This window comes from Muntiacus reevesi, chromosome 12 (assembly GCF_963930625.1).
Source record: "Muntiacus reevesi chromosome 12, mMunRee1.1, whole genome shotgun sequence".
NCBI classification, from domain to species: domain Eukaryota; kingdom Metazoa; phylum Chordata; class Mammalia; order Artiodactyla; family Cervidae; genus Muntiacus; species Muntiacus reevesi.
In genome coordinates this window covers 60204981-60277069 of record NC_089260.1, presented here as the reverse complement: position 1 = coordinate 60277069, position 72089 = coordinate 60204981, and the positions used below count along the sequence as shown (strand labels likewise).

The following is a 72089-nucleotide window of genomic DNA, read 5'->3' as shown; positions in this document are numbered from 1 at the left end:
CTCTGGATTGGCTCCTTCCAGAACACCTAATCACAATACTGTATTAGATTAGTTATGTAAATGGATATTAAATAAACAATCATGAATTTACTCTTGAATGCATTCAGTCAATATTTATGAAATATCTATTGTTTTTAAGGCTTTGTACCTAGTGCTCCAAGAGAAAGTGAATGAAACAATTCCTTTGTTATTATATGGAAACCTTAGTTTTAAGAATTTATCATTAAGGGGTCACTTGTGCATACCTGAAAAGATCTTAAATGAAGGTCATATCTTTAGTGCTTTAATAACAGATAAGAAAGAACAGAATAAACTATCAGGTAAGAGAGATTGATTAGATATATTCCCCAAATATTACTAGTATAGAATCATATGCAGTCATTAAAAAGATTATGTAGATCTCTAAATCATTAACTGAAAACACACAAAATAGTTAAATAAAGAAAAGAGTTGCAAAAAGTAAATGCTCCTCTTTGTGTAACTTCTGTACATTGATTTATGTGTCTACATGAAAAAACTGGCACCATTTCTGAGTTTTTACTCTTTTTGAACTCTTTTGTGGTATAGCTTATTTACAATGAATAAACAAGATTTCTATAAAACCAATAAAACTATCTTCAAAGAATTGGAAGTAAATAAATGGCGTGGGACTAGTCTTCAAAGCTTCCACAACCAAAATTAGGAGAGATTGTATATATAAACATAACTATAAAATTAAATTTGTTTAGTTGCTAAATCATTTCTTCTGTCACCCCATGGACTGCAGACTTCCAGGCTCCTCTATCCGTGGGATTTCCCAGGCAAGAATACTAAAGTGGGTTACCATTTCCTTCTCCAGGGGATCTTCCCTACCAAAGGATTGAACCTACATCTCTTAAGTCTTTTGCATTGGCTGGCGGATTCTTTACCACTAAGCCACCAAGGAAGCCTAACTATAAAATTATAAAGGGAAAAAAGTATGATATGAAAGATAGGCATGGATAAGACTTAGCACTCCCAATGCAGGGAGCCCACATTCGATCCCTGGTCAGGGAGCTAGATCGCACATACCACAAACTAACACCCCGCATGCTACAGTAAAGAACCTGCATGCTGCGATAAGACCTGGTGAGGCAAAAAAAAAAAAAAAAAAAAAAAAAATTAAAAACAAGAGAAGAGAGAGATAATAAGAATTTTTACACTTGGACCAAGGTGAGAAAAGAGCAGAAAGGACAAACAGACTAAGGTATTGAGATGGATAAGTGCTGTAAGTTGTTTAACCCAGTGTACTTTACATGGAAAGGTTTTCTGTCAGGTTGGAATGTTCAAGACAACATCAGACTGAAGCACTGGACCTATGCTGAGTTGACAATGGAAAGTGGTGATATGTACAATAGAAGAAGGATATGCTCAGATTATACTGTGGAGCAGTTTCACCTCATGGATGTCCTGGTACGGTGCCTGGAAGTACTACCCTGACACCCAGGATGAAGGACTCTGGTACTAAGCCTATTTTCAGGGCCAGCATAAGCTTCTACCCTGGAATTAGAGGTCAGAGGTCAATAGAATGGTGCAGTGGGTGCCTGATTTGGGGAACGATGCATGTACCTGAATGTGTAAACTGGTATAGTCAATGCATGTCTGCACTGCCCATCACATTATAAGATATAGCCAGGAGTGGGGAAAAAAACAGACAAACATAAACGATTGTCAGACCAGAGGTGGATGGTGGCTGGTAGTGAGTTTTCAGACTGTGTTTCTGGCACAAAATGCTGAGGCATTAACTCTAAATTTGAAACAGACCTTGCACGTTTGTACAAGGGTACCTTTTTCAAGGTAGGAAGAGGAACTAATTTTATTGAATACTTTGCCCACTTAACTCATCAATATTAAGCATTTAGACATGTGTCACGTGAGCCTCTGTTAATACTTGTGCTGAGTCCTATGAGGGTTAGTAGTCAGGCTGTAGATGAGATCTCAGGTGGCCTCAGCTTGCAGCAGTTTGAAGCAGGGTTTCAGTTCCCAGCCAAAGACTGAGGTCAGGCAGCCAGAAATAGAGCACTGAATTCTAGCCACTAGACCACTGGGGACAGGGGTCAGTGGCATGGCCCTGGCCTGTCAGCTGTGTAGAAATGAATTCCCACATAGAAACAAAAAGTGGCTATGTGTTTATTAGGAGGAAGAGAGCACAGTGCATGTGGACATACACAAAGGTGGGTTCAGAGAGGGACGGACAGTCTCGCCCTAATGGTAGTTTGAATTATTTTTATGAAGAATTTCTTCTAGGTTTCCTTCGGCCAGTCATCTTGCTTTACCTCATTAGGAGTCCATATCTGCTATATCTCAGGGTCCTCCCATGTGTACATGCTCATCTTTTAGTCAAGATGGATTCTAGCGAAGAGGTCTATGGATAGTTGCATTGATCTCGGGTGGCCCCGGCCTGCAGTAGCTTGGAGTGGAGCTTGGGTTCCCTCCGGGTTGTAGTGGTGAAAGCATGAGATCCTAGCCACTAGACCAGTGGTCAGTGACAAGGGCCCTGGCTCTTCAACTTTGCAGGAAAGGATTTCCACAAAGACGGAAAGTAGTAAAACAAATGAATTGTTTATTAAGAGGAAAAAAGAGTACAGTACATGTGGATAGAAACATGCGTGGACTCAGAGAGACAGAGAGTCTCTGAGTCACACCCTCGTGGTAGTTTGAATTATATTTGTGGGGCATTTCTTCTGGGTTTCTTTTGGCCAATCATTTTGACTTTTCTGGTTCACCGTCCATATTTGGTGTATCTCAGGATCCTCCCATGTGTGCTCATGAATCTCTTAGCCAAGATGAATTCTACCGCAAAGGACTGTGGGTGATGAGCCTCTCTTGGCATCACTTCCCTTTGACCTCCAAGAAGCTTTTTTGCACATGTGTAGTCGGAGTGGTCTCCTGACTTTGAGAATGAGAAATTCGTGGTCTGGGCAGGGCCTAGCCTCTTCCTTTAATTGTCCTGCTGTTCTCGTCATGGACTGTCAGTCTATAGGGAGTGAACGTCCAATCACTGTACCCTGGGCAGGGAGGGAGTCAGTTACTGCCTGCCTCAGCATCACTTACTATGAGGTGATGCCCCTTTTCTTTTGACCTCCAAGGAGCCTTTCTGTACATTTGTAGTCAGGGAGGTATCCTTGAGTTTGAGAATGAGGAATATATATTCTTTCATCTCTTATCTGGGCAGGGCCCAGCCTCCTGCATCATCCTGATTTTCTGGTGTTTCTGCTATTATGGAGTTTCTGACCACAGGTGATAAACTATTCAGCCTGGGGCCCATCCATCTCCTGCCTCAGATGGCCCATAGTAGATGCTCAATCAACTTTTGATGAACAAATAGTCGGTAACAATGAACACAATGATTCCAAATGAGGAGAGATGACAGACAGATGACAAATTGGCCAGAATTTCTTAGACAGAATTGTTGTATTTCCAATTCAATATAATCAGTAAACAGCCTAAATTCAGTTATTTGGAAGAGAGTTGGGAAGTCATGCTCAAGTTGTTATATTTAGAAATATCTTTTATTTTATTTAGGAATTTAAATTAAATAAAGATGTGAAAAATAAATACATCCCTTCTCTTTGCTCTAAAAACAGAGGTATAAAGATTTATTTTCAGTTAACTATTTATTTTTGGACACACCTACCAAAGAAACTCCTTGATTCAATCTGGCCTGAATCACTGACTCATTGTGTGTGACGTGGGGCAATTCATTTGACCTCTCTTCACCTCAGAGCTTTTCAGCTGGAAATATAGGTGCTGAATGTGCTGAAGCAAGAATGTGCTGAAAACCAGGTGCTCCATCTAAGTAAGCTTCCTTGGGTAAATACATTATGCAAAAAAAAGAACATTCAACTCTTTCAAAGAAGTATTTTAAATTTGGCTTTTAATTCTTCAACCTAGGACTTTTTATAATTTAGGTAAACTCAGTGAATGGTCATATACCTTCTGAACTATATACTTATGGCTGGTATTCAATGAGTACTTTAAAAAGATTTTCTTTAAGAATTAAAACCCAAATCTATAGCTTTTATATCTTCAAAAAGATTTGACCAGCTTTTTAAATTTTTGAACTCTGAGTATATTCTAGTAGTACAGTAGCAGAAAGTCTTAACCTGAAGAAGAGAAATTGAACATCTCTATGACAACGGAGGAACAAGTTCTTAAGCACTTTCTTTTCAACAACACCAGTAATTATGGTTAACATTTATCGCACAATTATCAGAATCTGCCTGCAATACAGGAGACCTGGGTTCGATCCCTGGGTCAGGAAGACTCCCCTGGAGAAGGGAATGGCAACCCACTCCAGTATTCTTGCCTGGAGAATCCCATGGACAGAGGAGCCTGGTGGGCTACAGTCCATATGGTTACAAAGGGTTGGACACGACTGAGTGACTAACAGGGTATCAGACTGTTAAGGGGATAATTTTATTTACTTTCAACATGAGCTTCTAAGGTAAAGTTTTAGTAATCTCCCCATTTTACATAAAGAGAAACTGAGACCTTAGAGAGATTAGCAATTTGCCCAAGACCACACAGGTAGGAGCTGTGTGGGTGCCAAAAACACATAGTTCTAGTCCAAGAGCCCTCAGGTCTATATGTGATATTGCCTCACTTGTGGTAGAAATCACTAGGTTAATACACCAATGAAAACTTACTGATTATACAAACCTCATCATGTTCAAGACAATCACAGTGTCATTAAATAAATTCTTTGGTATCCACAATTTGATTGCATTTTGCAAAAGAGTTTTTGCTCTTTTGTTTCCCAAGTACAGTTAAGACCAAAAGCTGAATTTTAAAGAGCTATGTGTAAAAAGCCCAAGAAACTCATAAAGCAGAAGTTCCCAAGCTTCAAAGTACACAAGAATTACCCAAGGAAGTGTTCAAAATAGATTCTCAGGGTGTGCGTGCTCAGTCGCTTAGTCATGTCCAACTCTTTGTGACCCCTTGGACTGTAGGAGCCTGCCAGTCTCTTCTGTCCATGGAAATTTTCCAGGCAAGAATACTGGAGTGGTTTGCCATTTCCTACTCCAGGCAATCTTTCCAACCCTGGGATCGAACCCATGTCTCTTGTGCCACGTGCATTGGCAGGTGGGTTCCTTACCACTCTGCCACCTGGGGAGCCCTGGTTCTCAGGACTCACCACTGTAAACTCTGGTGAACTGGGTCTGGAGTTTGGACACGGACATGTCTGTACTTTTAAAAGCAACCAGGTTACTGCAATGGAGGTGGCCCTCAGTCCATACTTTGAGAAGTCTAAGTTACTTGTCACCTCTGATTCTTGGAACCACCTGGCTTTTCAAAATAAACAATGAGGCAACTTCCCTAATTGCTTCATTTGCTGACAAATTAAGTGTGAACAAATAACAGGTGCTGTCTGCAAGAGACAAATCAAAATACGTTCTAGTTTCTTAGCTTAAGCATAGTTAAATAGATGGCACCCCTCTATACTAAGTTTTCAGATCCACATTGATCTGGGTTGAACTTTGAACTTTTAAAATACTGGAAAGCAGTGCTATGGGAGAGATCATTCCTACAAGCCAGAAGAATGTAACTCCTTTGACTAGCATGACAATGGCCTGCTTTCATCTTCAAGTTATACTTAAAGTCTAAGGTAGGCAGGATGTGACTAAGGCAATGCAAGCTGTCACATTTCTTAATGGCATTTTGTAGGACAGAGAGTGCAGCACCAGTCTGCAGGTACCTTTGGAATGATAATTCTGCTAATTGGGTTTTGGAGCTTACACCTCGCTTGGACAAAGGTAGGAAGTCTCACTTTACTGAATTGTTTCAGCATTTTTCTTCTAATAATTTCAGCTACTTGCCTTAGAAGGCAGTCTTCTTACCTTGAAAGTTTGAATTAGAATGCGGACTTTTGTTATTGTTGCTCTTTTTCTCCTAAAAGTATAAAAGTATAGAATCAGATTTCAATTCCCAAGGCAAATGATGTATTCTTTAAAAATCTTCTATTTCCAGTTTCCTATTCCCCTTAGATGACTTTCTCCCAAATGCCTGATTTCCTTAATTTGAGATTTTACATTCCCTAAATTGATGCATGAAAAAAAATCACTGTGAATCACTAGAGAAAATAAAAGGCTTGTTTAGTTTTTTACCTCTTTGTCCTTTCAAAAAACTTTTAAGTATATGATATAGTTGCTAAAGAATTAAAGGTTTAGGGTATTATAGTATTTATAATGACCTAACAACACTCCTGTTGGACAAGGAAATTTTTAATTTGCCCTTGAACAGATTTGGGGGAAAGCAATCGGTGAATCCCTTGAAATTGTATGGACATTTTTTAGCATATATTCACTTTTCTGAGAACAGAGTCATTTTTTCCCCTTAATTATATATACAAAAAGAAATTTCCTCTACCTAGATGACTTTTAACTACCCCCCCTCTTGTAAGAAATACATTAGTTTCCAGAAATTGAGTATATCTTTAAGATTTTTTTAAAGCTGGAAATCTTAAGCTTTTCAGGAAAAAGGTGAAATGCCAACCAATATTCAAAGAAGATAAGTTAAACAATGTAGCTATATTTTCACAATTACAACTATTAGCAACTGCTTGTGAGCACTACCATTTCAAAATCTCCTTAGTCATTACAATTAAGACTATTAAAATATCAAAGGACAGTTAGATTTAGACTTCCCCTCAACTAGCTCTTTCTGCTTTTATTGTTTTGTCATGTAAAATATAAACCCTTACTGATGGAGCTATTGGTATTTAAACAGAATAAACAGTTCTGTCCTTTTCTGTAATCTGGGTCAGAAAATCACGTAATAAAAAATGTCATTTAGGTTACATGAAACAACTCTGTCCCCCTCTAATCTGAATCCCATATGAGCCAGGGGATAATTCTTAAAATTTAAAGAGTCCAATAACAGGAATGCAAAGCTCTCCCATATTTGCTGCTTTAAGATAAAGTTTTAAAATATAAGGTTTTCTCTTTTTTTTCTTTTTCAATAATTCATTCAGATGGTTGTATTTGGATATTGTGATGCCAATCAAATCACAGTCATTCATCTTAGGTACTTTTGAGTAATCTTTTAGACTAAGCCACATAATATTTTAAAGCTAGTTTCTTTATCTATGGAAAGGGATATTGAAAGATTACAAAGAGAGTATATGATGAGGAAAAGGAGTTTTGTTCTTTTTCTTTCTTTTGGGTAATCTTTAGTGCACAGCTTTAATAATACTCAAAATTGAATTTTAAATTATCAACAATTGAAAAATTATTATTCTGCCTGATACAGTAAGATCTTCAAAAACTACGATGAGATTTAAAGTATCCTCTTCTATATATTAGTGAATTAGTCTGTTCATTCTGATTTCCTGGGTATCTGATAGATGCTTCAATATCTCCCTCTACCCACAAGTGAAAAACCTAGTCTTACCTTCAAAATTTCATCTGAATTAATCCTGGAGCCTCAAGAGTTCAGCCTTGGAATTAACATTAAAAATACACAGTCCAATTTCGATGAACTACTGGAAACCTGTTTACATTATCTAAACTGGGAACTATGAATAGAAATCTAAATTCCTGATGGGCTTCCCAGGTGGTTCAGATGGTAAAGTTCGATCCCTGAGTTGGAAAGATCCCCTGGAGAAGGGAATGGCTACCCACTCCAGTATTCTTGCCTGGAGAATTCCATGGACAGAGGAGCCCATTGGGCTATAGTCCATGGGGTCACAGGACAGACTGAGTGACTAACACTTTCACTAAATTCCTGAACAATCTTTTTCTGTCTTTGCACAATACAGAATCTTGCAAATACTACCATTTATGAGGCTGAGACATATTGTTTTAATTCCCTTTGGCTCATAGAGAATATGCTAAGTCTCACATGTATATGCCAGCATTGTGAAAGCTTTCCATGTCTGTTAGGTTCTCTGAAGCCTTTCTGTTCTCTGAAATATCATTCTGGGCATTGCTGTTTCCTATAGGCATACTTCATATGACAGAATTACTACTAACATTTCTCTTCCTGTTGCAGGAAAGAGGACCCTTTCCAGGGCCTGAAAGTGGGCTCTTGTCTAACACTCAGAAATGAATTGTCCAAGGAGACACATGTGCTGACAAAGTAAGAGTTTTTATTGAAAGGGCGCCTGGGCGGTGAGCAGTAGAGTAAGGAAACCCAGGAGAACTGCTCTCCCAGTCTTGTGTTTTATGGTGATGGGACTAGTTTCCGGTTTGTCTTTAGCTAGTTATTCTCACTCAGAGTTCTTCCTGGTGGTGCCAAGATGGATGCCAGCAAGGATTCTGGGAGGCGGTCGGACATGTGGTGTCTCCTTTTGATCTTTCCTGAACTCTTCCAGTTGGTGGTGGTTTATTAGTTCCGTGTTCCTTACCAGGACCTCCTGTCATAAAAGAGCTCACGCAAATGGTTACTATGGTGCCTGGCCAGGGTGGGCCGGTTTCAGTCAATGTGCTTCCCCTAATATTCCCACTGGTAGATCTCTTCTTAATGTGAAAGTTTATCTATATTCTTAAAGTGAAACACACAGATTTATATACCACTACATTTGCTATCCTTAATGTAAACTGGCATTTTCCAAAGCATAATCTGTAGATGCTTGGGTACCCCAAGACCCTTTCAGAGGACCAGCAAGATCAACACTATTTCTAAAACAAGACTAAGAAATTATCTGCATCTTTCACTACATTGACACTTACACTGATGGTGCAAAAATAATGGTGAGTAAAGCTGCTTATACCTTAGCATGAATCGGGGCAGTGGCATTAAACTGTACTCTCAGTCCTACCAGTTTTTGTATTCTTTTCCCCCATACAGGAAAAAAAAAAAAAAAAAAAACAAATTTAAGAAAGTTCTTGAGGGACTTCCCTGGTGGTCCAGTGGTTGGTACTTCACCTTTCAGTGCAGGACGTGCTCCCTGGTTGGGGAGCTAAGATCTCTCATGCCTTGTGGCCAAAAAACCAAAACATAGAACAGAAGCAAAACTGCAGCAAATTCAATAAAGACTTTAAAAATGGTCCACATCCATACAAAAAAAAAAAAAAAAAAACTTTAAGAAAGTTCTTGATAAAACAGTAAAAAAAAATTATTCATTTTATTAAATGTCAATCTTTGAGAGTATGTCTTTTTAACATTCTGCATGAAGAAATACCAAGCTACCATGTTTGTCTGGTGAAAAAGCTGTGATTCCGCTGTGAGCTGAGGGGACCACTTTTATCCTGGTATACCATTTTCACCTGAAAGAATAATTCACAGGCCAACTATTATTCAGACTTGGGTGTTCTGAAAGATATTTTATTTTTTTGAAAAGTAAGTGAACTTGCCACTGTGATGAAAATGATTGACATTATTTGATGCTAGCAAAAATATATGAGCTTTCAAAAGGATATTAGAATTTCAGTAAACTTTATTTGCCACTATGACCATGATAGCTTCCCAATAGTGGAAGACTTTTTGGAGAAGGTTGGTGGTGCTTCAATGGTTATAACTTTTAAAATATGGAATAATGAAATATACCAACATTTGGGAAATTTATATAATTTAGTGAGCTGATATTTTATAAATGACTGATACATGATATCACAAATTCATTAACAGTTGTAAAAGATGCATTTACGGTGTAAGATAAACCAGCAGATTTTAATTTGACAGAGTACACCAAGTTCCTTCCTGTTGTTTCAGATTCAACATTGCCATTTACCTTTACTTTTTTATTTAAAACATTTTTTTTTGGCTCCTCTAGGTCTTTGTTGAGGCTCAAGCTTTCTCTAGTTGCAGCATGGGGCTTTTTTTGTTATGCAGCATGAGCTCTAGCACTTGAAGACTAAAGAGTTGCCATTTGCAGGCTCTCAAGTTGCGACTTAATTGCCCTGTGGCATGTGGGATCCAGTGTGTCCCCTGCATTGGAAAGCGGTCGGGATTCCCTGGTGGCTCAGCGGGTAAAGAATCTGCCTGCAATACAGAAGACCTGGGTTTGATCCCTGCGTTAAGAAGATCCCCTGGAGAAGGGAATGACTACCCACTCCATATTCTTCCCTGGGAAATCCCAAGGACAGAGGAGCCTGATGGGCTACAGTCCATAGCATCACAAAGAATCAGACATAACTGAGTGACTGGCACATTTTCTTAACCACAGGACCACCAGGGCAATCCTTGCAATTTACCTTAAAAAAATTACTCTTTGTTGAAGTTTTGACTTAGCATCAAAGAACAACAACAAAAAAAGCTAAAAATAAAAAAGCTTCTAAAAAAAGCTATTAAAATATTCCATTTCCCAATTACACATCTGTTTGAAGCCAGAGTTTTAAAATGTCAATCGTTAATCCAAGTAACAATTGAATGATGAAGGAGATATGGGAATACTTTTTTTTTTCATTAAACCAGACAGTAGAGAACTGAAAACATGGAATACAATACCACATTTCACAAAAAATATGCTATTAAGTTGACTAGTCATTGTGTGTAGTACTTTAAATGAATTAATAAATATGCTTTAAACTCTTTCAGTCAGCTTTTCTTTTTTAAATTTATTTTATTCAAATATAGTTGATCTACAATGTTGTGTCAAGTTTTATTTCTAACATGCTAAATATTGATTCCTACAACCCAAATAGACATGCTTATTGAAGATCTCAATAATTTTAAGGGTATACAGAGATCCTTTACCCCAAAATGTTTGAGACTCTCTTATGCAGAGAATTATAAAGGTAGTCAATCCTTTTATTTGGGGAATTCCCTGGTGGTCTCCTGGTTAGGACTCTGTGCTTTCACTGCCAAGGGTGTGGGTTTAATCCCTGGTTGAGGAACTAAGATCCTGCAAGCCACTTCATGGTCAGTCAGTTTAGTCGCTTAGTCATGTCTAACTCTTTGTGACCCCATGGACTGCAGCACACCAGGCTTCCCTGTCCATCACCAACTCCCAGAGCTTACTCAAACTCCTGTCCATTGAGTCAGTGATGCCATCCAACCATCTCATCCTCTGTCATTCCCTTCTCCTCCGGCCTTCAATCTTTCCCAGCATCAGGGTCTTTTCCAATGAGTCAGTTCTTCGAATCAAGTGGCCAAAGTATTGGAGTTTCAGCTTCAGCATCAGTTCTCCCAGTGAACAAACAGGAGTGATTCCCTTTAGGTTTGACTAGCTAGATCTCCTTGCAGTCCAAGGGATTCTCAAGAGCCTCCTCCAACACCACAGTTTAAATGCATCAATTCTTCAGGGCTCAGGTTTCTTTACAGTCTAACTCTCACATCCATACTTGACTACTGGAAAAACCATAACTTTGACTAAAGGGACCTTGTTGGCAAAGTAATGTCTCTGCTTTTTCGTATGCTGTCTAGGTTGGTCATAACTTTCCTTCCGAGCAACAAGCATCTTGATTTCATGGCTGCAGTCACCATCTGCAGTGATTTGGAGCCCAAGAATATAAAGTCTCTCATTGTTTCCATTGTTTTCCCATCTATTTCCCATGAGGTGATGGGACCAGATGCCATGATCTTAGTTTTCTGAATGTTGAGGTTTAAGCCAACTTTTTCACTCTCCTCTTTTACTTTCATCAAGAGGCTTTTTAGTTCTTCTTTGCTTTCTGCCATAAGGGTGGTATCATCTGCATCTGAGGTTATTGATATTTCTCCCAGCAATCTTGATTCCAGCTTGTGCTTCATCTAGCCTGGCATTTCACATGATGTATTCTGCATATAAATTAAATAAGCAGGGTGACAGCATACAACCTTGACCTACTCCTGTCCTGATTTGGAACCAGTATGTTGTTCCATGTCCAGTTCTAACTGTTGCTGCTTGACCTGCATACAGATTTCTCTCCATGGTGGAGTTTCACTTCACTTCATGGTAGAATTAAAAAAAAAAAAATCCTTGTTTTGAAAACCTTGTCTCTCAGACATATAAACACTTGCTTTGTGTTGTGAGAGGGAGGAGATCAGTAGCAACTCATACTGACTCCAGTAAATCTGCTTCTGAAGTTTTTTGCTACATTATCTTGTATAGTTGAAAATGTAATAGATATAGGTTGTATGAAGTTGGTCTTAGAATATCAAAACCTGAAAATATCTGTCACTCTCTGATCCAAACAGCTTACGTTTAAAATAGAATGCTAAATTTTAAATTAATTATCAAATGTTATTCAGTTGGCCAGGATGGATGGATGGATAGCTTCACCCACTCAATGGACATGGGCTTGAGCAAACACTGGGAGATACTGAAGGACAGGGAATCCTGGTGTACTTCAGTCTTTGGGGTGGCAAACAGTTGCACACATCTGAGTAACTTAACAACAACAATAGCTTGTTTATGAACTGGACTTCATGTCTTTTAATTTGTTGCTTATGAATCAGTATTAGATGGCTAGTAGCTGTAATTCTGGAGAAGGAAATGGCAACCCGCTCCAGTGTTCTTGCCTGGAGAATCCCAGGGATGGGGGAGCCTGGTGGGCTATGGTCTATGGGGTCAGACAGAGTCGGACACGACTGAAGCAACTTAGCAACAGCAGCAGTAGCAGCTGTAATTCAGGCCTAGGACTCAGAAAGGAATTTCAGTTAAATGTGAAGATTTGGGGTATATCTAGGGGCACCCAGAGGAATTTAATCTTTAATCTATGAGTCAGTGATGGGACAGAAGAAAGCTGAAGTAGGTCCAATAAGTGAGCATAGGATAAAACTACAGTTAATGCCTATCAAGAATAGAAATGCTTATAAAGAATAGAAAGCAAGGAGAAGGGTGCTAAAGTTTTTTTTTTTTTTTTAATATCCATATTGGTTATATTAAGGATCATTGGGTTACATTCGGAAGCTCTATCTAAAGGAAAGGTAACACATTAATCTCCTAACATTGGGTTGGCCAAAATGTTCGAGTTTTTCCCTAACATCGTGCAGAAAAATCTGAGCAAACCTTTTGGCCAAACCAATTTAATGTAATACATTCTATCTTCATAACAACTCTGTAATGTAGGTATTTTCTCCACTGATCAGCTAGGTAATAAAGGTCTAAAGAGGTGAAATATGATTCCAGGATTATACAAATGGATCCTATATCATGCAATCTTGCATCAAAAGTGGGATTTGTGAGGTCTTTCTTATTCTGAATCCCCTAAGAAAATCTGGCAGTTAACAATATTCTGCCTTCAAGAAGCTTTCTCCTCTGACTTTAAATTGTGCTATCCTTTTCCCTCCGCTTTTTGGGGAGTGTTGTTAGGCTCGGGGGAGACTGATAGAAATGCATGGATGTGTAATATTTTTATATTCATCTAGTGTTAGGAGACAGGAGAAGGCAACGGCACCCCACTTCAGTACTCTTGCCTGGAAAATTCCATGGACGGAGGAGCCCGATAGGCTGCAGTCCATGGGGTCGCAAAGCCACTTCACTTTCTGAACTCCAAAGCGACTGAGCGACTTCACTTTCATTTTTCACTTTCATGGATTGGAAGAGGAAATGGCAACCCACTCCAGTATTCTTACCTGGAGAATCCCAGGGACGGGGGAGCCTGGTGGGTTGCGGTCTATGGGGTCACACAGAGTCGGACACGACTGACGTGACTTGGCAGCAGCAGCAGCAGTGTTAGGAGACATTTTACTTTTGCTTTATGAATCATAAATTACAAGTAGAAGGGGACAAATAACAAGTGTATTTTTGTTTAAGAAACTCAATTTTACTAAATGCTCTCATTGCTCGAGCTCTTAGCACAGAAAAAGCTAAATGCTACCAAGGAATAATCAACAACACTGTGTTACGTATAATATTCATGGAAATTTAGAGTTGAGGTTGTGTTCCTGTGGGGTTCCACGGCTAGGTATTTGACATCCCACAATTTCCACCCTACTCTTAAGTCCGTTTAATTCACATTATGTGTAAGAATACTTACGTTAGATAATATATTTGCAATTATAACTCAGCATTTAAAAAAAACAACCATACAACTACAAATCACTAATTCTTATTCAGTGAGATGAAACTGGGCTCTGAAATTTATGCCAGTTTCTCAGGAGTTGACCACCTAAGGCAGAAGGCTGCCAAGTTTGCAGGAGAAAATTCGAAAGTGGGTTTCCCCGGAGCGATGTAGAGTCCTCAGGCCGAGGAGATACTTCCCAGAGGTGTGACCGCTGCGTGTGGGGGGTGGGCGGAAATGCGTAGTGCTTTGCAAGTCGGCCGCTGGGGACTGGGTTGGCTGACACCAGGGCTGGCAGTAAAATTCTTGACCTCTAATCACAGCATTCTCCCCCGACCCCCCATCCCACCACCAGCACATCCTGCGGGACGTGTTGAAAAAGCATCGCTCCCAGGTTACTGACTTTTCTGATTTGACTTGTTCATTAATGTACAAGATACGTGATAAGGAGCAAGAACCTAGTTTTCAAGGCCTAGTCGAGTTCGAAGTAAGTCCACACCTCAGATGAACGTTGGAAGAAAAAAAGAAATCTCTTTTATTCTGTAATAACTTCGGCGAAATCTCCCCAAACCGAAAGAGTTAAATTGTAAGCTCACTTTCATTTTTTCCTAAACAGTGCCACCTACTGTCCATTTGAAGTCATCAGGAGGCTTTTGGCGAGGACCAAAGAGAAATAAAGAAAGGAGGAAAAGGAAAGGAGAAAATTAACCCCCTGCCTTGGGTCCTTGGGAAGAAAGATGCGAATAGGTTATCACGAAGCAAAAATAAGTATTTTGACTTGTTATCTTCTTAAAAGTTCCAAGAAGCAAAAGTCACTTAGACACACGCAGCTTCTTAGACACGGCCTTTTTTTTTTTTTTTTTAACCGCGCTGTTCTGGAGTTCTCTAGAGGATGATTTTTATTGTTATATTTTATTTATAATGCTCGCTGCTGGCATATTTTAATGTTAGGGGATCAGGTTAAGGAATAAACACAATTATTTTTCTACTCTTTCGCCTACCCAAGGCGAAACTTCTGTGTAAAGGAGAGTTTTGACACTTGACATCAGCTCAGAAACTTTTGGGTTGGAGGGAAGAAAGGGTTAACCAGTGGGAGACCAGTCACTGATTTTTTTAAAGAGTTTCAGCCGGCTTTCGGAGGCTCCAGGTGTACACCCCCCCCTCCCACCCCCCAGCTCTCCTTTCCCAAGGCCGTTACTTAGCCTAAGGGCACCGTTTGGTCTTAAAGCAAATTACTTAAACAGAACTGGCAGTGCATCGCGAAGTGGGGATCCCTGTAAGTCGGAAGAGTCAGGGATGTCTACGCTGCCTGGCCTCCCTGCTCCTCCGCTGGAGGGAAGGAGGGACTCAGGTGGTGGGCCGCCTGTGTGCGCAGCATTGCTCTGCACACGTTTGCAATCAAGTTAATTGAATTCATTGGAGTTTAGAACCGGCCTCTAGCTCAGAGAGAGCTTTGAATGGCCAATTTCTCTCGCCCTCTCCCCCTCCCCGCCTCCCGCCCGCCCGCCCGCGCTCCCAGTTCCCTCCCCTCCGGTTTCCCAGTCCGCACCTCCCTTCTCCACTCCCCTCACCCCTATTCCCTCCTCCGCCCTATTAAAACACCCACCAGCTCTCCTGTTAAGACCCCCTTAAGTTGGAGGAGGCAGAAAGGCAACAACCGCGAGGAAGGAGAAGTCAAGACGTCTGGAAAGAATTACCCAGTCCTGGCTTCCAGCAGCCCATTGAACCAGGGACTTGAACCAGCCCCAGCCAAAGACATTCTCCTGATTCTACGCTTCCTGGGTTCTGCTGAGTTTTCACCAGGCTTTTTTTTTTTTTTTTTTTTTTTCTTTAATACAAAAAGAGCAGAGGTTTTCCGATATTAGGGGAAAGGAACTAGAGCATAAAATAAAATAAAGTTAATTTATTTTCAAAGCACAGATAACATTTTTAGAGTTAGAAGACTGAAGTGCAACGGAAATATTAAAAAATACTAGTGATTTTATTTTAAGCGGGGGAGACCTAAACATTCGAGACTCCCCCATCCTTTTTAAATGTTGTTTTTAAATTTTTTATTTTTCTTGGCCGGTCGTCTCAAATTCATCTGATCTCCTATTACCTCAATTTTGGAAACTGCCCGCCACCGACCCTTCAGGACCACACAGACAGGCTGAGGACAACTTTATGACCAAGAGCTGAACAAGGTACGTTACACTGGCGCGATTCGGTGAACGGTGAGGGTCCCCAAATAGGCCAGGGAGGGGGAAGTCATTACCCCCACGTTAAGAGTTAAACCCAATTTTAAGTCCGTCTTCGACAGAAGTTTGAGGTCTGAAGATTTCCAACAGGCTGCAAGTCAGGGGATATTTCGGATCCCTGGCAGGCTTAGCAACCTACCCCGGGTCTTGTCCCATCTCTGCGGCGCTCGCCAGAAATCTACTGCCTTTATGGGAACACAGGTAACCTCTTTGCCTGGGAAAAGCTGCACTTCCCGGGATGTACTTTTCCATTCCACATCTTCCGGAGCTGCCGAGGGGCTCCCGAGCTAGGAAACAAGCATGTCCACTGTGTAAGGAAAATGCATTCCCCACAGCCGCCCCCTTCCATTCTCATCATCTCTCCTTTTTTCCCCACACTCTGTGTGGGGAGAAAAGCCCTGAACAGCCTAGAGCGTTTTCCTTCTAAGTGGGAAGGCAGCCTGTTTCTTGGAATGCAAAGGGTTAAAGCGATCGCGGGTCCTAGCTCTGGCCCCAGGGAGGGAGGGTCCTTCGCCACCTCCGAGCGGCTACCGGCCTCGCTCGGCCACTCCCCCTTTTTCCCCTGCCTCCCCCCCCCCCCTCTTTGCACTCTCTGCACTCCATTTAAGTGTCAGAGTGGGTCTATCTGGGCTCAGCCCGGCTCCGGAAGCCTCACTACGGCCAGGGGTCCCCCACCCAGGCAGTGGCACTGGGAGACCCGAGCGGGAGGAGAGCGCGCATCCCTCTGTCGGCCGCCGAGCCCCCGGAGGCAGGGCGTGCATGGGGACCGCGTGGGGCTAGCAGGCAGCTGCATCGTCCCGGGAGCCAATTCCGACGTGGCATCGGGCACGCAGACGCCTCTTTCCGCAGCTGCAGCGCGGGGCACGGTCGGGTGGGGGTTTTGGGGGTGCCGTCCCCAGCCCCGGGTGGGGGCGTGGGGCGCCACTGGGAGCCGGGGGTGAAGATGGGAGGCGAGCCAGAGGCTAGGTTGGGATGGTTAATCAACACCTTGGGCGGAATTCGTCAAGCTGGTTCCCGCCCAGCGTGAGCGAGGGCTACAAAATGGGTCCCTGTGAACAGGAGGGCGGGTCTGAAAGGAGGGTCTGTGTGAGGGCGAGGACTGGGAGGCGAGAGGCTGTTCCTCTGGCCCAGGATACGCAGCCGAGGGGAAATGGCTCTGAAGGGATAATTAAGTCTGGAAAGAGGGGCTGGGAGCTGAGAGGCGGTGCCTGGAGAGGAGGGTTTACAAGACCCGGGTCCTATTACACAGGCTTAGGTGCCAGCTTCCCGCGGCCACTCCCTCCATCCCCCAAACGGGCCGCGCGAAGTACTAGGGAGTCACCAACCCCACGCGCCTCTGGCCCCAGTGAGCTGCTGCAGCCCTGCTCCCAGGAGGTGGGTGTAGGAGCTCTGCCGGCTCCTCCCAGCCTTCTTCCTCACCCTTGGGGACCACTGCTGCCTGGTGTCTCCCGAACAGCTGCCCAGAAAGGCTGCACTTACCCAACCCACGTGGCTGGCCTGGGATTGCCTTTGACGTCACACCCAGGGGGGAGGTGTGACGCAATAGAGTGGGAAGCTCTGATTGGCCACCGAGGGCTTTCCCAACTGGCGGCCTGAGTATATATAGACTTTCAACTTTGCTTGAGAGCAAAGAAAAGGAAGTTGGTTGTTGAGCTTTGCTGGGAAACGGAGGCGACAGATAAGAACAACTTCGATGTTCATTGTAGATTTCAAGGTTCTTTCCTGCAGATTTCTCTTTTCAGTGAAGACATATGATAATGTACCTTTGAAAGTTTAAGAAGGATTATGATTTTTTTTAAAGGTCATTTTAACAAATATTTTGAGGATCAGCACACATTCAAACATGCCAATGATGAAAGGTTAAAAGTTAAAATGGATGTTTGTGTAGAATTGGGTAGAACAAATAGATATGTCCATCAAATTAGTTGTAGATACAATTGAAAATGTTCTAGAATAGGTTTGAAAAGAACTCCTAAATTCTAAACTTTCCTTTCATTCCAATGTGCACAGGTTGAATCATTCATTAAACTGGTTTTCACTTCATTTTTCCAAAGGCTAAGTTAAATAAGATTATTCTGACAACTGAAATACTGTTTTTAAAATGCTTACTATATTCCAACGGCGGTTTCCCAAATAATTTGGCTATTCTTTTAAATTTTCAATAGTTTGACTCTTTAAAGTACAAATTTTAGTATATATATTATGTTGTGAATGAATTAATCAATATTGAGACTAATGATTCAAAATTCTAAGACATTTCTGAATTATAGCATTATAATGAAGATATAATCTCTCCTCTTTTCTTTTTTATCTATATAATACCTGAGCTGGGTGAATAGAAAACCTTCTTGTAGAAGTGTGACAAATGTACATTACCGGAGTTACTTGTACTGTACCTAGAACTGGATCCTTTGTTTTCAGAGAAAGCTATGGCAACTTTAAGAAGAATTCAAGGTCTTAAATCAATGACTAGTACCAATGCCACTGAATGCCACTCTCCTCGACACAAAGATGTTTAAGTCACCTACCTTCTTGGAAAACAAGAATTGTGCAACAAATGGGTAACAGACTTACTAGAAAAAGTAAGTCATATCAAAACTAATCATTACTGTAAAGTCTGTAGAATAGTCGCACAATACTGAATTTCATAAATTTTTTTCACACATGGATTCCTTACCAACTGAGATTGTTTTAAGAAATATTTCTTGAATTTCATACCTTCCACTGATTCATTTATTTTCTATGAGGAAAGGCCTTATTTATGGATCTCTGGGAGAGACTGTTTAGCAAAGTTTTATTACACAGTTGTATTTTTAATTTAAGAACAAGTAGCGTATTATTAACTTCTTGGCTTTTATATAATGTGGGAGCTATAAGTTAATGTAATTGGAGAATAGAGCATAAGCCCCACTGTCCTTTTACAGGTTCTGTTTTACCCATGCTCATCCAGGCTGTGTTCCACTAACAGGCTGTAAGGATGGAACCTGTGGCAGCTTGTATGACACTGTATGGAGGGACAGCTCCCTGCAGAAAAACCATTTTCATCACCCCAACTTGGTTTTAATCCTTTCCTCTGTAGCAGCAGTCTGCATAGACTAACTATTATCCCACTTCATATATCTTAAATTCAATAATATTTTGAATGTTAGATCTATGTGGAGTTCATAATGTACTGCCATGTTCACAACCTAGAAACATGTCAGAGTCAAAACACTCTTAAATTTTTCTTCAATTTAAATGTAAAATATTTAAATATGAATGTCTCTTAAAAGCATGCAATTGTACTGCAATTTATTTTAAAAATGAACAAGATGTAGTACACACCTAAATGGAATGCATCATAGGAAAAGCATAGTCAAAGAAGTTTTTAAATAACCATAGTGTAAGGCAAAATACAGTCTGGCCCATAAAGAAGTAAAATAATAGCTACTATTTATCACCTGTTTAATATGTGTCAGGCATTGAGGTAGATACTTGATATGAATTGTATCTAGTGCCCTGCCATGCCCCCTAACAAGAAAACTTTATGGAAAAAAAGCTTTGCCTCAGAAAAGTAAAGCAACCCACTCAAAATCTCAGTGTTACTAAAGAGAGTGAATGGAATTTAATCCAAGATTTCTTGAATATAATACCGCTGAGCTGGACTATGCTATATATAGTTGGACTAGTAAAGTTTTATGAAGGTTCAGACTGAGGAGAAATCACATCTGATTGAGAGAGATCAGGAAAGATTTCATGTAAGGATTTGACACTGGTATATATGGCCACATACGCAGTGAGGATTTCATGTCCGGTCTTTCTGTAATTTCTGCCCTTTGCCACAGTGAACTTTAGGATGAAGCTTAGGATGGTGAAGTTTGGGAACAAATAGACAATTGGGAGAATGGGCATCTTAGGAAGCTGCTGATCAACATGGTACAAAAGAAGAGAAATCTGAAATCTAAAGTCCTGGATCCAGAGACAGGTCAGATGACAAGGTCTTGGAAAGGTGTTTTGCTAAACCCCTGCAGAATTAGCTCCAGGTCTCTGCTAGAAGAAGTGCAGTGGTACTGGAAAGGCAAAGGTCAGCTTCAAAACCAGAGAGGAAGAGGAGGTCAGAAGGGGAGAAGGAAGGGGTGGGTCATGTGCTCTAATGTGAAGACTCCTGGGAGGCGTCATTTGGGTACATCTCTTAGGATTTCTAGCTGAGGACAGTAGCAGGGGCAATATACCTGAGGGATGTATATCTGTCCAAATGAGGTCATGAAAGTTTTCTTAGACTTTAACCTAATGATTACCAAACTTTGTTGCAATTATAGTTACTTAAGGAGATTTAGAAACTCCTGACACCCTTGTAGCACCCCATGCCAGTTAACTCAGAATGTTGCAGGAGCCACACTTCTGTAATTTTTACAGATTCCCTGGGAATTGGATATACATCATCAATATTTGGGAACCACTGCTTTTTAGCCTTTTGTTGACCATCCTTTCTAATCCACCATTTGCAGGCAAATGGCCAAAAGTAGAATGTGTCTTGTTAAAAAGAAATACATTTCCAGATGCCTTGCTAGTGTCACCTATGTAAGTTAGTATTTCTAACTCTAATCATTCTGCATATGACTTGATCTATTTCTTCCTCCTCCCACACATTAGAGTAAGGAAAATCTATGTTCTAAAACCATTTCTGCTATTAGATGTGACCTTGAGCCATGCATTCAATAACCATATTTAAAAAAAATATCTCCTCTTGTCCTTTGTGCTTCTGTGTGTTTAAATATCAGCTGTAAGTGAAGGGACATTGATCTGGTCTTTATTAGATTTTGGACTATAATGATGCATCCTATGTGTCAGTCCCTGAGGTCAGTCTATTTCCCTCAGTAAAGCTGGTTCTAAATGTGCCTTTTAACCCTTTGTATTGAGATCCTAAGCAACAACTCAATATCTTGTAGAAATGGAAAGTGCAAGTCACCTTATAACTTGAGTTATGTTCCTTTATGTTAAGATACTAATGCCATTAATATTCCATTGACTCTAATAAATATACATATTCCTTACCAATAATCCTGCAAAAAGTTATCATTCCCATTTTGCAGATGAGGAAATGAGGCTCAGAAAGTAGAGACCAAAAGAGATTTACACTTTATATTCATCCTTGTTCAGGTGACTATGTTGAGGAGACCATCTACAGTGCAACCTATATCCATTCTTCTTCTAGACACTCAGCTATGGGCAGCTGTGGGTTAAAATCATTAAAACGAATAAAGTTATCTGTACCACTAAATATTTTTAAGTTCAGAGGTATCAATTGTCCAAGGACACATGGCTCATTCATAGAACCCTCAAGTGGTTTGTTGAACAGCTAATATGAGGCAGAGGGACCTTGGACTTGAATCCATTTCTTCCTTGCCCTGCTATCCTTTCCATTATGTCAAAATTATCCCTTGTTAACTAACAAACAACAACTTAAAGGGACAGAGAGTCAGACCGAGTAGGTGATTACTAGTGGGGTAGTAACCCACAGACAGCTGACATCACTGAGCTCTGTTGATAGTTTCCTTTCAGGTATTGAAATGAGATGCATCTTTTAATCTCATAATTAGGTGAAGTCATTATGATTAGCTCCATTTTAAAGATGAAGAAGGGTTTCCCAGCTGGTGCTGGTGGTAAAGAACTCACCTGCCAATGCAGGAGATGTAAGACGTGGATTCAATCCCTGTGTTGGGAAGATGCTCTGGAGAAGCAAATGGCAACCCACTCCAATATTCTTACCTGGAAATTCCTATGCACAGAGGAACCTGGCAGGCTATAGTCCATAGGCTGCAAAGAGTGAGATACAACTGAAGTGACTTAGCGTAGATGAAAAAAAAAGAAACCACTGAAAGTTGGGAGTCTAATCCAACTCGGTGTGGTTCCAGAGGCCAATATATATGGGTGTGCACACTCACACACAAACACATACACTCATTCACAACCGTTAGCATCAAGACACAAAGCAGTGTGTAGATTAATGGACAATAACTATTATAAGACCACTTACAATAGAGGTTAAGTGGAAAACTACTTAGAGCTTAAATGGAAAATAGATGACTTCATTATCCCTTATACCCCAAACTTGACCCCCGAACTCAGCTTGCTCAGACTATAACTTACAACTTCAGGATCATTTGCCTTTTCTAACTTTTTTATCCAAAGGTCTTCTAGAGCTGGCTGGATACTCAACCCCTCCCACCCCCCAACCACTACCTTTAAATAGCCGGCCAAGAAATTACATAACTGGTTTTAAAAGAGCGAAAAATCTGCTGGATGAAGGATACCCTGAGGGCTCAGCATATTCACTGCCTCTGCAGCAAAGACAGGATAAGGCCCTGTGCTCTGTCAGGCTACATCGACTACTTGAGTCTAAATGAATATTAACTTATTTAAAATGTACTTACTGAGTGCATACCCTGTTTTATGGGCTTCTAAGAGCTTCCCTGGTAGTTCAGACAGTAAAGAATCAGCCTGTAATTCAGGAGACCTGCATTCAGTCCCTGGGTTGGAAAGATCCCCTAGAGAAGGAAATGGCATCCCACTACAGTATTCTTGCCTGGGAAATCCCATGGACGGGGGAGCTTGGTGGGCTACAGCCCGTGGGATTTCAAAGAGTCAGCCACGACTTAGCAACTAAACCACAACCACCCTGTTGTATAGCACAGGCATATACAGTTGATTGAGATACACAAGTCCCTAAAGTCAGGAGTGTTCTTAGTGTAATATAGAAAATTAAGCAGAGTCGGGAGCAGGGTTTAGGTGGGATGAATTGGGAGACTGGGTGGGATTGACATGTGCACTGTTGATACTATATATAAAATAGATAAGTAATGAGAAGCTACAGTACAGCACAGCAAACTTCACTCGGTGCTCTGGTGCCCTAAACGGGAAGGAAATCCCTAAAAGAGGGGATATGTGTATATGTGTAGCTGACTCACTTTGCTGTACATTAGAAGCCAATACAGCATTGTAAAGCAACAATACTCCAATAAACATTAATTAAAAAAACAGAAAATCCTGCAGGGTCAAGGGAGATAGTGACAGGCAGTGGAGAGATGTCAGGGAGGAGGAGTTACTTCATTTTCATTTATTTTTAGTATTTCCTCTTATTTTTTACTTTTTAAATTTTTTTGTTGGAGTAGAGTTGATTTACTGGGGGAATGACCTTAGATGGAGTGGTATGCTAGGACCTCTCAGAAGAGGTGTCACTTGGACTAATGTCCACAGCCTTTCCCTGATGCTGACTCGACTCATCAGAATTCGCTTTAGCTTCTCCCTGATCCAAAATGGAAGCCCCTGTAATGAAAGCTGTGGGGACTTAGTTCTCACCACTGTACTAGGGCAATGAGAGCAGTTTACTCTCTCTCATCCACCCTTTGCTCTCTGGTTAATAGAGGAAAGTCAAAGGGAAGGAATGGTGCCCAGCGCTGCCCAGGGACCTATAGAGTCCCACTTGGCATCTATGAGCAAACAGCAAGGCTTATATCTGCTCTACAGGTGGAACCTATGACACTGTCTCCCCTTGATTTTCTAAGAAGCAGTAAGTACACACTATGGCTATAGATTGACTTTCCTGGCGGCTCAGTGGTAAAGAATCTACTTGCAACGCAGGAGCCGCAGGAGACTCAGGTTCTATCCCTGGGATGGGAAGATCCCTTGGAGGAGGAAATGGCAGCCTACCCCCGTATTCTTGCCTGGAGATTCCCATGGACAGAGGAGCCTGGTGGGCTACAGTCCATGAGGTCGCAAATAGTGAGACACGGCTAAAGTGACTTAGCATGCACCCATAGCTGTATGTACTTGTGTGTCTCAATCAACTGTGTATTCCTGTATCCAAAAAATAGATTTAGCACAGAGTAGGTAGTCAATAAATACATTTTAAACAAGTGAAAAATCCATTTAGACTTAAGTAATCAGTGCAGACTGGCAGAGCCTAGGGCCTTCTTCTGTCTTTGCCTTTCTTAGAGTAAAACAGGATTTTGACTGTTAACATTAAGAACAGCACTGCTGTTGCCTAAATGGAACCACCAGCCAATTCCCTTTGGCACCACATCTTTCCAGGTTGCTTTGGTTGTAGCCATGTAGGAAAATACATGAGCCTAGAAATCTCTGGGAATTGGCTGTTGTATCTGTTCCCGAGTGCAGATCAATGCTCATTTTTCTATTACAGCAGGAAAACAGTTTTCAGGTTCTTTTTAAGTCTTTCCTTACACAACAGGCTTATTAAGCAAAAACAAAAGATCACCACCTAATTTTTCATTACAGTTCAAATCTATTCAGCCAATATTTGCTGAAATTAGTCTAATCACCTGGCATTTATGCTACTATGTGAATTGGAGCAAGTTTTGTGATTTGGGGCAAGCTACTTAAATATTCAGTCTTGGCTGCCTCATCATATATATGTGTGGTTTGTAACATGAGATTAACAGTATTTTATATTTACTGTTTAAATTAAGTAGGATTGTTCCCTATTCAAGAAAACAAAACTTGACTATGCCTGGAGCTTAGAAATGATGAATTAAAGATCATTGACATCACAATGATGCCAGTGATATTTATGAATAAAGTTACATCTATCATTCAAATATTTTCTGAATACTGACTGTAAGTCCAACAATATTTTATGTCCTTGGAGGACATTAGTGAAGATAATTATATATACATATATAGGTGGTTCAGATGGTAAAGAATCCATCTGCAATGCAGGAGACTTGGGTTTGATCTTTGGGTCAGGAAGATCACCTGGAGATGGAAATGCAACCCACTCCAGTATTCTTGTCTGGAGAATTCTATGGATAGAGAAACCTGGTGGGCTAGAGTCCACGGGGTCACAAAAGAGTCAAGACACGACGGAGTGACAGATAACTAACACACACAGATACACATTGTATACATATACACACAAATAATCTGTTGACTTGGAGTGTACATTATGGTGCACCAAACTGTTTTTTAGCATTTGGTTTGGCCTAGAATTCTATGCAGCAACTTAAAAATCAATAAAGTGTAATAATGGGCAAAACCAAGTTTTATATTTTCAATATTTTGGGGAGGCGGATTTCTAAGTCCTTCTATCCGCAAATGATCTAGGATGAAGCTAACCATATTTTCCAATGTAGCAATAAACTATGTGTCTGACAATGAGGGTTTGCTTATGAAACAGAGTGTTTGAATTGGGGATTGTCTCAGAAAGCCTCACACATATGGTGCCCATATCTCTGAAATTATAAAGAAACACATCCTGTGTGTCAGTTCCTGAGATCAATCTAGTCCCTCAGTGCAGCTGGCTCTAAGTATGCCTTTTAACCCTTTGGTCTGCACTGAGATACTGTTTGTGTCACACTAGGCAGCAACCCAGACTTCCCAGAAATAGATTCTACTGCTGCAGTTTACTAGCAACTTTTCCAAGGCTGCAGAAGGACATTCTGTGGACTCCTATGATGTAAGAGGGTGTTCCCACTTCCTCAGTGGCCAGCAGATGCTATGTGAACATGCTCTGTGTCTACATGTGCTGATAAAAGCAAGGAAAATGTGAATAATGGAAAAGAATGGCAGGCAGTTCTTTTGCTGGCTGTGGAGATTTGACACACAAGCAGAACACGCTTCTGAGCTTCTCCCAGGCAGAGTGTTTTCGTCCCCTTGAAATTTTTCACTCTTATGAGAATGACTCATGTCTTGGAAAAGACAAGTTCCTAGTCTGGTGCTCCCAGCACCTTCAGCATTGGTTAATGTACACTTTGGGAGTTCTCAGCATCCGGCCAGTGGTTTCAATTAACAAGGGAGGCTATGCTCTCTTGCCTTTCACTGAAAATTCAGCCTTTCACCATTGTCCAGCAGGTTGCATCTGTGTCATGATTACCTTTTTCAGGCTCCCATGTTACATACTGTGGTGTCCTATATAAGTGCTAAAAGTGGAATACACATTTGAATTTTGTTTTATTTCTAGCTTCCACGTTAGCTGATCTTTTAAACTATTGTATTTCTGAACACTTTGGTTTTGTTCCTGATCGTTGTCCTGTGAAGGGTCTTTGACAAGTATCATCAACTCCATTTAGCAAAGGAAAATAATGTCTACAAGCTCAAACCCTGGTCTCCAGCCTACTTTACATTACTTGAATTGTAATGAGCTGGAGACACTAAAGCCAATATTCGTAACAGGCACACAAACACAAACTCAGAAATTATTGTTAACATGAGTCCAAGGCAGGTATTCCTGATTGATGGCATTAGTGACTGATTTCCTTCCATATGGCAGTTCAAGGACCAAGCTCCTTCTATCTTTGGGCTTTGCAATCTCCAAGGACCTGTTAATATGTACGTCAAGATTGTGGGGGGGAAAAAGATATTGCAGCATGCCCACTCTATCCCTTAAAAGCCCGACTGGAAATGGCACATTTCAGAATTCCAGAGATTGGAATGCTGTGGTCACATCAAGTAATCTGCTCAGGAGTGGAAATATAGTTGGTGAGCAGTCACAGTAAGTTACCCTAAAGCATAATACACTCAGGACCACCTCAGTGATGACCACAGGGCCTAGAATGTAAATGGTGTCACTTAGAGTTGAGTGATGTGATGGCCACACAACTGGTAACAACCAAGATGTTAACAGATTTTATGTCAACACTCAACTTTAAGTCTTAATGTGGAATAGGAAAATATAAATAATATATCCAGGAAGAGATTTTGCAGAGATAATTACTTAACCCAAGGTACTTTTAAAATACATTAACTTAACTTTTCAGAAACTAGCTGAACTAAAGGGAAAGGTTAAATATTAATTATATGCAAATATGACAAAACCCCTGAAATTGGTATAAACGATTGAAGGTCATACAAAGTATGTCCCTCGTTAGAGTTCATTCTTGGAAGGGGAGGAAAAAAAAAGACTCGGGGGAAACCTATGATATTGTAATTAATTCTAATAAATATAGACTTGATCTTTGGCATGAGGCTCTTAAAATGCTTGGCATTTCCTACAGATTTAGAGATGTCTTTTGTTAGGTTCATGAGGTGACTTTTGGAATAACTTCCATTTTCTTGTCCAGATAAGTGGGGGGGTGGAGGAGTGGGCAGGGAGCGGTGCGGGGAGACAAGCTAGAGATGGAGTTTGATTGCCAATGGTCAATGATATAATTAATCATTCTATGTAATGAATTCCCCATAAAAACCCCAAAGAAGAGGGTTCAGCAAGCCTATGGATTAACAGACATGTGGCAATTTGGGGAGAGTGATGCATGGAACTTTCCCCATACCTTGCCCTGTGCATCTCTTCCATCTGCCTATTCCTAAATTACATCTTTTTTATATTAAACCAGTAATCTGATGTGTAAACAGGTTTCCTGATTCTGTGAATCCTTCTAGCAAATTAATTGAACTCAGGAGGGGAGTTCATGATCCTATGAGTTTTAACCAGTTTATCATTACAGGTAACAACTTGGGCTTGCAACTGACATCAGAGTGTGGGTCTGTGAGGGGCCAATCTCATAGGATGGAACCTGTGGAATCTGATGGTCAGGCATATGATGCCAACATTGATTTAATTGTTGGATACCCAGCAGGTGTCCAGAGAATTGTCTGTGGCATGTATAGGAATAGGAGCCAGGAAACAAGACCAAGCACCTCGTCTGTGGTCATAATTGGAGATGCTTTGAGGAGTACAAAATATATGAGCCTCTTGTACACACATTCAAAATATTTCAGGAGATTCATAAGCTGGGGAGGAGTACAAAACTGGATATTTTTCAGAACTGAAATATGTTTTAAAGTCTAAGTTGTTAAAGAAAATTTACCTGTTGAATTAAGCATGATGCTATTTCTTCTTTAATTATATAATTTACTTCTGCAAACATTCATTGTGTCCTTGCTGTGTTCCAATAAAGTTCCTGATTACTAGGTTCTAACAGGCTGATGTGGATGATGGATGAAGGAGACAGTCATATAAACAAAGGACTATAATTTGGAATTTCAGGAGCTTTGATAAATGTCTGTGTAGGATATCCATGCATAAGGAAGTTTTAATGGCAACAGAAACTTGGGAAATAATCCAGTCTAAATGCCTTTATTTTACAGATTTAAATTTTTTAAAATTTTATTTCTTATTATTTATTTGGCTGTGCCGGGTCTTGGTTGTGGGGTGAGGGATCTTTGATCTTAGTTGCAGCATATAGTTCCCCCACCAGGGATCAAACCCTGTCCCCCTGCATTGGGAGCAGGGAGTCTCAGCCAGTGGACCGGAAGGAAGTCCCTAACAGACTTTTCAAGACTGAAGCCCAGAGAGGAAAAGTGACTGGCTCAAAGTCACGCAGCTAAATGATAGAAGAGCCAGAATGATAGAATCCACGTATTTTTATGTTCAGCCTCAGCTAGCTGCATGGGAAAGATGTGAGCTGAGGGATTTGCATCAGAGCTGAGATAAAATGATACATAAGAGATTGAGCAAGGCCTATGAGTTTTGAACTTTCAGTGGTCAGTATTAGGAATGAAGGAATATGATGGTGCCAGAGTGCCTTGATCACTAAAAAAAATTAGGTGTTATGCTTAGCTATGACCACACATACAGAGTACATCCTTAGATAAATGATCTAATGTACTAAAAATGATGCATCCATATATTTGTTTCATACATTATAGTTTTCAGTGGTACAATGCACTACCATCTCATATGATGTTTGAAAGAATCCTCTGAAGTGGGTCAAAAGGACATTCTTTTTTTTAAAAACACTTTTTTTCCCCCCAGATCATTTATTTGGCTGTATCAAGTTTTAGTTGTGGCATGTGGGATCAGTTCCCCGACCAGGGATCGAACCTGGGTGCCTTGCATTGGGAATGCAGAGTCTTAGCCACTGGACTACGAGGGAAGTCCCCAGAAGGACATTCTTATCTCTCTTTTGCCAATGAGATGCTAAACTGAGATGCAGAAAGTCACTGAGCTAGTTAAGTGAGAAACTCAGGGTTAGAACACTTGGAACCAGTATGTTCCCTGTGTTTAAAGAAGTGTGGAACAAGAGTGGTTAACCAAGTGTATCATGTGGTTATTTTACAGATGCATTGTGAGAGATTTCTATGTATCCTGAGAATAATTGGAACCACACTTTTTGGAGTCTCTCTCCTCCTTGGAATCACAGCTGCTTATATCGTTGGCTACCAGTTTATCCAAACAGATAATTACTATTTCTCTTTTGGACTGTATGGTGCCTTTTTAGCATCACACCTCATCATCCAAAGCCTGTTTGCCTTTTTGGAGCACCGGAAAATGAAAAAATCTCTAGAAACCCCCATTAAGTTGAACAAAACTGTTGCTCTTTGCATTGCTGCATATCAAGAAGATCCAGACTATTTGCGGAAATGTTTGCAATCTGTGAAAAGGCTAACCTACCCTGGAATTAAAGTTGTCATGGTCATAGATGGAAACTCGGAAGATGACCTTTACATGATGGACATCTTCAGTGAAGTCATGGGCAGGGACAAGTCAGCCACTTATATCTGGAAGAACAACTACCACGTGAAGGGTCCTGGTGAGACGGATGAGTCACACAAAGAAAGCTCACAGCACGTCACCCAGTTGGTCTTGTCCAACAAGAGTATTTGCATCATGCAAAAGTGGGGTGGAAAAAGAGAAGTCATGTACACGGCCTTCAGAGCACTGGGGCGAAGTGTGGATTATGTACAGGTAGGTCTCCATATCTGCCAGGACAAACATACATTTAAATAAAGCATCTTTTGTATTTCTCCAGTCATATGCTATAGCCCATCCTTGTCCCTTCTGGACACAGTACTTCTTTCAGTTCATCTGAAAACAGCATGACTGTTGAAAGCACATTCTGAAAAAGAGAAAAAAAATCTTGTAAAACGGTTAAAACTATCTATGAAAATGCTTACTTCATGCAGTGTGATTGGTTGGAAGTGAAGATTATTTTGAACAGGAGACCCTTCCTTCTCTTCCCCTCCGTTACCGTCTCTTCCCCCTTGGTTCTGCCAAATCAATTCCAGCATCATTTTCCACACTCTTAAACTCTCCAGCGATGTAAGAAAATAGTGTGTACCCCAGCAGAAGGAGCTGGAGAAAATCTGCAGGACCAAAGGAAGGCTATAAAATATTTTTCACAGAAGCTAGGCAAAATGGGGGCAATGAAAATTTTAATTGGAAAGTGTAGAAATTCAAAAGTAAGGCACCAAGAAATAGAAAAGGGGAAAAGGAAAACAAAAACAAGACGAAAAAAAAAACCCAACCTTCTCAGAACAAAATCTAAGTCATGTTTATTTCACTCCCCAAACAGCATTACCTCACTCCTTGCAACTTGACCTTTGAAAGCATTTGTGATGGTGTTTGTTTGCATGAAAATTAGACAGGCTGTGTCTCTTCATTAATTTCCTGACTGCTAACACTAGGGTTTTTTCTCTCCTAGTTCTCACTGAAGCTTGCTTCTTTAGAACATTAGTAGGGCTCACATGAGTTTTCTAGTCGTAATTTTCTGCAGATATTTAAGTTAGACTTGTTCACAATGATACTGAGAAGGAAGAAATTCTCTGACTTCAGATATATATTCAACACTCTTCCTCTTCTTAAACATGAAACCCTTGTTTTTGGAAGATCCATCATATATTTTAGGGCAATTTATCAACACAGAGTAATGCCCACTGGGTCTCTGAGTAATGGGTCAGGAATGAGCACTGGACTCAATTCAATCAACTGAAATTCTAGTCCCAGTTATTAGTAGCTGGTTGACCTTGAGCAGGACCACCTCCCAAATCTCTGTTACCTGGTTAGAAGATTCCAATCTCTCAATGGATTTCAAATAATTATTTCAAATTATGAATCCAAAGGGGCTTAGCCAAAGTTGCTGATAATGGCATTGCTCATATTATTAAAGCATTTGCTGTTAATCATATAAAAGATAATACTCTATTAACAGCAAATGCTTTAATAGTATTATGTAGTCCTTATGCAAATTATGATAATTTCAATTGCTAATTAACATGTCAGTGGTTAATTTCACTAATAGTTGAATCATTTGAAGCATTTCTTCAGTTTATACCAACTGTGTAAAATCTCTCTTCTAGGGAGTTGATTTCAACCACCAAGTGTCTCCTATTTTCTAAAACTCGAAAATAAGGCTGATTTAGTTAACTGGAGACATTTTACATACATGACCAGATGAGAGGATAAGATAAAACTTTTATAGTAAAGGATGACTACGGACCTTACAGAAGGTTTGAAGAATGAAGCTCTGGCCCTAAAATGAGAAAACATCTGTTTTTACGTTTTGCCTTTAATTCTAGTTAAAACAATTTACGTTTGTCCTTTCTAATCAACACGTCATTGTGTAGTTTTTCTTCTTTTTTTAACCTGCTTCTCCCAAATCCCCTTCTCCCATCATTTTGTTTGGAATTTTGTTTGTATCCTTGGCAACTTGATTTGGGCCTGTCCAGGAAAAAATAATACAAAATTTAAAATGTTTGAATAGACTTTTTGCTGGTGCCCTAATCAGGCTTGAGAACTTTCCTTCCTTCAGCATGATGTGTCCAGATAGACTGACCCTAGCAACAGCTGTTAACTGGACCCTAATCATCCTGAGCCTTATGGTCCATTCAGAGCACTCAAAGAAGGCTAAAAACTCTTTTTGCATTCTGAAACCAGTAAACTATACTGCCATGCTCCATCCTCCCTTGCTATTTTAACCATTTGTGCCCTATAAAAACAGAAATTGTGTGAAATTCACTCTACTATAGTATTCTCATCCTTTCTTCTGACTGACCCAGGGTCCAAGAATTGCAGAGCAGAAGCCCCAGGAAGACCAAGGCAGAGGGGGTCGAGGTTTTTGGCTCCTGAGCATTCCAAGTACTTGGACGTGGAGTTCAAGTGGGTTTGGGATGGAAGGAAGCAACGTTCAGGTGCTAATACACGAGAGAGAATGGGGACAAGGGGAAGAAATTGACCATCTGCTCATACTTGCTAACCTGGCTGGAGAACACTGCTTAAGTGTGCGAAGAGATGGCCAAAATGATTGGCTTCCAGTTGCAGCTGGATCCTTGGCACTCATCAGCACTCTTTTCACTTGATCTTGAATAGATGTCTTGCTTATTCCTCTCGTGTCTGTTATTTCGTATCTTCGTCACTCTCCCAAGGCCTTACCCAAACTCCTCCCTGCTTAACTACAAACAGATGATTTTGCCTGCTACAAAAGAGAACAGCAAAAGCATGGGCTCTGAAGGCTGTCAAGATCTGACTGTCTTCTGCTTACAGTTCCAAGGGTCCCCAGCCTCACCCCCATCTCAAGGTTAACCTTTCTACCTGCATTTCTGAGCTTTCTGGGTTGGCTCCCTCTGGTCTCTTTAAGAACAAGGCTTTATTAGTTATCACCTCTTTATATCTCTCCCCTCTATCTCTAGCCTTCTATAATAATTACTTTTTCAGCTTTGTAGCCACTCAAATAATAACTGCCAATGTGGAATATTTAAGGAAGCTTTAGTCTAAGACAAGCCCAGCGTGGTAGGAAATTCATCTGTGATGCTAGTGGCTGCTTCCAGAGATGAGAAGATAGAAAAGCAGCAGAAGAAAAATAAGAAAGAGAAAATAATGTATAGGGAATGAGAAAAAAGGAGAATAAAGATTTTCTTAATTTTCAATCAATGTATTTTCTGGAAAACTTTCAAAGATGTAGAAAAGTGCAAAAAGCAAAACTAAAATCATCTGCAATAGAGATGGCAGAGAGAAATTAGGAATTTGGGATGAATAGATAAGCTATTATATATAAAAGATAATAAAGACCTACTGTATAGCATAGGGAACTATATTCAACATGTTATAATAATCTATACTGGAAAAGAATCTGGAAAGAATACATAGGTATATATTTATAACTGAGTCACTTTGTGGTATACCTGAAACACTGTAAATAAGCTATACTTCAATGAAAAAGAAAAATCATCTGAAGCAAATACCTGACCCATGTATAGATTATAAAATTTAATATTTTTCAGCATATACTTTTCTACTTTTTCTTATTTTAATTTGACATCTAGATTTGATAATCATCTCTCTTTTCACTGAATATGTTACCACATAAGGGGCTACCAGTCTATGTGACAAAGGAAAGAAAAAAAAAACAAAAAACAGTATCATCTGATGTCTCCATTAAAAATTTCCCAGGTTAAAAATATACAATAAGTATCAATATTTTCCCAAAGGGAAGATTATAGGAAGCGATTTTATTATTAATTTAATCTGGCAGTACCCTTGCTATCCAACATTTTTCTGAGAAGGAGAAAAGGAAGATTAAATCGTTCCTGATAGTAGAGTTGACCCTAATTGTTCATGAGTTCGGTGTTTACAAATTAGCCTAATGAGTAAAAATGTATTTATTACCCCAATATCAATAGTTGCAGTGCTTTTGTGATTGTTTACAGACATGGTCAAAGTGACAAAAAAAAGTGAGTCACCTGATGTAAATATTTCCAACTCAGGTCAAACAAGATTATGCTTGGTCTTTTTGTTTCAACTTTTATACTATAAACAAGCAACTTTAGTCTATTTAATAACATGCTTTTCATATTTTTGTGCTTTTTGTTGGTGATGTAGCTATTTAAATGGTCCTAAAGTGAAGTGCTGACTAGTGTTCTGAACAAAGGCTGTTTGCCGGAATTTCCTGGCAGTCCAGTGGTTAGGACTCCTCATTTTCACTACCAAGTGCACAAGTTCAGTCTCTGGTCAGGAAACTAAGATCGCCAACTGAGTTACAGTGCTGTTGGACATGAATTCAATGTGAACGAATCAACAATATATATTAAATAAGGTGACCCAAATAAACACAAATAAAACAAGGTTAGGTATTTATCACTAGGCAAAACTGCTGTGACCAGAGGCTTTGAGGAACCTAACTCTTCTGTACTTCTGCTGGAAGCAATTTTCTGATGTATGCTAATTCATTGTTCATGGAAACTTTGTAGTGCATAACTACCGTGGATAATGAGAATTGACTGGAGTATAACATTTGATTGGTTCCTATTTTCTGAAAATTTCTGTTGGACCTTATTGAGAATGTTAATGCACCTTTATGTTCTTCATTTTAGAGGATGAAATTAAGAGCACATTGACATAAGAATGGGGAAATCTGAATTCTTGATTTAACTGATTACTTGCTATGGGCCTCAACTTGTACAACAGATGATTTCTGAGATCACTTACAGCTCAAGACTCCAGTTTAGGGCTGTCTTAATTTCCTAGCAACCTACCTATGCTTTGCAAGAGTATATCATTAGACTTTTCTTTTCATTTTTAATCTATGCTTTTCTCCAAAGTCAGGTTCTTGAATGTAGACTCTTATTTAAGGCCACCATTATGCAATTTCCTGATTCCCTTCTTTAGAATGGGAATTCCAACCACTTGTAATAAAGGGTGTTTCCTGACTTAAGTCTTAGAGGTGACAACATTTGGTTTCTCATTTTCCAGCTAGCTTGTCACCTTTGCTTTTGCACTGTCTTAACTTTTACTCGTGTTATTAACTTTCCTGAAAAAGAAAAGAGAATAACCAAATGACTCATTTTTCACCTTAAATAAATATTTCACCTGAAAGCAAATATTTTATAACAATTTGGGTAACATATTCTACCAAAGAGCAACAAATAACAAACAAATTGTTTAGGTGTCTGGGATTTAGAGGCTTCCTATTGGCTATATTGAGATCTTTTACTGTAAACCAAATTAGCATAAGAAAGAATAATCCTACCCATGCCCCTGTCCCTCTCCCAAAAGAAAATTTCTTTTCTGAGGGCATTTATTTTTTCCTGGATTGATTTCATAGATTAATTTCAAATGGTCTTTTCAGTCCTAAAATTATTAGATTTTATGATTTTGTTTTTGCCACTCACAGTCTGCCATAAACTGCTCTCTAATCTTTTTCCCTAGCAGACAGCCCAATCTAAGGACTTTAATGGTGCCTGCTCAATAATCCACCTTGTTTAACTTAAATTTGTTGGATGTTGGATTAGGCATTAGCTTCTGCTCTCTGAGTGAGTTTTGGTTTATTTACAGTAATGATAAGGACTCTTCCCTTCATTGGACTAGTGTTCTTCCTTTTTGCCTCTGGTTTTGATCACTCCATTTTTTAAAAAGTATTTCTTTATTTGGCTGCATTAGGTCTCAGCTACAGCATGCAGGATTTTTGTTGGTGGCTCTGGGACCTCAGTTCCCCGACCAGAGTTCTATGTCCCTAGTATTGCAATGAAGATTCTTAACCAGTAGAACTCCAGGGAAGTCCCAATTTATCACTTCTTTTTATTGAGCATTTACTCTGAGCTAGCCTTTATAAGTGCTATACATACAGTATCTAGTTTATTCTCCATTACAACAAACTGCTAAGTGGATTGACTTATCCATATTTTTCAACTGCAAAATGGAGACTTACAAAGGTAAGGTAAGGAGTTTAAGGCTACAAAGCTAGTGCAAGTAAATATAACTGCTCAGTGGTCGATGGAGACTCCAGTTTGTCTGATTCCAAGGTTTTGCATGACACTTTCTTTGCAGTAGTATGTTTGCTCTGATGTTGTTTAGGGGCCTAGCACTGGTTTGTGTTTGCTAGTGAGTAACTATTGGGGAAGTTCAGAATTCTGGCTGACTTCTCTTTCAGGCAATAGCCTGAGGGAAACAGGGTAGGAGGGTCTTTCCATTTACTATGTGGTTAAGTTGTCAAAGGGAAAGTAGTAGTGGGATCCTGACCAAAGGTAAATTTCAAACATATTAGCAATAAATAGTCTCACTGCATCCAGGTTAAGATGAAGGTCAAGGTTAAGAAAGGGTTGAGCCTTCTAAGCAGACAGGATGAAGGCAGTAGCAACAGTAGGGGTCTGGATTTATTTTCAACCTTGTTTCCTCAGGCAGCCTAAAAAATTAAGACTTCCTCTTGCTGCGTTGCTCTTAGGGCCCTTTGAAGTGGTTTGGAGCAGACAGATATGGAGAATCCACCAGTCAGTCTGAAAGGAAATATGTTTTTTTTAAAAGGTGAAACATGGGGAACTTGGCGTTTTAGACCTGAGTCAGGATTTGAAAGACATTTGATAGAAGATGTAACAGGATAGTTTTCTTTAAACTGTAGTGAGGTAGATTAATGACAAGTGAGGTAAGCTAGAGTGGATTTATAGTCTGATAAGTTATGAATAGACAATGATAGTCTATAACTATTATAGATAATTCCAGACACATTTAAATTTGTTCACTGTGATAAGAGATTCTTAATATGTAATCAATTTTCATGTTCCTTTTAGAGATTCTCTGTCGAGTTATCTATTTGTGGTAAAGATTGCCATGCTTTTTGAGGTGCGGGTTTACTTACAGTATAAAAACATAAGGTTATTATCCTGTACAAATGAGTTTGAGCAAATTCCGGGAGATAGTGAAGGACAGGGAAGCCTGGCGTGTTGCAGTTCATGGAGTCGCAGAGTCAGACACGACTTGGTATCTGAACGATGAACAATGAATGGTATACTTCCCAATGATCCTTTGTATTTACAAGGTACTTTTCTATTTGGTGTCTTACTCCACTATGACTTGCTGAAAATTGTAGAAGTGAGATATAGGACTCACTACTTAATTGAGGCTTCTTGATTCTGAAGATATTTGCTCTTATAATAGGCAAATCTTGGCTAAAGAAGAAGATCTAGTTTATTAATATTTTATACTTTTTATGCAGTTACTCTTACTAATTATAACACGTGGAGATGGAGGAAATCTTTTTTAAAAATTTACTAGAATTAAAATTGTGGCTTAGGACATATTTTATCTCAACTTCTTAAAAATTTTTTATGACAGAGAACTCTCCTCCTGCAACCAATTATTGGAGGCCCAGGGTTGGTAAAGTTTGCTTGTAAAACACCTGATAGTAAATTTAGGCTTTGCACACCATATGGTCTGTGTTGTAACTGTTCAGCTTAGCTGTTTTAGTGTGAAAGCAGTCATAGATAATATGAAAGTAAATGTGTGTGACTGAGTTCCAGTAAATCTTTATCTATGGACACTGAAATTTGAATTTCATATAATTTCCATGTGTCACAAATTTTTTTAAATTTTCTTCAACTATTTAAAAAGATAAAGATCATTTATTTCATAGACCATCCCAAAACAGGTGGCAAGGCTAACTTGATTCTTGGTCCTTAGTTTGCCAGCTCTTATTGTAGACATGCAGAAAGGGGCAGCCCTAACTCTTGGCTTGAGCACTGATGGAGGGGGAGCCATGGCCTTACCCACTTTAACTGATGATTCTGTGGTTATGACTGAGGCCGCTGGTTCTGCCCCATAACATCTTCTTTCTTCTTCTTTTCCATTCATTTTAATCAAAATTTGGTGACTGCCTTTTTCCATATCTCCCAGTGAGAAATATTATGACTGGTGATCATGCAATTTAAACAAATTAGAATGATACATTCAGGGTGGACAGAAAGACAGTTTGATTTGTTCTCAGTTTCCTGTGTGCAGATCATGTCCTGTGGTTTTCCCCAGTGTGAAGTTAAGCTCTTCATGAACTGGTGTATTTTCCCCCACAGCTTCTAGCCCAGAGCTAAACAGCCAACCTCTGTGAGGTTATACACTTGTTTTTAATTGGTGGAGAGACAGCTAGAAATCCTGTTTCTACTAGACTAGTTTCAAGAAGGGCTAGAGTTAAAGCCTTTACACACAAACAAATCAATACTATTATGTCCATGGACATACTTGCTTTCACAGACTGTCGTAGATGGTGGTTTTCTAGTTGGCATTCTATCACCAAATAACATCCAGAAATTGAACTTCTATAAAGAACTCTTTAATCCCACTATAACAAACCCCTCCCAAGGGATTTCTGAGAGCTTTCCCTTCTGACAGTTAAATTCACCATGTGAACAATCTCTCTTAGAGAACTTCTGGCACTTTGCTGTTGGAAATTGGGAGGGGCGGGCCCAGCTTAAATATACAGAACCTCAGAAGTTTGGTTCCAATTTGGTCATTTCAGAGAGGCAGTTCCCTTGGCTTGTTTCTGCTCACAAGCAGGAGGAGTTACCTAAACATTAATTCTAGATTGCCCCCTTCCTGTTGTTTTTAGTCTTATTTTAGCTTTCTGGTTTTACCTTTCCCATCTTGAGTCAATAGAGGTGGGTGTGGCCATAAGCTCTGGATGCTGAGAGGTTGAAAGTTGGGTTGAACTTCTGCCTTCATGTTTTACTACCCTAGTGACTGGCCTGCCAGGCTTATAACCGTGTATTTACAAAACAGTGATAAACAAGGCAAGAGAGAGAAAAACATTGCTATTGGAAGAATTTGTCTAGGTTTCTGAGGTTTTGAATGCTTGGATACAAGTCCAAGTATTAGCAAAATTCTGTTTTTTTTAATGGAACACTAATGCCTAGCTGCTGTCTATTTTTTCCTCCTCTAAAATAAGTCAGACCATGCTGGACCAAAATAGAATGCATCCCCACTCACCCAAAAGGGGCAAGAAGTTATTTAGAAAATGCATGTTTCTAAATAGGGACAGTAATATAAAAATTCAGAAATTAATTTTCATATAGCTAATTGACTTTAGAGAGGTGATTTCATTTCTGTAATTTTGGATACCCTATATACTCCTTAAATTATAAATTTCAATAATACATTTAAATTTCTGTTTTCACCAACATTATTTGTTATTAATATACATTAATTTTTTCAGAAAAATCTATTAGTAAAATTAAACAACATACATTTTAAAAAATTTTGAGATTTCCCAGTTATATATGTGAGGGTCTCCTACAATATACACATAGAAAATCCCTTTGACCTCAAAAGTGTGTGTATGCTCAGTTGCTCAGTCGTGTCTGATCCTTTGGACCCCATGAACTGTAGCCCGCCAGGCTCCTCTGTCCGTGGGATTTCCCAGGCAGAATACTGGAGTGAGTTGCCATTTCCTTCTCCAGTTAACTCAAGAGTTCATGCTTCTAAAAATTGTTTTCATATTTTTTCATTCACAACTGGTATATCAGATTCCTACTATTTTTATAAACCAGTTCAGAGAACTGTAAAAATACTGGCTTTTGATATAACTAGACTAAGCCTTGATTAAATTAATAGATGTAGCCAGACGACATAGAAAAACGACGGAACTGCAGCTAACACTCTGGTCTCTGCCAATCATGTCTTTTGTTGCTTGTGTGGGGATATGAAACTGGTTCATGGTGTGTCAAGTTTGATCACTGTATGTCTTCTTGGGCCTGGCTGAGTCCTCCAGAAAAACATATGATGTTATTAATATAATTAGAAGTATAGAAGTGACAGCTCTTTTCCTACTTCTGATTTTCTTTGATCCTGTGGAAGAATCTCCATCCACAGGTATCACACACCTAATTCCTCCCTATGAGAAGTGACTTAATCTGGTCGGGGAGTATGGAAGGTGTAAGGGGTAGCCTAGTTCCTGCTTTGTTCTGGGAGTGGGCTACTCCGAAGCAGCCATACCTTTCAAAGGGCCATTAACTGTGTCTTCAGGAGGAGACTGGTCCCACTTAGGTGCTGTTCAGAATTGATACATTAGTAATTCTGGGGAACATAATTATAAAACTGGCTACTGCATTGATATGAGCCCTATTTTCCATATCAGTTTTATGAGTATATAGGTAATATTTTGGCTTCATATCTCCTTTATTCTTCTGTTTCATTTTTCAGTAAGTTCATAAATCAGCTTGGAAAAAAACATACTATTTGTAACCCTGCACCTTTGGCCTCCAGTAGAATCTTCTGTGAGCCATTCTTGGGTATAGACAAATTCTAAAAGTTTTCTTGAAGTTGTAATTGGTTTGCTTTTTTTTTTTTTTGGCTTGTATAAAGTTCGTTTTTCAAAATAACAATTAGCACTTACAGAAAAGCTTAAGATAATTTACATCTCAGTCAGTTCAGTTGCTCAGTCATGTCTGACTCTGCGACCCCATGAACCGCAGCACACCAGGCCTCCCTGTCCATCACCAACTCCCAGAGTTCACTCAAACTCATGTCCATTGAGTTGGTGATGCCATCCAACCATCTCATCCTCTGTCATCCCCTTCTCCTCCTACCCTCAATCTTTCCCAGCATCAGGGTCTTTTCAAATGAGTCAGCTCTTTTCATCAGGTAGCCAAAGTATTGGAGTTTCAGCTTCAGCATCAGTCCTTCCAGTGAATATTCAGGACTGATTTCCTTTAGGATGGACTGGTTGGATCCCCTTGCAGTCCAAGGGACTCTCAAGAGTCTTTTCCAACACCACAGTTCAAAAGCATCAATTCTTCAGTGCTCAGCTTTCTTTATAGTCCAACTCTCACATCCATACATGACAACTGAAAAAACCAATGCCTTGACTAGATGGACATTTACTGACAAAGTAATGTCTCTGCTTTTCAATATGCTATCTAGGTTGGTCATAACTTTCCTTCCAAGGAGTAACCGTCTTTTAATTTCATGGCTGCAATCACAATCTGCAGTGATTTTGGAACCCAGAAAAATAAAGTCAGTCACTGTTTCCACTGTTTCCCCATCTATTTGCCATGAAGTGATGGGACTGGATGCCATGATCTTAGTTTTCTGAATGTTGAGCTATAAGCCAAATTTTTCACTCTCTTGTTTTACTTTCATCAAGAGACCCTTTAGTTCTTCTTCACTTTCTGCCATAAAGGTGGTGTCATCTGCATATCTGAGATTATTGATATTTCTCCCGGAAATCTTGATTCCAGCCTGTGCTTCCTCCAGCCCAGCATTTCTCATGATGCACTCTGCATAGAAGTTAAATAAGCAGGGTGACAATATACAGCCTTGATGTACTCCTTTTCCTATTTGGAACCAGTCTGTTGTTCCATGTCCAGTTCTAACTGTTGCTTCCTGACCTGCATATAGGTTTCTCAAGAGGCGGGTCAGGTGGTCTGATATTCCCATTTCTTTCATAATTTTTCACAGTTTATTGTGATTCATACAGTCAAAGACTTTGGCATAATCAATAAAGCAGGAATAGATGTTTTTCTGGAACTCTCTTGCTTTTTCAATGATCCATCGGATGTTGGCAATTTGACCTCTGGTTCCTCTGCCTTTTCTAAAACCAGCTTGAACATCTGGAAGTTCACGGTTCATCTACTTTTGTATATAAAGAGCTAGATGAATACTTAATACTCTTAAAATAAAAAGGTCATCTGACCATCAAGCTAGTTTCCTTTCTGATGGAATGTCATCTGCTAAGTCCAGGTCAAATGGACATCTTGTTTCAGAGTTATACAACCCACCTTAGAAGACACCTTCCTGTCTTAATTACCATATTAAAATAGAGGAAAATAATTACTGTTAAACATACCTCTTTTTCAGTATTGCCATAGGAGTTTCCCATCATCATTGAGACCTGAGGAATAAGATATCTAAAAGCTTGATTTAAGGCAATTAAAAAGAGAGAGAGAGACATTTATGGTGACCAATCAAGATGTTTTCCAAGACCCGGAAACCCAAGGTGTTACCAGGGATATGAGACTTTCATTGCCAAAATTGAGTACATCCATGGTGAACCAGGAAAACCTGACCACGTTTCATGACATGCCTAGGTCATCACTTCATTTGTTCTTTTCAGCAATGTTATTAGCTTAAATACTGAGTTTGCAAGTTCTTTGTATTAGCCATCATATAACAAACTCACATTCAGATGATACTTGCTTATTGAGGCCTTGTGACAATAGGCTGAAGGCATAATATATATATATGTCCAATTTTGACTCCATGGAGCATGCTCATTGTCTTATTTTCTTTAACTCATTTCTTACTTTCTTTTCAGGTTTGTGATTCAGACACCATGCTTGACCCAGCATCATCTGTGGAGATGGTAAAAGTTTTAGAAGAAGATCCCATGGTTGGAGGTGTCGGGGGAGATGTTCAGGTATGTATGGCTTTATGTTTTCCATGAGTCACTTTTAGTAGCAACCTTTGTCATTGATTTTTTGAATATATATTTATTATACACCAAACTGTGTGCCAGGTATTGTTTCTGGGGACTAAGACACTTTAGAATGTGTTTTGTACCCACTGTACTACCTCTTCTACTGTCTAAATTGAAGTAATTTATGATTTCTTTGTTTAGCTGTGGGTTGTAACACATGTATGTAGTAGCTGATAAGTTAACATAAAATATAATGTAAGTGTGTAATTTCTGCTGTATCTTTTTAAGCCACAGCTTAATTTTCTGGTAAAATGATGTTGGAATTTAGTGCAAGGATTAAGAAATGGAGTTATGGCTGTGGGTGTTTTTTATTACTGTACCATATACCTCTATATTTAAAAGCTGAGCAATATATGACTAGTCAAAAAATCCAAATCGGGAAAACTAAAGGAAAAAAGAGAAACTGCAATTCAAATTTACACTAGAGAGAAAGTCAAAGAAGTGGATTTTCTGGTTATTATTTCCCGTTATTTACCATCAATAGAGAAACAATACGTGAAAGCAATATTAACGAAGGTGATTAATATTTATGGATGAGAAAACATTATGTTAAAATATAAGATTAAAGTGAATCCTTTGCAAAAATACAGTTAGATTTTAGGAAAAAGTGAGAAGCACATGGACTTTTGACTTTAAATGTAGGTATTATGTTGATGTATAATCCATATTGATATGCTCGGTACCAGTGAAGGCAAAGAAAATGAACTAGAAGGACAAAGAAATACCCTGGTGATTATAAGGAAGCATATAAAATCCAGATGAAAATGGAACAAAATTGAGACAGAGGAGAGAATTAAGAAATATTGCCCCTCCCCCAAAGCTAATAATTTTAGTAACCTGTATGTAGAGCCTTATTTCAGGAGTCCAGTTTTGAGGTGAAGCCAGAGAAAACCCCTTCATCACTAGCATTGCTAAAACTGGAGAGGAAGGAGAATAATAGAGTTGGAAGGAGAAGAAGATGGGACTTAAAAACTTTCAAATATTGGATGGTAAGAAAGTGACAGAATAATTTAAAGGCTGAGAACTCAATCCTAAAAAAGTCCCAATGTTACAACAAGAGAAAGAAAACATAACAAAGCAGTACAGGGAGTGATGAAGTAAGTATAAAAAAGTTATTTTTAACAAGTTTTAACACATACACACCACTTATCAAGTTAATCTAGTAATACATGAAGAAAATAAAGGAAAATCATGTTAAAAAGGAAAGAAATCAAAATAGAAGGATAAAAAAATCAAACATGACTCTAGGTAGTAACCTCACAATAGTGCAGATTTTGTTGGTATTTTAAGCTGGGGCTTCAGTTTAGTCGCTCAGTCGTGTCCAACTCTTTGAGACCCCATGGACTGCAGCATGCCAGGTTTCCCTGTCCATCACCAACTCCCGGAGCTTGCTCAAACTTAGGTCAAAAAAAAAAAAAAACTTAGGTCCATTGAATCAGTGATGCCATCCAACCATCTCATCCTCTGTCGTTCTTTATCCTCACAACTTCAATCTTTTCTAACATCAGAGTCTTTTTCAATGAGTCAGTTCTTTGCATCAGGGGCTTACCTTTATTTAATTACTTTTATTTTTCTTGCAGATTTTAAACAAGTATGATTCCTGGATCTCCTTCCTCAGCAGTGTAAGATACTGGATGGCTTTTAACATAGAAAGGGCCTGCCAGTCTTATTTCGGATGTGTCCAGTGCATTAGTGGACCTCTGGGAATGTACAGAAACTCCTTACTGCATGAATTTGTGGAAGACTGGTACAATCAAGAATTTATGGGCAACCAATGTAGTTTTGGAGATGACAGGCATCTAACGAACCGAGTGCTGAGTCTGGGCTATGCAACGAAATACACAGCTCGATCCAAGTGCCTTACTGAAACACCTATAGAATATCTCAGATGGTTAAACCAGCAGACCCGCTGGAGCAAGTCCTACTTCCGAGAGTGGCTATACAACGCGATGTGGTTTCATAAACATCACTTGTGGATGACCTATGAAGCCGTCATCACTGGGTTCTTCCCTTTCTTTCTCATTGCTACAGTAATCCAGCTCTTCTACAGGGGTAAAATTTGGAACATCCTCCTCTTCTTGTTAACTGTCCAGTTAGTGGGTCTCATAAAGTCATCTTTCGCCAGCTGCCTTAGAGGAAACATTGTCATGGTCTTCATGTCCCTCTACTCAGTGCTGTACATGTCAAGTTTACTTCCCGCCAAGATGTTTGCAATTGCAACAATAAACAAAGCTGGGTGGGGCACATCTGGAAGGAAAACCATTGTTGTTAATTTCATCGGACTCATTCCCGTATCGGTTTGGTTTACAATCCTCCTGGGTGGTGTGATTTTCACCATTTATAAGGAATCTAAAAAGCCATTCTCAGAATCCAAACAGACAGTTTTAATTGTTGGAACGTTGCTCTATGCATGCTATTGGGTCATGCTTTTGACACTGTATGTGGTTCTCATCAATAAATGTGGCAGGCGGAAGAAGGGACAACAGTACGACATGGTGCTTGATGTATGATCTTACGTTTGATGTTTGCAGTTGCAGACACAACAAAACCTTAGCTCCTCTAGGGACTGTATGGTATTGTGGCGTCATATAACGCCACCAAAGGAGACATATCGCTGCTGCTGGGACTTGAACAAAGACATTTGTATGGGTTTATTTTAATTCTGCCAAAGGAAAATGATACATCAAGAAGAACAACTCAGATTTAACCTGATATTTCTATGAAAATGGGAAGATTCTTTGTGTATGCACTTTTTCCTTACTGTACATCCGCCTAACAGTGTTTCGCCCTATATACCTCACTAGCCATGCTTTATGTGGGTTATCATGGAAGAAAAGGATTTTGGAAACTCAAGGAAAAGTTCTTTCAACATATACAACCTAACTTATGGACTGTGTTGATAGCTAATTTTTTTTTTTTTTAGAATGATTTTTCTGTTTAATTCTACCAAATGAAATGCCAAAGGAAATTTTACAGGCCGTTGGCTGTGCTGTATTTTTATATAACTGTACTGTGTTTTAAAATTTTTGTATGCCAATTTCAAAACAAATTTTGCATATTTTATATTTTACTTCTCTGCCAAAATACACCTGTTTTTCCTTTTTTTTTTTTAATAAAATAAGTTCTTAAAAAATTCCTACTTAAAAAGATTTCTACCCAAAATGTGAAACTTGGTTGACATTGTTCATGATAGAAAGAATAAAATATTTCTCTCTCTCTACCTTTAAAATTGAATAGTTATTTCTGTGAAAAAGTGAACTTTAAATGTTTTAACTTTTTAAAAAATTTCTTTTAAAAAAGGCCAATACACCTGTCACACTTCGAGAGTAGAAATTCATACTTATCTGTACAAAGAAGTCATTGAAAATCAAGGCCAAAGGGGTAGGAAAGTGCAATTTTTTCAAAAGATTGAAAAAGGGAATGTTAATTCTTGAAAGAAAATACTAGGCATCCAGCCGTGGACAAAATCTGGGTATCAAAGATAGTCTTTGGACATTCTCACAGTATTTTCCCAGGCTAAGAGGAATGTGGGAAAAATTATCTGTATAATTTGGACAAATATAATTCAGTTCATCTCTTGTTCTGTGACCTGTATTCACTGGATTCTGTCTATATGTGGAACATACTTTACCTCCCCCCCCCCTTTTTTTCCCAGCTTGTTAGTTTACTTTGCATTTCAGTATGAGGTTTATATGGGTGAATGGGATAAAGTATAAGGATAAAGCATATAAATTCAAAACCAGCAGAATCAAGCTCCGGTGTCCTCTTTAGCTTTCTAGGGAAGATATTTTCTGAATTATACAGATAATTACTTCACCTCTTCTGTTCTTGGCCTATATAAATGCGTCTACAGAGTAGACATGATATCAAGGTTTAATAGTTGTATCAAGAATAATTGACACATGAAAAATTTGAAGGATCAGGTACCCTCAGCCTGATTAATTTAGCTACTCTGGGGCCTCAGTTATCCAGTTTGACTTTTGGCATGACCTTGGAGCTGGTGCTGTGTAGACCCATGTTAAAAAAAAAGAAGACATGTAGAATTTCATGAAAAGCATTGTGATGAAGCAGAAATGTGGAGAAGTATTCGACCATGTTCTTCCTAACTTTCTGCTTCCTTTTAATGCAGACATCTATTGTCCATCCATCCTGCCTAAGAAAAAACTGCACATTCTACCTTCAGAGTACAAAAAGGCACATAACTTCTACAACATAGACTCTCACTGATAGGAGAGCTTGTGGGAGACAGACCATGCCATTAAATGAGATTAAAACTTGAGTTTGCCTTTTTAATTATTTATGTTCTAAGTTAAGCTTGATAACATACAGATTCTCTCATTCTTATAAAAGATTGAATTAATTGCCTGTATTTATTTTAGCAATTATTCAATGTATTTCCAGTATAGGATGTATAGTATAATTGAATTTTTTTGTAAATAAAATATTTTTGATAAGATTATTGCCTTTTTTTCTAAGGGAAGGGGGAATTCAAACAAAACAATGTTTTATTTTGATTGTAAGGGTATGGACTTAAGAATGGGGTATATAGAAAAATGAACATTGTTAAGTCAGCAATAGAGGTCATTTAATGTTATTAATCAGAAGGCAGAAATCTCTCGAGTTGGTATGGTTGGGAATTTAGAGAAATGAGAGAGACAGTCCCAATTAACATGACTTTGTCTTTCTTGAATCTTCTTTTTCTGCCTTGTTCCTGAAAACAGCCCCGATTTAGACAGAAGTTGTTTTACTATAGTAATCTATCATAGTGGGGGAAAAAAAACATACATTTCAGAGACGTCATAGGCAAGTTTGTTATAACATTATTTACAAATAACAAAATCTTAACCTAATTTAAGATTTAATAATGTGGGTAATAATTAAATGAATTATGGCATTTCCAAACAATGGGCTATAATTACCCATTAAGCAAAATGTTCCTAGAGAATATGAGGCTGTTGAAGATATGTTACATTTAAAAATACAACCATTTTGTAAGATAATGCCAATTTTGTAAAAACAAAAATGTTAAAACATGGTTATCTCTACTCGTGGGAATATGACCGATTTATATTCTGTATACATTTTTTTGTATTTTTCAAGTACCTTAATTATGTATTGCTTTTATGATCAGAAAAGGACAATAAATGTTGCTTTTTTCAAAAAGTGGGTTGGGGCATCTAATAACATTTCATGGTTTGAGGAGCTTTAATAGTAATTAATTCATTTTACCACTTATCCCTCAAATTCATCTTATTTCCCATTTCTTTTTATTATTTGCTTCCTAAGAATCCTTCATTAACTTCATACAGTTACATGAAAGAACAACACATTCCTGCCACTCAACACCAACATAGTGATGGTTCTAGTCCCAGTAATTTGCTGATAAATGTCACTTGGTGCTATACTAGAGGTTGGCAATCTTTTAATGTAAAGAGCTAGATAGTATACAAGGCAGACTCTCCTGGCCACATGGTCTGTCATGTGACTACTTAACCCTGCTATTGTAGCACAAAAGCATCCATAGGCCATATGTAAACAAATTGATGTGTTCCAATAACATTTTTTATGGGCTTCCCAGGTGGCGCTAGTGCTAAAGAACCTGCCTGCCAATTCAGGAGACAAGAGATACAGCTTCAATCCCTGGGTCAGGAAGATCCCCTGGAGGAGGAAATGGCAACCACTCCAATATTCTTGTTTGGAAAATCCCATGGACAGAGGAGTCTGGCGGGTTACAGTCCATGGGGTTGCACAGAGTTGGGACACAACTGAGCAACTAAGAACTTACCCAGAACAGTATCTATTTACAGTGTTTTTCATCCAGTTCCTCAGCATAAATTCTTTGAAATTAATTTGTTTTTATTTCCCAGATGGTTATTGAGTCTTTTTGCCTTTTCATACTGTTCATGGGGCTCTCAAGGCAAGAATACTGAAGTGGTTTGCCATTGCCTTCTCCAGTGGACCATGTTTTGTATTGAATCTGCTTTTTGAGAGAGAGAGAAAAAAAACAAACAAGATAGTGTGAGAACCACGAGAAAAAGTTGTTTTAAGATGCAGTTGCAAAAAAAAAAAAAAAAGATGCAGTTGCATCTAAGGCTTCAGCCTATCCATCAAAATTTCTAGAAATGGAATGGCCCTCCAGAGTTGTCCTAGATTTAGACAAAGGGACCATACTTTTGTTAATACCCCTTCTCCCTTCATATCAATCAGTAATTGGGTGAAAGGTATTCTCGGGTGGGAGACAGGAGAAAAGACTCAGCCTTGGGCAAAGAAGCTCACTTCAGCAATTGGAAATTCCAGGAGAGTAACTCAACTCATTTAACAACAGTCAGTACTAATTGCTCTGTGTCCAGTCATGCCCCACTCTACAACCCTATGTCGCGTACTATAGCCTGCCAGGCTCCTCTGTCCATGGGATTATTCCAGGCAAGAATACTGGAATGGGTTGCCATTTCCTCCTCCAGGGGATCTTTCCAACCCAGGGATCAAACCAGCATCTCCTATGTCTCCTGCAGATTCTTTGCCACTGAACCACCTGGGAAGCCCCCATACTGTTGGTGACTGGGAGCATAAGTACCTCTGTCCTAAAGCAGAGAAATAGGAATTGCCTCTCCTAGACTGTGTACCCATTAAGAATCAGATTCCTAGGTAGTTAGAGCTTCTTAGCTAATAGACCCTAGGTGGACCTTAAGAATCTGTGAAAGTGAAAATGCATTAGTTGTGTCCAACTCTGTGCGATCCCATGGACTGTAGCCTGTCAGGCTCCTCTGTCCATGGGATTCTCCAGGTAAGTATACTGGAGTGGGTTGCCATGCCCTTCTCCAGGGAATCTTCCCAATCCAGGGATCAAACCTGGGTCTCCTGCATTGTAGGCAGATTCTTCACCATCTGAGTCACCTGGGACACCCTAGGAATATATATATACATCTCAACAACAGCCACAGTGATTCTCTTGTACTTTTTGCTTCTGTTTTGGTAAAAATTATTCTGATAAACATTGAAGTCAATGTCTCAACTGGAAGAACACTTTTCTTAATATTCTTCTTTTCCCCATTCTCCATCAGAATTTTCCTGTTTATCAGAAGACCTTCTGCTTGCCAGATTGCCCACAATGGGTCGCTTAAAAAAATACATACATATCTTAGCTGTGGTATGAGGGGTCTAGTTCCCCAAATAGGGATTGAACTCCAGCCCCCCTGCACTGGAGCACAGGGTCTCAGCCACTGGACCACCAGAGAAGTTCCTACAATGGATCTTTAGATTTAGGACTTCTCTAACACTTGAGAGTTCCTAAGTACAAGGTCCTTTCATTTTTCCCTACATTGCTTCTCACTCATAATTTTCTCTACTTTTGTTTCCTGAAGTGGTTGTAGAATAATGCTGATCACTCCAAAAGTCAGTAAGCCTAGCTTTAACCAACCTGTGAGAAAATATTGCAATTTATTACCAAAACTTGGGATGAAATTTCAGGGTCTCCTGGAGGTCTGTCACTTAAACTCTTGGCTTTTCTTGAATGAAAATTGAATAAGTGGTTGTCCCAAGACTTGCTCTGTAAAAATATGCTTTATTACACACAAGTAAGTGTGGTGCCTCCAGCTGTTTTCTTTGAAGCCCGAATGTGGAGGGTTATTTGTGCCTATAAAGAACATTGGCACTAAGATTGGAAGTCCAGAGTCACAACCTTTTAGATGAAGTTGAAGTTAGAGAGACTGTCTAATCATTGTCATTCTTTATGTTCACATTTTCTTGTATCTCAGAAGAGTAAACTAAGGATGCTGTGGACTCTGGATCTGAAAAGAGAAGCAAAGTAAATTTGGTGCCATGGCCTATACTTAAATTTAGGTTTTCTGAAAATACAAATCCAAGAATCCTCTCTACCAAGCTAAGTAGGCATAGGCAAAGGTAACTCACAAGTGTAACAAAGAAAATCTGTGCATATTCCCTTATTATACAGTAGGAGAATCTTCCATGGAGCAAGACAGCTCAATCAATTCCAATTCCTCTTACTTAAGAAAAAAGTCAAGACAATCCTTTCTCAGATAAGATAAATCCTTTTTCTAAAGAGTTGTTGATACTAGAGTCAATAAGGCTTCCCACTGGCACTAATGGTAAAGAATCCACCTGCCAATGCAGGAGACACAGGAGACACACGTTCAGTCCCTGGGTTGGGAAGATCCCCTGGAGAAGGAAATGGCAGCCCACTCCAGTATTCTTGCCTGGAGCATTCCATAGACAGAGGAGCCTGGTGGGCTACAGTCCATGGGGTCACAAAGAGTTGGACATGACTTGAGTGACTAACACACAGACCTAAATTCAGAGAAATCTGGCAAGCTACAATCCATGGGGTCGCAAAGATGCTAGAGTCAGTAGGGCTGAGCACAGCACAGCTGGCTAGAGTCAGCAAGAACTGGACTAGCATGTCCTCCACATGTCAACCACAAAACATTTCTTTTTGGGATCAATTTTTTTTTTTTTTAATTAAACTTTTCACATTAAGATAATTGTAGATTCAACAACATTGTTAGAAATAATACAGACGGGAGTGGCCAAGAAGGCAGAGTAAGAAGACTCTGAGCCCACTTCCTCCCAAGACACACCTAAATCACAACAATTTACAGAGCAACTATCACTGAGAAGGACCTGAAGACTAGATGAAAATGTTTCCCCAAACTGAAGATATACAGAAGGAGCCATGATGATACAGGTAAGAAGGGTGGAGACGCAGTGTAGCTCATATCCACATCCCTGGGTTAGTGACCTTCAGCTGGGAGGATAACTGCAATTGCAGAGGTTATCCCCATGGAGAGAGAGGCCCAAGCCCCACAGTGGGCTGGATAGCCCCAAGGTCCTGCACTGGAGTATGAGCTTCCAGAACTTATGGTTTTGCAAACAGGTGGGGCTTGAGTACAAGGGAATCAGAAGGTTGTAGGAATCAGAGACCCTGCTCTTAAAGGGCACCAGTAAAAGCTACCAAGTTCTGAGTCCTAGCACAGAAGCAGTCATTTGAATGGAGCCTGGGTCAAGCTCATCCGCTGAGCTTAGAGAACCTCCCAGAGAGGCAGGAGGCAACTGGAACTTTCTCAGGAGGTGGCAGCCATTTGGGGAGCTTGTTCTGCCCTTAGTACACTGCTGCTAGCTGGTGCCGTTTTGGAGTCCTTCCTCTAGCCAATTAGCACTGTGGACTTAACTTAGCCACAGTGCACTAGGACCAGCTCTGAGATACCCTAGACCCTACAGCTAGATATCATGGGACCATACTGACTCACCAGTGAGCCCGCATCAGCCCTGTGACCCTTGGACACTGAAGTCAGCCATGCTGGTATCCAGCCTTACCCATCAGTGAGCCCAACCAGCCCCAGAACTCCCAAAGTCCTGTTGAGTTTCAAATACTGTACCAGCAGTTATGTGTGTGTTCTTAGTCACTCAGTCTGGTCCAACTCTTTGCAACCTGTGGACTGCAAAGACTCCAGACTCCTCTGTCCTTGGTATTTCCCAAGCGAGAATAATGGAGTGGGCTGCCATTTCATGTTCCAGGGGATCTTTCTGACTCAGGGATTGAACCCTCATCTCTTGCATCTCTTGCATTGGCAGGCAGATTCTTTACTACTAGCACCACCTGGGAAGACCAGGTACATGCATATAAATATCATGGTAACCACAACACAAAAGTCTAGAATAGTATAATACACACACACAAAAGAAATCCAAATAATACACTAAAAATAATCATCAGTCATAAGGGAGGAGTGCAAAACTAGAAGAAAGGAACAAAGAAGAATACAAAAACAACCTCCAAATGATTAAGAAAACGGCATTAAGTAGATTCCTATCAATTACTTTACACATAAAGGAACTAATTGCTTCCATCAAGAGATCTACTTCAGACATGAAGACACATACAAACTGAAACTGAGGGGACTTAATATTGTTAAAATGACCGTACTACCTAAGGAAATCTACAGATTCAATACAACCTCTATCAAAATACTAATGATGCTTTTCACAGAACTAGAACAAATAATTCTAAAATTTGTATGGAAACATGAAAGACCCCAAATAGCTGAAACAATTTTGAGAAAGAACAAAGCTGTAGGTATCACACTCCCTGATTTCAAACTATACTATAAAACTAAGTCAAAACTGGTGTGAAAAAGACACACAGCAATAGAACACAATGGAAAGCCCAGAAATGAGCCCACACTTACATGATCAATCAGTGGAAGACAAAGGAGGCAAGAACAGACAATGGAGGAAGGACAATATCACCAATAAATGGTTTTGGAGAAACTATACAACTACATGGAAGAGAATCACAGTGGGTTACTTTCTCATACTATATACACTTTCTCACACTAAAAACTCAAAATGGATTAAAGACTTCAAGGTAAGACCTGAAGCAATAAAACTACTAGAAAAAACACAGGCAATATTAATTTTGACATCAGTCATTTATTTTGGCTATTCAGGCTAGGGAATCAAAAACAAAAATAAATAAATGAAACTGCATCAAACTAAAAAGCTTTGTACAGTGAAGTAAACTATTAGCAAAATTAAAAGGCTGCCTAATCAATGGAAGTATATATTTGCAAACAAAATATCTGATAAGGGGTTAATTCCAAAATATACAAAGAACACAGAAATCAAGGTCAAAAAAATTAAAAATGGGCAGAAGACCTGAATAGACATTTTTCCAAAGAAGATATACAGATGGTCAATAATTCCTGGAAAGATTCCCAGCATCACTAATCACCAGGGAAATAGAAATCAAAACCACAATAAGATACCACCTCACACCTGTCAGAATGGCTATTATCAAAAGGACAACGAAAAATAAAGTGTTTATGAGGATGTGAAGAAAAAGGAACCCTTGCTCACTATTGATGGGAATGTAAACTGGTACAGCCACCATGGAAAACCAAATGAGGATTCCTCAAAAAATTAAAAATAAAACTACCATACAATCCAACAATTCCACTCCTGGGCATTTTCCCAAGGAAAACAAAAACAATAATTCATAAAGATATAGTCACTCCTATGTTCAACATAGCATTATTTACAGCAGTCAAAAAATGGAAGAAACCTAAGTCCTCATTGATAGATGAATGGATAAAGAGTATGTGGTATTCCATAACCACTAATCTTTATTTCATTCTTTATTATGGCTGAGTAATGGAACATTACTCAGTCATAATAAAGAGTGAAATCATGGCATTTGTGACAATATGGAGTGACCTGGAGAGTATTATGCTAACCTAAATAAAACAGATAGAGCCAGACAAATACCGTGATTTCACTTACACATGGAATCTAAAACAAACAAACAAACAGAACGAAACAGAAACAGAGTCATAGTTACAAGCAACAAACATGTGGTTGCCAGAGAATAGGGGTTGGGGGGCAAGTAAAATGGGTGAGGGAGATTAAAAGGTCCAGACAGACCTCATAAAATAAATGAGTCATGGGGATGAAATGTATAGCATGGGGAACACAGTAGGTAATAAAATAATATCTTTGTATGATGACAAATTCTAATTAGACTAACCATGGTGATCATTTTGTAATGTATAGAAATATCACATCACTATTTTGTTAACCAAGAATTAACATAGTGTTGTAGGTCAATTACACTTCAAAAAATAAACAAGAACTCACAGAAAAAGAGACTGTATTTGTGGTTACTAGAAGTGGGGAGTAGGCAGTGAAACAATTAGATGGAGGTGGTCAAAAGATATCAACTTCCAGTTATACGATAAATAAGTACAAGAGAATGTTATGCAAAACACGGTTAATGTCATTAACACTGCTATTTGTCATAGATGAAAATTGTTAAGAGTGAATCTTAAGAGTTCTCTTCACAAGGAAAAAGTTCTTTTCATTTCCTATTATATCTGTACGTAATGATGGATGTTCACTAAATGTAAAGTGTTAATTATAGCACGATGAATGTAATTTGTTATGCTGTACACCTTAAGCTTATGTAGTGCTGCGTGTCTAGTAAATCTCAATAAAACTGTAAAGAAAAAACTTTACTAGCTAGTTTTTTTTTTTACTCAATTAAAAAAGGAAAAAGAAGAAAGAATAAAGCGAGATCTTACCCATTTTGCCCAGTAATCCTCACGCCCCGATGGTAGCAACTTACAAAATCATAGTATGCTATCCCAATAAGGAAATTGACATTGATACAACCCATTTATCTTAGATTTCTGAAGTTTTTTTTTGGTACTGAAGTGTTTGTGTGTTGTATTTAGCTCTTTGATGGGGAAAGGAGCTTGCAAAGGTTATTTTACAATCATGGTTCTTTATTAATTTTATGGACAGCTTGGGACTAAAAAGGTCAAATGAAATAACAGACTGAAATCCTTTATTTAGACATGAGATTCATCAAGTGAAAGTACACTGGGGTCTTTTGGATCCCGAGTCACGGCTTAGACACCCTGAAGATGAGACATGTATCAGGGTTAGAACTCGTGAAGCAGTGTACAAAACTCAACACAAGACCATGCTCTAAGCAAAGAGCCATAGCCAGTCTGGCTCCCTAGGAGCTGTAGAAAGGAGCTAATGAAACACTGAGAGGTGGTCTGAGGGAGGGAGTGATTCTACTTTATTTAATTCCTGCAGACAGGACTTTCATGTATTCCAAGGTTACCACTTATCTGAAGGGGTTTCTTAAAGATGCCCAAGTTTCTGCTTTCATTTTTGGCGAAAAAAAAAGGTCCCAAATTAAAAAATAAGTCAAGGAGCCATATGCTGTGTACACAGATTTCTAGAGGCTCAGCAGGAAACATTCTGGAACACCTAATTGAGTATCCTAAGATCTTTGCAGCAAAAAGGAAAGTCCCTGGCAACTTGCCCCCATTACAAAGCACGTGTTCCAACTTTAGTCTCCCCCCCCAGCACTTGCCATGATGGTTTTCATTTAGGGCTGACTGGACCCCCCAAGTAGACGACTTGGAGAATGCTTCTGAATCAACTTTCCCATGCTCTACTTGGGTGCTAGATTTGAGCAAAGAAAAAGGAAAAAAAAAAAAAAAAAGTAATACTCTTGAAGTTCAGAAAAATTTGGCTCAAGGACATAATAAAAAATAACAGAGGGAAAAAGTGTGTTTGTTCTTTTAAAATATGGAATCAGTAACTTAATTCATAGTCACACTTCTTTGTTAAACTTCAGTCACAGCCATTTTAAAATGCATTTGAGAAAGAGCTGCCAGTTGAGTGCCTAGGTTGGGACTTATATGAATCACTGCTTGACAACGCTGTTGACTTCAAGATCCAGACTACTCAAGTAGGGCAACCAGACCATCAGCTATCGCCAACAGAGAGAATGGACTCCATGTTCAGTTGAGTAACTTAAGCCTCTCGGAGTGTCCAACCCCTGCTCTCTACCCACACTCAGAACAGGCTGTCCTGAGGCTTCATCTCTGAACCTAAGAGAACGAGGAAGGCAAGGAGGGATTTCTGTCTGCTCTGTCACTCTCCATCTGAGCTCAGGTTTCTAAAGGCAAATGAGAGATTCCTTTATCCCTGCTCTTGGCCTTTTCTACAATTCAATCTCCAGGATTTGAAGGGTTTTAAATTAGCGAGTCTTACACAAAAAATAATTCTACTTTTTGAAATTTAGTAATGTTAATCTTTTTGCCAGTTTTTCTAAATGTCCTATGGATATCTAATAACGTTTGAGATACAAAATTTTAAATATATTTGTGTAGGATATGATTAATACAAATTAATTAAATATATATCTATTATATATAAATTATTAATGACATCATTCTAGACTCTTCTATTCTTATTTTTTCTGTACTTGATAAAATATTCTGAGAATTGTTAATATGTCTCACTATGATTATATATTTTTTTCTTTATATTTCTTCTGATTTTTGCTTTATGTATCTTTGTTTCTTTATTGTTAAGGTGTCTAATGGTTTATGATGTCTATCTTTGTAAATTGTACCTTTTTATCATTAAAAATATTCATTTTTGTCTCATTTAAAAAAAAAGAAAAGAAGGTGCATAATAAATGTAAAAAAAAAGTTATTAAAAAAAAAATTAGTGTGTCTCTGGGTCTTCCCAGATGGCCCTGTGGTGAAAGAATCTGCCTGCAATGCAAGAGACATGGGTTTGATCCCTTGGTTGAGAAGATCCCCTGGAGAAGGAAATGGCAACCCACTCCAGTATTCTTGCCTGGGAAATCCCAGGGACAGAGGGGCCTGGCAGGCTACAGCCCATGGGGTCTCAAAGAGTTGGACACAATTTAGTGACTGAGCACATACACAGGCATGCAAATCAATGTGTCTCTACCCTGTTTAGAAAGAATCATGGAAATCTCCAAGCCAAGTTGTGTTTTGATTCCACTCCCAGCCTGTGGGGATATGTGAGGCCCTGTCATCTGTGCCAGTACCAGGCCCTTAGGTTTAGACTCATGGTGCTGGTTCACCGGTGGTTGACGGGTTTAGTGATTAAACTCTATTTAGATATAGAGTGTAAAGGATTTAAACAGATGCTACAGAATCAGATTGCCTATAGCCAAATCTCAGTGCATTGTGTTTAAAAACTGCATAAGCTTATTCTAGTCAGTTAGACCCCAAGTCTGTTTCTCCATCTAAAATACAGAGATAAAAAAATAGTGATATTGGTGTAATTCTTACTCTCTGAAATATGCTTTCAACTCATGTAATCTTTTAAATATTCTTACAAGTCAGATACTCTTATAATACCAATCACTGTTTTATAGAGCATAATAATTCTATTAAGAATAATAGAGCACAAAGAGAGATTAATTACATGTCCTGGGTTAGCACTCAGTGGACAAGGATTATACACAGCACATTTTGCTCTGGTGACTTAAGTGCCCAATTACTATGCTGTATTGCTTTTCCAACTTTGATAGAAATGAATAGTACTTAACTGAAAGGGATATAGTGATGTGTGAATGAGCTCTATGTAAACAAGTAAGGATAGGGCCTGGACCTTACTGGAGTGGGTAGTCATTCCCTTCCCCAGGGCATCTTCCTGACCCAGGGATCGAACCCCAGTCTCCTGGATTGCAGGCAGATTCTTTACCATCTGAGCCACCAGGGAAGCCCTCCTAAGTGCTAACTATAATTATTGATGAGGATGATGACAATGTGGTGGTTATAAGAATGTGATGATGGTGATAATGATGCAGTTTGAGAAAATATACATCTGTCTTTCCCACGCACAGGTCAGCTTCTTGAGCACAGGTATCTAGGACCATGGAGTACCTCGTCATCTTGATCTGATGGAAATGGAAAAAAGCTCCCACTTCTTGAAAAATAAACCCAAGCTAGGACCTCACAGTCATTGGGTTGATGGTGAAAGAAAAGGGACAGAGAAAAAAGAAATCAAACAATGGTTTCTCTACCCTCTTTCTTCAAATTTAATTCATACTCAGGCCCTGTTATCAGGTGACTTCCCTAACAAATTTGCTGGATGGGGATCATTTTACAATTTTATCAGTGAAGACACCGAAGCATTAAAGAGGCTAGGAAACCTTTTGAGTATGGCAAGCAGAGAATCTCTGAGCCAGAGTTTAATTCAGGCCCATGTGCAATGCAGGTGTGGTGGTAATCAGTAATTGCATGTGAAAAATAATTGGATAAACTGCAGCAAGTCCCCAGGGCTAGTTGTATCCCCGTCTCTTTGCGCCATCTCTCACTGACAAACATATAAAGAGCATCTTTCATAATCGGTACAAGGCCTGGGATGCATGACAGCTTCCACACATCATGCCCAGCAGGCTTCAGAAAGTGTCTGGTCAGTTGAAAGCAGGGCTCCAGGGTGGTTAGGCCACAGCCAGCTGTCCAGGAAGATATTACACAAGGACACAGGCTCATAATTCCTAACAGTTGGGAATTTGTTGTTTTAAATACCCTCCAGCTCCTCTTTAGTTCTCTGTAGGTAAAAATAGTTCAGTTGCCAAGAAACCTGCAAGTGGTGAGAAGTTCTCACCAAACAGATGGACAAATTTGTTGTTAAATGAAGCTGTAAAAGACCGCTCTTTAAAGCTTCAACTCCTGTTGCCCAATATAAGATGGGTCTATCACAAGATGCTACATTGCGTTATTATATTTAAGTAATATATATTAATAGAAGACTGCACTGACCACAGAAATTTAGAGTGTAGCTATGGTTCCTCTTCATCTCATCCCAGAGTCACAGCTTTCCTTCCCTGATATAGTAGACGAGCCAGAGTCAGGGTTGCAATGAACTGAAACAGCATCCTGAGTGGAGTTTTTCTGCTGGTTCCCAACCAGCATGAGCAAGTGCTCAGAAATAGGTTGGTGTGCACAAGAGGGCAGGTCCAAAAGTAGGATCTATGTGAAGGGCAAGGATGGGGAGGCCAGAGAAACTTTTCCATCAAAGCACCATGAAGAGGATATGGTTCTGATAGTATGATTAAGGCTGGAAAGAGGGCCTAGGGAGCTGGACGCAGTGCCTGGGGAGGAGGGATTTACAAGACCTGGGTCCTATTGCACAATTTCCAGTGTACTTGGACTCACCCACTGTGAGCTGCTACAACCCTGCTCCCAGAAGGTGCACATAGGAGCCCTTTGACCTTTCCTTGTCCAATAAATTGCCCACCCTTGAAGACCTTTGCTGCCGCCTGTCTCCCAAACAGCTGCCCCAAAATTCTCCACTCCTCTAATCCACTTGGCTGGACCAGAATGGCCTTTGACATCACACCCAGAGAGGAGGCGTGATGCAATCAATCTGGAAGTCTTGGTCGGCCAAGGAGGGCTTCCCGTAATTGGAGGCATCACTCCATGTTGACTTTCAGTTCAGCCTTAGGGTGAAGCCAAGAGGTTGATTGAAAAAAGGAGGCAACTGAAAAGAGGCCGAGCTACTTCAATGCCCTTTGTAGATTTCAAAGTTGTTGTTGCTGTTTGTTTTTGTTTGTCCTTACAGATTTCTCTTTACTCTGAGGCATATGATAATAATATACCTTTGGAGATTTTAGATAGGATGATGATTTATTTAAAAGGTCATTTTAACAAAATTTTTAGGGTCAGTTCACATTCAAACATGCCAGTGATGAAGGACTTAAAATGTGGATTTATATAGAATTGACTAGAACATATAGTTATGCCCATCAAACAATTTATAGATGCAATCTAAAATGTTACAGAACAGAGTTGAAAGTTCAGTTCAGTTCAGTTCAGTCGCTCAGTTGTGTCCGACTCTTTGCAACCCCATGAATCGCAGCACGCCAGGCCTCCCTGTCCATCACCAACTCCTGGAGTTTACTCAAACTCATGCCCATCGAGTTGGTGATGCCATCCAGCCATCTCATCCTCTGTCGTCCCCTTCTCCTCCTGCCCCCAATCCCTCCCAGCATCAGGGTCTTTTCCAATGAGTCAACTCTTCGCATGAGGTGGCCAAAGTATTGGAGTTTCAATTTCAGCATCTGTCCTTCCAATGAACACCCAGGACTGATCTCCTTTAGGATGGACTGGTTGGATCTCCAACACCACAGTTCAAAAGCATCAATTTTTCGGCGCTCAGCTTTCTTCACAGTCCAACTCTCACATCCATACATGACCACTGGAAAAACCATAGCCTTGACCAGATGGATCTTTGTTGGCAAAGTAATGTCTCTGGTTTTTAATGTGCTATCTAGGTTGGTCATAACTTTCCTTCCAAGGAGTAAACATCTTTTAATTTCATGGGCTGCAATCACCATCTGCAGTGATTTTGGAGCCCCCAAAATAAAGTCTGACACTGTTTCCACTGTTTCCCCATCTATTTCCCATGAGGTGATGGGACCAGATGCCATGATCTTAATTTTCTGAATGTTAAGCCAACTTTTTCACTTAGTTTTCTGAATGTTAAGCCAACTTTTTCACTCTCCTCTTTCACTTTCATCAAGAAGCTTTTCAGTTCCTCTTCACTCTCTGCCATAAGGGTGGTGTCATCTGCATATCTGAGGTTATTGATATTTCTCCAGGAAATCTTGATTCCAGCTTGTGCTTCTTCCAGCCCAGCATTTCTCATGATGTACTCTGCATATAAGTTAGATAAGCAGGGTGACAATATACAGCCTTGATGTACTCCTTTTCCTATTTGGAACCAGTCTGTTGTTCCATGTCCAGTTCTAACTGTTGCTTCCTGACCTGCATATAGGTTTCTCAAGAGGCAGGTCAGGTGGTCTGGTATTCCCATCCCTTTCAGAATTTTCCACAGTTTATTGTGATCCATACAGTCAAAGGCTTTAAAAGAGCTCTTAAATTCTAAACTTTTTTCTTTTATCCCAATGTGTGCAAATTCATTCATTCCTTATGTTAGTTTTTACTATATTTTTCTAAGAGCTAAATAAGACTACTCAAACAGTCGAGATACTATTTTGTTTTTTTTTAAATAGCCATCACACTCCATCAAAAGTTTTCCTAGTATTTTGCTCATTCTTTTATATTTTCAATAAAAATTTCACTCTTTAATGTACATATTTTAGTGTGCATATTATGTTGTGTATGCATTAGAATTTTGGGATAAATTCAGAACTCTAGGTAGACATTTCTGGGTTACAGCATTGTAATTATGGTATAATTTCTCCCATTCTCTTTTTCTCAATATAATATAATATGCTGCCCAGATTTTTCATAGCTGTCCTTCCAAGGAGCAAGTATCTTCTAATTTCACTATCTACATTCACTATCTGCTATATAAGGCGAAATATGATCTGACCCATAAAAATGTAAAATAATAGCTATTATTTTAACCTAGACAGCATATTAAAAAGCAGAGACATTACTTTGCTGACAAAGGTCCGTCTAGTCAAAGCTATGGTTTTTCCAGTAGTCATGTATGGATGTGACATTTGGATTATAAAGAAAGTTGAGCACCGAAGAATTGATTCTTTTGAACTGTGGTGTTGGAGAAGACCCTTGAAAATCCCTTGGATGGCAAGGAGATCCAGCTAGCCAATCGTAAAGGAAATCAGTCCTAAATATTCACTGGACTGATGATGAATCTCCAATACTTTGGCCACCTGATGCGAAGAGTTGACTCATTGGAAAAGACCCTGACGCTGGGAAAGATTGAAGGCAGGAGGATAAGAGGATGACAGAGGATGAGATGGTTGGATGGCATCACCGACATGATGGACATGAGTTTGAGTAGGCTCCAGGAGTTGGTGATGGACAGGGAGGCCTGGCGTGCTGCAGTCCACGGTGTTGCAAAGAGTACATGACTGAACGACTGAACTGAACTGAATATGCATCAGACATGGAGTTAGATACTTGAGGTGAGATCTCTAGTCTCACCTCACACACAAAGAAAACTTTATATAAGAGAAAACTTGCTTCAGAAATGTTAAGAAAACCACTCAGAGTGACAGTGTTAATAAGGAGAGTGGATGAAATTTAATTCAGGAATTCTCAAATATAACACCTTTGAGCTGGACTATGCTGCAACTGGATTACTCAAGTTTTATGGGGGCTCACATGGAGGGGAAAACACATCTGATTGAGAGATCTGGAAAGATTTCATGTAGTGATTTGACACTGTGGTACATATGGTCACAAAAAAGTGACCTATAGAGACAGAGCCCATGAGCTGATGGGGGAACATGTAGAGCTAGGATTTCACTCCAGGTCATTCTGTAACTTCCCCCTTTGCCACTGTGAACTTGAGGATGAGGTTGAGGATGGTGAAGTTCAGGAGCAAATAGGGCAGTTGAGAGAACGGGCCTCTTAGGAAGCCACTGATCAATATGGATGGTGCAAATGAAGCGAAATCTGAAACCTAAAGTCCAGGATCCAGAGACAGCTCAGATGACAAGGTCTTTGAAAAGTGTTTTGCTTAACCCCCTGCAGGCTTAGGCTCCAGGGTCTCTGCTAGAAGAAGTGCAGTAATACTTGAAAGACAAAAGCCAACTTCAGAACCAGAGAGGAAGAGAGGTTAGAAGGGAAGAAAGGAAGGGTCATGTGCTGTCATGTGAAGATTCCTGGGAAGCTTCAATCGGGTACTTCTCTTTGGATTTATGGGCTTCCCATGTGGCTCAGTGGTAAAGATTCCCTGTGGTTCAATCCCTGTGGTGGGAGGATCCCTGGTGAAAGAAATGGCAACCCATTCCAGTTTTCTTGCTTGGGAAACCCAAAGGACATGGAGCCTAGCAGGCTATAGTCGCTGGGGTCTCAAAGAGTTGGACACAACTTAGCGACTAGACAACAACAACTTAGGATTTCTAACTGAGGACAGTAGCAGAGGCAATACATCTGAGGGATGTACATCTATACAAATAAGATCATGAAAGTTTTCTCAGACTTTAACCCAATGATTACCAAACTTTATTGCAATTAGAATTACTTAAGATTTAAAAAATCCTGATGCCCCCGTAGCACCCCACGCCAACTAGCTCAGAATGTTTCAGGAGCCACACATCAGTAATTTTTACAGATTTCGAGATGTACCACAGTATTTGGGAACCACGGCTTTTTAACCTTTTGTTGACCATACTTTCTAATCCACTGTTAGAAGGCAAGTGACCACAAGCAGAATGTCTTGTAACAAAGAAGCAAGTTTCCACATATCTTGTTAGTGTCACCTGCCTAAGTTGAATGATAATTCTAATCATTCTATTAGTACATATGACTGGAAGCCTATCTCTCCCTCCTCCTACACAACAGTAGCTTAAAAGTAAAGGAAGCCTGCATTCTAAAATCATTTTTGCTATTTATTAGATGTGATCTTGAGTCATGCATTCACTAACCAAATATTTTAAAAAATATCTCCTTTCATCTTTTGTGCTTTTACGTCTTGAAATATTGGCTACAATTAAAAGGACATTGATCTGATCTTTATTAGATTTTGGACTATAATGATACATCCTGTGTGTCAGTTACTGATATCAAGCCATTCCTTCAGTAAAGCTGGTTCTAAATGTGCCTTTTAACCCTTTGTACTGAGATCCTAGGCAACAACTCAATACCTTGTGGAAATAGAAAGTGCATATGCATTTATAATTCGAGTTACTATTCCTTTTTGTTAAGACACTGAAGCCATTAATATCCCATTGAAGTTGTAATAAGTGTATGTATTCCTTACCAGTAAGTCTGCAACGATATCATTCCCATTTTGCAGATGAGGAAATGAAGCTCAAAAAGTAGATACAAATTTGCTCTTTGTATTCATCCTCGTTCAGGTGACTATGATGAGGAAACTGCCTACAGTGCAACCTACATCCATCCTTCTTCTAGACACTCAGCTGTGGGTTAAAATCATTAAAATTAATATCGAGACAGGCTCGACAAGCAGGATTTCTGAAAGCTCAATATGGCGAGAGAATGAGAAACAAGACACAAGAATTCAGTGAAAAGCAAGGATCAGGGGACCAACACCACTCCAAGGGGAAGGTGTTGAAACTGAATCCAAGCCAGCTTTATTATACTTTCAGCCATAAAGGAAAGAATATGCAGGGAGTTAAGTTATAACTCATGTGGCCTTCAGGGCCAAAGAACATAGTGATCATTAACCATTGAGTAGCTAAGAAACAGTAAACAATAACAAATTAGTAAATCAGACTAATATTCTTATCTATAGATTTTCCACCAGATACGTAAAATATGTGACTCTGAGCTGCACGCCAGTTGAGAAATAGCCTGGGGTCGGTTTTCAGACCCCAGGATCATATTTTGTTTTCAAGAGTATGAACTGTTCCCTCTGAACTTGTTCCAAGAGTCTCATGCCTTATAGCATCCAGTTTATCAATAATAATAAATTTCTTTGGCAAATTTCTTTTGCAACCCTTGCTGGGGTCTGCTTTTCTTTTATTCTTCCTGTCTCCTACAAATTACTAAGTTAATTATACCCTGAACATTTGATGTTAGGGATATTAATCATCCAAGGACACATAGCTTATTCATAGAACTCTCAAGTGGTTTGCTTAAAGTTGAACAGCTAATAGGAGGCAGAACTTGAGCTTGAATCCACCTCTTTTCTATTCTGCTATTCTTTCCGCTATGTCAGAGTTATCCCTTGTTAACTAGCAAACAGATTCCCATGTGGCACTAGTGATAAAGAACCCACTTGCCAGTGCAGGTAGACATAAGAGACATGGGTTTGATTCCTGGGTTGGGAAGATCCCTTGGAGAAGGAAATGGCAACCCACTCCAGTATTCTTGCCTACAGAATTCCCATGGACAGAGGAGCCTGGCAGGCTACAGTTCATAGGGTCACAAAGAGTTGGACATGACTGAAGCCTACTTAGCACACGACTAACCAGCAACAGCTTAAAGGTAACGAGAGTCAGGCTGACTAGGTGGTTATTAGCAGGGTAGTAATCCACAGAGGGCTGACATCCCTGAGTTCTAACAGTTGAAAATTTACTTTCAGGTATTGAATGAAATCCATTCTATCTTTCAATTTCATAATTAGATGAAGTCAATATAATTAGCTACACTTTATAGATGAAGTATAGCTTCATCTATAATTTAGATGACAACTATTATATAGCTTGTTCAAGTTTACTCAGCCTTTGAAAGGAAGAGCCAGGTGTGTATTCCAATTCTGTCTAGTTCCAAAAGTCAAAACATGTCCATGTGCACGTACACACACATACGCATACATATCCTTACTACCAAAACACAAGAAACTGACAATAAATATTGTAAGAATACTGGATATCTAATTGGTAAAAAACAAGATCTCATTTTCATTTATTCCCCAAACTTGACCCCTAAACTCATAAAATTGCTCAGATTTCTCCTGGGAAACATTTGCCTTTTCTTGCTTTTTTTTTTTTTCAGAGGTGATGAAAATATGGTCCCTAGTATATACCATATATGTTCTTATGGATGGCAGGAAGAAAAAGAGGAAAAACCCAGTGGTTATAATACCAATATGTGATATGAGAACTAAAGGAGAAGTTCTGCTTAAGCTCTCCCCCATTGACCCCATGGATTTCAGAGATCTTTGCTAAGAATGCTTTTCTCTGAAGCTGAGTTTGTTAAGCTTGGGTATTCTAGCAACCAGAACCACAATGAGAATTGTAGGTGGGGAGAAACTATGACTTTGTGTAGGGTTATGGTTCTCTGTCATAGACCTGTCAGCACCCACTGCAACCAACAGCACAATTTTCCTCCCGAGCTACATTTGCTCTGGGTAACAAGGTCATAGAGCTGTCGCATCCTAGGAAGTTGCCTGAATCATGCCCATGGTGAAGACTGGAATGCATAGCATGAAACCCAGAGTGTACTACTTCCATGAGTCATTGCTGAGCTTCTGTGTTTTATTATTTCAGCCGTCACTCTGATTTCTAGGCTTTTAACTGTACTGACTCTGATTTGGGTGGGGTTTACTTTAGAAGAAGGAGTTCTGTGTAACATCGTGTGTTTCTTTGATTTGCCTTAGATAAGCAATCCAATTTATCTTAGACTTTACTCTATGACTCATACCACAGTAAGCGTTCCTCTCTCACCTGAACTCAACCTCTATTCCTCAAAACTACTTAGTATTCAACTGAAAGATAGAGATTTCTAAGCAATGTAAACAATTTTTTTGAAGTTATTTATACCTAGAATTTAAAATTAGACATAAAAGATATGGTTTTATTTAATACTTTACTTTTTTTAAGAAAAAAATCCTGACTGGTTATTTATATTGATTTAGTGTAATTCTTTATATGGCATATGTGGAAAACAGATGCTTAATAAAAGGTTGTCCTGAAGGAGCATGCTGAAAATTTCAAACATGCATTTACCAAAAATAATATAATGCAAAAGATGAAAATCTCAATATTCTGATAAGATAGAGAAGGAGGATTGAGAAAGTCTGTTTTTTGGAAATTTGTATCTGAGGATATATATACTTATAATTGTTCATCTTTGCACTACAGAAGCTTGATATAAACTTTTTCCACCCAGTGTGGGGAAAAAAAGGCTATGGTAGTAGTTTTCTAGATTTTCTAGCAGAATCAAGTGACTTTTGAATTCTAAAACAAAACACTGAAATCAGCTAGGTATTTACACTGTCTCAAGGAAGTGTCATTAAGTTTAAATTCATTTTTAATGCCTAATAAATAATTCAACAAGTTAAGATATAATTTTCATTAAGTTTCTATTATTGCGGACTTTGGATAAAAGAAAAAAAATATTCTAAAAGATAATTTAGGTATCTGTACTACTGGTATGTGAAAAAAAAGAAAATTTAGTTTTCTCATTTCTGAAAAACTTGGAGGAAATTATATTTGTTTAAAATAGCAAATTGGTATCATCTCCCACATCCATAGAAATATCTTAATTAAAAGATGCAATAAGGTGGACTCGTCAAAGTCATAGTTTCCAGGGTCAAAAAACCCTTGGTGTGAATACCAGCTTCACCACTAAGCAGTTGTATATATTATTTCCAAGCCTTAGAGTCCTAATCCATGAAATGGGGTCAACAAGATCACTGTGGAGATTAAAAGAAATCTATTAAAGTGCAAAGTTCCTGGTAGATAGTGTTTAGTAAATACTGATCATTATCATTTCAGAAGAGATGTAACAGAAAAATAACTTTCTAATCATGTACTGTGACATGATGATTTCTAAAAGTCTAGTATATTTAAGATGAAAAACAAAGTTTATCTATTTCTCCTACTTTCCACCCTCTTCCTCCAGGAGCTACCAATCCATTCTATTTTTTATTTATTTATAATACACATATAAGGGAGATCATGATATCTATTCTTATCTGTCTGAATAAAATCTCAGGAAATACACACATTACAGTGTTTTCATTCATTCATTCATTCATCACTAGACACTTAGGTTGTTTCCTGTACTGTCTGTCGTATGCAATGCTGCAGTGAACATGGGGATGAATATGTCTTTTCAAGTCAGTGTTTTTTGTTTCCTTATTGTTTCCTTTTCTAACTTTGTTCCAAAAAGCTTCTAGAGTTGGTCTGGTCACCCTCACAGCCATTATTACCCTTTTATAGCTGGGCAAGAAATTAAGGAATTGTTTTTTTTAAGAGAAGGGAAAAAACTGCTGGACGAAGGATAACTTAAGGGCTCAGTATGTATCCACTGCCCCTGCAATAAAGACAGAGGACGGCCCTGTGCTCATTGACTACTTGAATCCATATGAATTTATTCACTTAATTAAAGCATATTTATTGAGTACATACTATAAATACTACTATAATAATATAATCTAATGCCTATTATATAAACGTTTTATGGTACAGAAATACACAGTTGATTGGTACACAAGTCCCTATAGCCAAGGAGTATTCTTAGTGCTACTTAGAAAATCAAGCAGGGTCAGGGGAGACTGACAGGCAGTGAAGAAAGGTCAGGGAGGAAGAATTACTTTATTTTTTATTCATTTTTAATGTTTCCTTTTATTTTTTAAAAAACTTTATTGGAGTAGAGTCGGTTTACTGGCGGAGTTACTTTAGAAGGAGCAGTATGCTAGGGCCTCTCAGAAGAGGTGTCACTTGGCCTTAGTGTCCACAGCCTTTCCCAGATGCTGACTCAACTCATTAGAATTCACTTCAGTTTTTCCCTTATCCAAAATGGAAGCCCCCTTCATGAGAGCTGCAGGAACTCAGTTAGGGCAATGGGAGCAGTTTTATTCTCTCTCATCCACTGTTTGCTCTCTGGTTAATAGAGAAAGGTCAAGAGGGAGGAATTGTGCCCAATGGCGCCCCAGTGACGTACAGAGTCCCACTTGGGGCCTATGGGCAAACAACAAGGCTTATATCTGCTCTGCAGGACTACCTTTCTTACAGTGAAACAGGATTCTAAATTTGGGCATTAAGAGCCACACTGCTGCTGCCTAGATGGAACCACCAGCCAGCGCCCTTTGGGACATCATTCCAGGTCCCTTTTGGCTGTGGGCGTGTAGGAAGGTAAATGAGACCAGAAATCTCTGAGTATTATTGGCTGGTGTTGTATCTGTACCTGAGTAACCAATGCTCATTTTTCTATTATAGCAGGAAGACAGTTTTCAAAGTTCTTTTCTAATCTTTCCTTACAAGACAACATGTTTATTAACCAGAAATAAAAGGATGCTTCCTATTTTGTCATGAAAGTTCATATCTATTCAGTCAATATTTGCCAAGAATAGTCTAATCATCTGGCATTTATGTCATCATGTGAATTGGGGCAAGTTTTGGAATTTGGGGAAGTTACTTAAACACTCAGTCTTGGCTGCCTCATCATATGTATATATGATTTGTAATATGAGATTAACAATGTACTTATTGTTAAATAGGATCTTGCTATTCAAGGAAACAAATTTGCCCTAATGCCTGGAGCCTAGTAAATGATGAATAAAAGTTGACAAACCATGCCAGTGATAATATTTAGGAATAAAGTCACATTCACCATTCATTACCTGAATACTAACCTCAGCCAAGCAATGTTTTATGCACATTAGTGAAAGTTTTATATATATATATACACACATATATACATATATATACACACATATATATACACATACATATATACATATACTTATATACATATATATATATAGAGAGAGAGAGACTTTCATACTTTTTACACTATGGTGTACCAAGCTATTCTTTAATATTTGGTTTGGGACTAGAATTCTGTGAAGACTAGTCCTTAGTAAATAATTGGTATTAAATCCAAAAGCAATTTAAAAGTTAAAAGGCTAAAGTTTAATAGTGAGCTTTGTATTTTTATTTTCTTATTTTTTAAAAATATATTTATTTTTAACTGAAGGATATCTGCTTTACAGCATTGTGTTGGCTTCCACCAAACATCAGCATGACTCAGCCACAGTTTTACCCACGTCCCCTCCCACTGGAACGTCCTTCCCACGTCCCTCCCCATCCCACCACTCTAGATTGTTACGTAGCCCGGTTTGAGTCCCTTGAGTCATACCCAATTCCCACCGGCTATTTTACATATGGTAATGTGTGTTTCCATGTCACTCCCACCCTCTCCTTCCTCCCCCAGCAGCCGTGTCCGAAAGTCTGTCCTCAATGTCTGTGTCTCCACTGGTGCTCTGCAGCTAGGTTCATCAGTACGGTCTTTCTAGATTCCATATGTGTGCGTTCGTATACAATGATTGTTTTCTTCTTTCTGACTTACTTCACTCTGTGTGATAGACGCTAGGTTCATCCACCTCATTAGAACTGACTTAAATGCATTCCTTTTTATGGCTGAGTAATATTGTATATATGGACCACTGTTTCTTTAGCCATTCATCTGTCTATGGACATCTAGGTTACTTCCATGTCCTAGATATTGTAAATAGAGCTGCAATGAACTTTGGGTTACATGTGTCTTTTTCAGGTTTGGTTTCCTCAGGGTATATGCCCAGTAGTGGGATTGCTGGATCATATGGTGGCTTTATTCCTGGTTTTTAAAGGAATCTCCATATTGTCCTCCATAGTGGCCATATCAATTTACATTCCCACCAACAGTGCAAGAGGGTTCCCTTTTCTCCACACTGTCTCCAGCATTTATGGTTTGTAGATATTTTGATGATGGTCATTCTGATCAGTGTGAGATACCTCATTGTAGTTTTGATTTGCATTTCTCTAATAATGAGTGATGTTGAGCATCTATTAGCCATCTGCATGTCTTCTTTGGAGAAATGTCTGTTTAGGTCTTTTGACCATTTTTTCATTGGGTTGTTTGTCTTTCTGGTATTATATGAGCTGCTTGTATATTATAGAAATTAATCCTTTGTCAGTTGTTTCATTTGCCATTATTTTTTTCCATTCTGAGGGCTGTCCTTTCACCTTGTTTATGGTTTCCTTTGCTATGCAAAAGTTTTTAAGTTTAATTAAGTCCCACTTGTTTATTTTTGTTTTTATTTCCATTACTTTAGGAGGTGGGTCATAGAGGATCTTGCTGTGATTTATGTCAGAGAGCGTTCTGCCTCCGTTTTCCTCTAGGAGTTTTATAGTTTCTGGTCTTACATTTAGGTCTTTAATCCATTTTGAGTTTACCTTTGTATATGATGTTAGGAAGTGTTCTAATTTTATTCTTTTATATGTAGCTGTTCAGTTTTCCAAGCACCACTTACTGAAGAGACTGTCTTTGCCCCATTGTATATTCTTGCCTTTGCCAAAAATAGGGTATCCATAGGTGTATGGGTTTGTCTCTGGGCTTTCTATCTTGTTTCATTTGTTTATATGTCTGTTTTTATGCCAGTACCATACTGGTCTTGTTGTATTTTAAATATTTATAGAAGGTAGCTTTCTAAGTCATCATTGTACTGAGTAGTAATCTCTTGTGATCAAGGATGGGACTAACCATATTTTTCAATTTAATAGTAAAGCCATATGTCTGACAAACAGGGTTTGCTTATGAAACAGAATATTTGAATTGGGGATTGTCTCAGAAATTCTCACACATATGGTACCCATATCTCTGAAATCACTCAGGGGAAATTACAAAGAAACCCATCCTGTTTGTCAGTCTCTGGATCAACCTAGTCCCTCAATAAAGTGACTCTAAATGTACCTTGCCCTGTACTCAGATGCCATATGTGTCATACTAGGCAATGATGCAATATTTTTCAGAAGCAGAAAGGTTCAACCCTTGCCACATTGTTGCAGTTTACTAACAACTTTTCCCAGGCTGCAGAAGGACATTCTGTGGACTTCTATGATGTAAGAGGGTGTTCCCACTTCAGCAGCAACCAACAGATGCTAGGGGAACGCTCTCAGTCCACGTGTGCTGATAAAAGCAAGGAAAATGTGAATAATGGAAAAGAATGGCAGGCAGTTCTTTTGCTGGCTGTGGTGATTTGAAACACAAGCAGAACACAATTCTAAGCTTCTCCCAGGCAGAGTGCTTTCGTCCCCTTGAAAATTTTCACTCTCTTGAGAATCACTCATGTCTTGGAAAAGACAAGTTCCTAGTCTAGTGCTTCTAGCACTGTAGGCATTGGTTAATGTACACTTTGGGAATTTTTAGCATCCAGTTAGTGGTTTTAATTAACAAGGGAGGCTGTGCTCTCTTGCCTTTCACTGAAAACTCAACATTTCACCATTGCCTGGCAGCTTGAATTCTTCATCTGTGTTGTGATTACCTTTATCAGGCTCACATGTTATAAACTACGGTGTCCTATATAAGTGCCAAAAGTGGAACATGTATTTGTTTTTATTGTTGTTTTTTAACTTCCATGTTAGCTGACGTTTTTAAACTGAATTGTGTCCCTGATTTTTTTTTTTTTTTTTTTATACTTTCACAAACACTTTGGGTTTCTTCTTCACTGTAGCCCTGTGAAAGCTCATTGACAAGTATCATCATCTCCATTTAACAAAGAAATTAATATCCACAAGCTAGAATCCTGGTCTTCAGCCTGCTTTGTATTACTTACATTGTAATTGGGGTGAATTAACTAATAATTAATAAACTAAAACTCAGAAATCGTTTCTTGTTAACATAAAAGTCCAAAGCTTGCATTCCAGATTGACGACAGGCTCCCTTCCTTAAGGGAAATAAGGACCAAGCTCCCTCTATTTTGAGCTCTGCAATCCCCTAGGACATGTTATATGTACATTAAGATTGTGGAGAGAAAAAATATATTGAAGGAGACCCACTATCTCTTTTAAACACCCTGTTGGAAGTGGCAGAGCTCAGATTTCCAAAGGCTGGAATGTCATGGCCACATCAAGCAGTCTGCTCAGAAGGAGTGGAAACACCATTGGTGAGCAGTCACAGTGAGTTACCCTAAAGTATAATGCATATCCACTCAGACCACCTCAACGATGACCACAGGGACTAGAATGTAGATGGTGTCACTTGGAGCTGAGTGAGGGGATGGCCACACAACTAGGAACAACCACAATGTTAATAGGTTTTATGTCAACATTCAATATTAAGTCTTAATGTGGAATAGAAAAATACAAATAGCATATCCAGGAAGAGATTTTGCAGAAATAGTTGCTTAGCCCTAAGTATCAATGTAAATAAATTTACTTAACTTTCAAAAACCAGTTGAATTAAGGGAAAAGTCTTTAAGTTATATTCACATATAATTAAGCATTAATTATAAGCAAACATGACAAAAACCCTGAAGTTGGCATGAATGAAGACGAG

The 72089-nt window shown here is 39.2% G+C and overlaps 1 protein-coding gene across 1 annotated transcript; it reads left to right on the top strand.

Moving 5' to 3' along the window:
* Positions 1 to 15482: 15482 nt before the first annotated feature.
* On the top strand, positions 15483 to 45289 carry HAS2 (hyaluronan synthase 2). Its single transcript, XM_065903298.1, has 4 exons — positions 15483 to 16066; positions 29172 to 29798; positions 41899 to 42000; positions 43641 to 45289. The coding sequence occupies exons 2-4, from the start codon at positions 29172 to 29174 to the stop codon at positions 44568 to 44570; spliced, it is 1659 nt and encodes a 552-aa protein (XP_065759370.1). The 5' UTR covers positions 15483 to 16066; the 3' UTR covers positions 44571 to 45289.
* The last annotated feature ends 26800 nt before the right edge of the window (positions 45290 to 72089 follow it).

Coding starts and splice junctions, on each gene's coding strand:
- HAS2 (XM_065903298.1), top strand. CDS start 29,172: ATGCATTGTGAGAGATTTCTATGTATCCTGAGAATAATTGGAACCACA. Junction 29,799..41,898: donor GAAGTGTGGATTATGTACAG/GTAGGTCTCCAT, acceptor CTTTCTTTTCAG/GTTTGTGATTCAGACACCAT. Junction 42,001..43,640: donor GTGTCGGGGGAGATGTTCAG/GTATGTATGGCT, acceptor TTTTTCTTGCAG/ATTTTAAACAAGTATGATTC.